A 60,948-nucleotide genomic window follows, 5' to 3' on the forward strand; every position below is an offset into this window, starting at 1 on the left:
GTAACCTATTTTAGCTAATTAACAATAATTATGATTTTAAACAAATGTTTCACAAGATTCTGACGTAAAGGAAAGCGGTCCAAGATCCAAGAATTTGGAAACCTTTCTGATTATGAGGCATACACAATTTGTAAAAAGTGAAAAAAATGATTATTTCTGACCTATTAGGATCCTACTTATTTCTAAAAGATAAGGGCTATACCATTGTTACATCCCCACTCTATTTTGTAATTTAAATTTTATAAATATATACACTTTTACTCAAGTTATTGGTTAAAAACAAGAAAAATGTATTTTTGTTTTATGGCCCCTTTTCCTACAAGAATTGGGTAACCACCCCCAAAATCAATCCCAGTCTGACTTTTAGCGCTTTAGACTTATGCTTCAATTTTGTAGAGATTCATACACTAAATCATTAGTAACATATACTAGTTTTTATTTTACGAAAACTTGTTTTGACCACTGACTCCAAAACGATTAGGTCCAAAATCCAAAAGTTAATCCATACCTTCCTTTTGTAGTGAGAAACCTTGTAAAATCCTATAAAAATATATGTATTGTTCTGTCCATGTATATACCGACACCGCCTTTTCCAGTAAGAAATCAAAGAACTTACGTCGAATCGTTTTAATTCCATGATTACCCCTTCTTTATTGCGCGTAATAAGATTACACAAAATAAATTAAAAACATGATCATATATTTCATTGCCTCAAAACCTTTCAAAATTACATCCAGAACTGATTTTGATTTCTATAAAGATGAAGTCTCTGAAACAAAACAAAAACAGAATAGAGCTAAGGAAGCATTGGCCCACCCTTAAACTCCATATCTCTGTACTTTTTATTTATATAATCATATTTGTATGGCATAGTAAAAAATATATCTCAACATTGTGCATGATAAACTCCTTAAAACATGTAGTAGATAGACGATATTTTACTTATCAAGAAATCAAGGAAATCGTGCCTTTATTGTCTAACGTAATAAAGTGTCCAAATTGAGGTTATACCTGTAGTAAATGTGCATGAATAATGCTGGCACAATAAATTTTCACTGAATGCGTACATCATGAACATTAATCAACAATAAAGCGAAATCAAATTCGTATAGTAATGAGGACCCGTGTGTTCACCGATGTTAGCAGAAGTTTTCAGATAAGGCGGAAAATACAGATATGGATAAAATGTAATGTAAAAGTTCCACTACGTAGTGAATAAATACAACTATGAAGTGATATAAGTGAACATAAGGCAGCTATGGCGTTCCGCCCCGTGCAGGTCCGGGTGTTAAAAGAAAAGGCCTACAGCAGCGCTAAGCTTGTCGTAAAAGGCGACTAAATAGTGCTCAGAACCCTAGCCGGGGGCTAAGGTGCTCTGCCCACAGAGCAACTGGGATGTGTGCCCCAGGTGGTGGAATGGGGGTACCCCTGGCGTGTTACATGCTGGGGTTGTCAGGCTATAATACGGAAAACCTGACCGCAAACCATAGTGGTGCACCGTGTTGGGAAAGGTGCCACGTTCCTCGCACGTTAAAGAACCCTACTGTGGTATTCTCCCGGAGTAGGAACCATAGGGATCCGCCACAGGAGGCTAAATTGCCCGAACCTACCCACCTCTCCCTATTTCCAGTGGCAATCAAAATTTGTCGACCCCATTGTCCTTGTGTCCTATCCCTTTTTCATTTCATCATCATTTCATATTCATTTTATCATCAATTTCATGTTCATCGTCTGAATATAGCTGAAATATTGCTGCTCGCACGTTAAACCCCAACAAATAAACAAACAAACAAGCTATGGCGTTCCATATGCTGTAGTAGAATATGATTATTATAGTGAATGTTTAATAGGAATCTAGTCACATTTTTCACAGTTATGATCTAAGATTTTACATAATGGTATAAATAGTACTTTTGGACCGAGTGTCGGTTAGATTACTTGACAAAAACAACTAATTGTATTTTTTCCCGAATTTCATTTTTATATATCTAAACATCAATGCAGGATTTAAGAGTCATCAAAGGAACTAAGATTCGAGCGGAAACATACAAAGAAAAAATGTAAAGTAAATGAACAACCTGGACTTTACTAAAATCAGGTTGCTGTGGTACTGGTAGGATAAGTGTCCCTATTTTTCTAGTAACACGAAAGTCGGAAGGGCCATTATAACACGTTGAAAAATCGGTTCTCATTGTGAAAAACCATAAATCTATGCTATCCTCTTTTGGTTGCTCTACCAAGGACGATGATTGTAATTTACCGTCTACGTATTGGTATCCTAAACCCCATAAGAATCCATACCAACAATGTTTCATAGCTGGATCTGCAAAATGTACCAGCAAACCTCTTTTAAAACTTTTAACGTCTATACTCACAACAGTCAAAGAGGGTCTGCAGTCCTACCACAACACTTGTTACTCCCGTAGTGGTATTAATTCAATGTGGATCCTGAAAAATTCGCATGATCTTTTGGAGACAATCAGTTCAAAACTATTATCTGAATATAATTCCATTAAAACCTATGATTTTTCAACACTGTATACTTCTATTCTCAATACTCAGTTAAAATCCCGAGTTAGAAACGTTATACATCGTTGTTTTTACGAAAAAGATGGTACACCTAGATACAGATATATAGTTCTTGGTAGAGATTTTTCATACTTTGTAAGAAATAATTCCAAATCATCTTCCAAATAAACAGAGGAAGATGTTTACAAAATGCTGCAATTTTTAATCGACAACATATTTGTCCACTGTGGTAGACGCGTTTTTCAAAAAAATGGTCGGCATTCCAATGGGAATAAATTGTGCTCCCTTACTTGCCGACCTATTCCTTCACTCTTATGAGGCTGATTTTATAGCTGATAGTAGTAGATCCGTGGTTCCCATAATTCAATTTTCTTTAAATGTTTACACAACATAACATCAACTGTAATACATTTTCAGACAAATTTTAAAGAAAATTCACTCTGCAGATTTTGAACAATATTGACTAAAAATTTTAATTTAAGAAATCTGAATTATAATATATCTGATATTGGAGGGTCATTGTTACAAGGTATGTAAATAAACAACTGAATATTAAGTCAAATTTACGTAAAAGAGTAATCAATGGAACCAAGATTCTAGCGGAAATCAAACGAATGTAATCCAGAGACAAAGACCAGACATGGAAAACAGACAAACACGACAAAGAGCATAAAGTAATTAAAATAATACATACGAAGTAACAAAATCAAATGAGCAACTCGGACTCCACTAAAAACAGGGAGCATGGACCAGGTGCACCGGTAGAGTAAGCGTCCTCTGCTTTTCTAGAATCATCCGCCGACTTGATCATAAAAAGTCAAGTCCGGGGTAGAGGAAAGATGAAATGAAAACTAAAAGAAACAATGAAAGGAACTTACAAAACTACCGACCTGATAAACTGTAGGCAATAATCGATCAAAAGTAATAGTTAGAAAGGAAACTCCGTATACTAAAGCGCAAATCAAAGTAAAAATCGAAAATTTGGAAACCATTGCAATGTTCCAGACTTGGGAAAGTCATTTCTGACTGAAATGGTGGGTAAATATTAAGTATTAGGTATAAACTATACAATTATAATTAAGTAAATTCAAGACTTGGACGCCAACTTCAAAATAAATATGTGTCAAGGTAAAAATAATACTACAGAAGTAAAAACTGTCAAAAAATGATTTATTGATGTAACGAAATTAATTACTAGTATCTGTTTGTCAGAATATTTTTCAATAGATCTGGATATCGGAATTAAAACTTTTAAGGCAGCGTATGAGTCGTGTTTTTTCTTTTCTTTCTATTTCTAAAACATTTATAGCAGATTGAGAAGTAAGTTTAGTTGCTACTACCTCTTGCATACCTTACCAGTGGCTTATAAACAATAGAGAAATGAGAAATATAAGCATCTTATGCAAGGGAAACTGGACAAGAAAGACAAATGGTCGGCATTCCAATGGGAACAAATTGTGCTCCCTTACTTGATGACCTATTCCTACAAACTCTTATGAGGCTGACTTTATAGCTGATCTGATCCGAAAGAAAGAATATCGTTTGGCTAGATCCTTTAATCTCAGTTTCCGTTATATAGATGACGTATCATCTTTAAACAATCCTAATTTCGGGGATTTGATACATCGCATCTACCCCAAAGAACTTGAGATAAAGTATACTACAGACACTGTGAAGTCAGCTTTATATCTTGACCTACACTTAGAAATCGATGGTAAAGGAAAACTACTGACCAAACTTTACAACAAACGTAATGATTGGATTACATTCTTTCGATCGCCGCTATAACCCTGGTTCCATTGATTATTCTTTCAATTTATCGTGGGATAAAGTCAAAGGTTCCATTTGAATTAATTCAATAAAGTAGCGAGACTTGAGATAACTTTGAAATTCTTTAGAGTGTTTGAGGTATTATACCGCTACATGAATAAACGGTTTTTATAGTATTTGGTCGTCCCTCCTTTACTACGGACAAGATCTTAGTGAGCCGTAGAAACAGCTCGTTTGTTGAACAAGTAGTTGCTCTTGCTATACGACCTTTGCTTGTATGGAAGTTAAGGTTGTTTTGGATTCCAATACAAATAAGGGATGTTCAACTATGCCATAACGGACTTGCGGTAAGTAGGATTTCATTACTTCGTTTGTATGTAGGAAAACTCGCGTTCTCTTTGATTCTTAGTTCTTTTATAGGCATTCGTAGTAATGCGTTTTACGTAGGAAAACGATGATGTTAAAGCCTGTTTCTAGAGGACAACAGCATATTTCTCATGAAGATAGAAGATACCAAATCATACATCTACTTTGTCTTTGTCTTTGATCAGTTATTTACGTTGATCATACAATGTTTGAGGTTACCAATGCCGCGTTGTACCAAAGTCTTTTCTGTTTTTAATCAATGAAAGTGTGTCAAGTTTTAGTTCCTTTCCCTTCTTTCTCTTTATCCACGCTCTTTTGTAATCTTCAACTGCGTCTATTATGATTTTAAAATTATGATACCAGTTAATTTTTTCGCGACTCTTTGAGGTTCTCGGGCTACGTTTCTGCGCTTAGTTTATGCAATGCGTGTTTTTTTTAAATAACATTATAACAATAAAGTTCAAAAAGATGGCATTTTCCGTATATCCGTTACATCCTTTGTCTCGTTCATTATAAATCCAAGACAGCATTGCTTCAAGCAGATAATTTGACTGTCTTTGTGGATATAAACCAAAGAAATCTTTCACTATCCTGTTTTAACCAATTAATTACAAATATGAAAGACGCTGACCAACAGCTGATTGTTCCTTTGATTAGTATACTTGCCATTTTCGTGCTAAGGTCTGTTCCCACACACAAGTTTATATCTTATTTGAACCCGATCATCCACATAAAAAATGCCTCTCGACACCACCACACACACACTTATTCTGGAACAACTGTCTCAACATATTTACTCAATACCCGTTTGCACTCAAATTTGGTATTTGTTATACACATATACACATGCTTATGTTGTTATGATTGACTGAGGAATTTCTCAACGTCATTGGCTATAATTTTGAGGTCTCAGACGGACGCTCTTAAGCATCGATATGTTTACACAGTCCCAGGCACAACCATACCCGTTGATTTATGACATAATATAAGTTTGTCATGTGACCACGTTCATTTTTTAAATACATTATCACGTGATCCGATGTGTTGACTACACTGCTTTTGACAAATTAATGTTTGCTGAATTTTGACCGAACAAAAAACGTTTTAGGATATAATCAACGCTTACCAGTGTATGCATTAACTGGACAAATGGGTAACTTATTTGTTCAAGTCAATCGTTAACTAATCTAAAGTTTTGCAGATTACGATGTCCTCATAGGATGGTCTACTGCAGTATACAAATAAGAGGTTTAGGTTTCCAACTCTCAATTTTATTGCCTATTCAAACTTATGTATTCTTGAATGGAAAATGCTCACAAAGCAGTCCAGGTAGGCAGACTTAAAAATTGCATTTTATTGAGAACACAAATTGAATATGAATCATGATCCAAACTTGGAGTTCAAGGTCATATAGGTCCTTCCTTTTACTACATATCTTGGTATTTGAAGTACCATACACGTACATGTATATTATGCATATCAGTGGCAGATTCAGGGGAGTACAAGGGGATGGCATCCCTCCTTTTCATTGGAAAAGTTTTCATTTTCATGTGTTACATGTAAATGGACAAAAAATGTTCAAATTTTCTGGATCCGCTCCTGTATATAAACTGTAGGTAATTTTGGCGTTTTGCTGCACAACATCTGGCATCGAAGAATCCATACATAAGATGGCTATCCATTACTATAACAAGAAGTCATTGGTTTTCAACATGTATCATAAGGGAGACTGTACATTATACATGTTCATGTTGTGTACATGTAAGTACATTCCTGATCAGCTCCAAAGATTTGTAGTTTTGCTATATGCATTAGCCTGAATGCAAGTACTGACATCTCTTCATATAGTCTTAAATGTAACTGTTTTTTGTGCATTTGTCAATAAAGTGAAGTTTATACATGTGCATAAAAATATGATTTTAGCCAACATAATACATATACACTGTACATGATACTCTTTTTCAAAATGTTTACCATGTAAAAGCTATCATAATACATATACTATACATGTGTACTTACCACTTTTTGTTTAACTTCAAATTTATAAAATACTATTGATTTTATTACTTTATGTACAAGTCAAAAATCTTAACTTGACAAACCCGTTGATTATTGTTTAGGTTTCTGTATACATGTATATGTATTTTTATCATTCAAGATTATCCTTCAGTTATGATTGATTTAAATTATTTCTCAGTTGGAAAAAAGTAAAATTTTGATTTAGGACATTCGAGCCTTAGCATAATGCTTGTGGAGAAATAGTTTAGGAAATAGAAAGTTATATCAATCTTCATTTCTGAGCTAATTTTATTATGATATTGTATAAATGTGCATGTAAGTTAAAATACATTGTATTATATGCAAAGTTTTAAAACATTATTTAGCCATGGTTATGATGTTCTCATTAGAATATTGGACATTGATTTTGAATTATGCAAAGTGAGATTTACTGTATGGTTAAAACTATATGAGTTCATACATAAATACACCCATTCAACAATTTGTATCAAATACTTGTAGGCATTGATATACAACAGTGTAAAAATAATATAAAAATTTTGTTAAGTATTTAGAAAAATGTTTGTTTTTTTCTAATTTTTGGAGATAGAATGATATGAATGGTTCTCTTTTCTGTTTATGCGATTACGTTTTTATTAAGTATTCAGACATTATTACTACACAGGGCCAAATAGATAGCAAAGTTTTGTTAAATTGTGAAGAGGGTTTACGGGATTTAAAGAAATAAACATTTTAAAGAAAAGTAAATGACAGTGTAGTGAAGATGCTGATTGAACATACACGTCAGGTTAATTCTAAAACCAAGTTATACTCGTGGTGCTTAGAGTCATAGACAAGCTATTTCGGGAATTCGAAATGGAGCATGTCAAAACTCCGAATCTGCCGTATATATTTAATATTATTGTACAACCTGATTTACAAGTAGAGTACAACATCAAATTAAAATAATCAAATATTGATATTTGACTAATTTATTATTGGTCTTTGTTATGTGGCACCAAATTTAATGGTATAGTCCTGTCATCGTCATCCGTGTTGTTTTCTTGGCTTCCGTGTGATAGCATGGATATAAGTTGTTTGAAGTTGATAAAATTAAAGCACGGTTTCAAACCACAAAAATAATCGAAGGTTGTTATAGGTTTTGGGGATTATGGTCCCAACCATTTTGGATTAGAGTTCAAAAAGGAAAATAAATCATTTTATATCATTTAACTATAAAACCCCAGTAAAACCAAATTGCAGAATCTAGCAGAAAACTTTTGCAGGATGTTTTGTATCAATATTAGCAGCATGAAAATGCAAAAAAGTAATTTTGTTTGACACCTCTTTAAGCCTGAAAATTATGCGACTGGTCACATATAGGCTGGAATTAATTTTGGAGGTTAAGACGAACCATTTTGGAAGCAGGGACAAAAAAAATCAATCATTTTCCTAACGTCCAGACCAAAAACTTTACAACAAGTAATAAGACCTTTAAATTACCACAAGTTGTCATGCCATCAAGACTTTGATTTGACTATGACTTGAACCAATTAGGACTTATGTTTTTCCTGATATTTTGGCAATAATTTGAGTAAAAGTGAATGGATCCCTTATAAATTGTACTACAAAGTGCCTTAAATCAAACGAGACTGGGGTTGTAATTGGAACTGATTAAGAATTAAGGGCCGCCAAGGTGCAAGAAACAAGATTTTTTTCTGATTTTTTTTTAATAAAGGAATGGACTTTCTAATACAAAATACATTACTGTACATACCACAAAGGGAAGGTTGAAATTGTTTTTGAATGTTGTGATTGGAACCATTTAGGAAGTATGTGCTAAAATAAGTCAAATACTTCTCTTTTGACAAATGTATAATCACAATAAAAAAATCATGGATATAAAATTTGAAGGGTATTTCCATACAATGTACTTGCCCAAACTGTTCAGTTATCAACTTCTGCAGTCGTCTCAAACTGCATCTCTCGAAGCATTATATTTCCTCTGCTCCCGGTACAATATCGTGTGTGGACTTATGTGGTAACAAATAAGTCATCTAAAAATCACGCGTGCTTGACAACATAATTAGAACTGATAAAATACATGTCGGTTTCACAATTGGATGTGAAGGGGATATGTCAATGAAATATTGCAATGAAGTTGTCAATACAAAAAAAGAAAGAACAATGAAACCCAAAATAGAAGGCATTAACATAACTTTAAAATAATCCCACTGAATTGCATTTAATGTGTCCAATCGATATCGATAATAACATGTTTCCTATATTTGATTTAATGTCTTTTTTAGAAATGTATCCTGTACAGTTTCGGATATAGCAGAATCGTAGTGCTTAAGGTTCATATGTTAGTCTAGCATTGCTAAATGTTGTCGTCTACCAGGCTAGTTTCTGACTTGGTGCCATTCCTTTCATGGAGAAACGGAATATCACCATTTCATGGGAGAAGTTCATATATATATGCAAATAAGAACGTTAAGAGGTACTGTTTGGGAGTCATGTCAACATGCTATTCTCACGCTATATGTGTTTTCTTCCATGTGAACCCTCGGACAATATGCCACTGTGTCCACACTTGTAGTTATGGGCAATAACAAGTCACGATCATAGTGGTTGTTTTACTTCTCGGTCTACTCTGAACTTTTCCAGCTCATGTATTTGATAGTACATCCCTCCACTTTGTGATGTGATGAGTTCGGTAGTCTAATTCAAACTAAGATGGAACCATCACCCACGTCTTGCTCCCCATAACTCTCCTGCTATTGGATTTGGTTGATTACATTATTTATTGTTCAAACAAAACTGAATCCCACCATCCACGTCTTTTCTCCTCATGACTCTCCTGCTATTGGAGTGGTTTTGATTACATTACTTATTGTTAATTGAACTTCCCCAAAATAATTAGTATCAAATACCTAAAAATCTATTAGATATCCTTATCATAATTTATTGATTGCATCAATCCTACACTAATCTAGTGTTTCGACAGTAATTTATGATTGCTATTATTTAGGTCATTCACTTTAATTAATTCAATGCGCATATAGGCCCGTCGTCATCAGGGATTGTCCTATATATTATGAAAACTCATTCTATTAGTTTTGTTGATGTTAGCTGACCTGCTAAATTCTTGTGCCTTTTATAAGCTACCATTTCCTTTTCTTTGAATATATTTTTGCAAACCATATCTTTGCCAATAAGGTGCCAATATTTCAGTACAGTTTTGTGCAACGTCTTTATACAAGGATTGTATTTTTTGCCATCACCAAAGGAATTTCCTTCACCTTTGATCTCTTTATTGTTTTTATAAGAGTATTTCTATTCCCTATCGATTTCTTGTAACCCTTTTCTTTTAAGTTCAATCTGAACTTTGAAAGAGCGTCATGTAAATCATTGTCATTGTTTATTGATCTTCGGTACCGAAGTATTTCCCCGTGAGTAAATGCACGGAAGACGTGATTTTATGACAACTCTTTCGATGTAAAATATGTTTTCATGTCTTGTATATTTTCGTGAAGAAATCTTCCTTTAAAAAGTTGTACATCTAGAAAAGTTGTAGCCGTGTCAGATATTTCGTACGTAAATTTGAGTAACTTATGGTGGCTATTTGTCGAAGAATTCTATAAACTCCTGTTTAGGTCCGTGATAAATAAAAAAATATACCATCTATATGTTGCAAATAATGATAGATATGTTTGTTATATTTGAATTTTGAAACGATATCTTTCATTATTTTATACATAAGAATATTACATACTTCAGGGGCGCAGTTTGTCCCTATCGCCGAACCCAGACATTGTTTAAATAACTGCCTATTATATTAAAAATGTTGGCATCTAGAACTATATTTAAAAGGTTCAATAAATCATCGGTTGCAGGGAATTTTACAGTGTACAGTGATTTGTCATGGTTATAATATCATGTATATCATATACTGATCTGACAGCCAATAATATTTCATCAATTGGACAGTTTGTAAACATTTGAGTTATGTCAAAACTGCATAGCAGGCAATTAGTTTGTGGTTTTCTTATTTCTTTTTTATGTTTGAAATCAGATGAATCTCGAACATATGTATTTTGTTTCTCTACTATAGGCACTATAAATAAAATCAACATATTGGCTTAAGTATTCTGTTATAGTGCCGATTTGACTCTGTTTGCTCTAATCTCAGTTTCATGTAAGCTCTATAGCAGCAGTAAATATACGAAGAACTAGCGAAATTTGTTAGGTACGTAGGGTTTAAAAGTTCGTTTAGGTGTGCTTATTTGATTTTAACGAAGGTTTAGACAAAATGATAATAGTTAGGTTAACTAAAAATAGTTCCCTGGATCTTGGGTCCTCCATTATCTCTTTTTAGGGTGTTTAGCAATTTTTATCGCGATATCAATAAGTTAAAAAACAAAATGGCATCTTTCTTTTTTTTGTTTGTAAACATTGTTGGATTAAAACCCTCATCACATACTTTGGACTATAAAAAGATGAATAGAAATGCCTAAATTGTTAAACCTTATTGTTTTTATAGTCTTGGCTTTGTGAACAGTACTACCATAATTTGATTATCAAGGGAAATAATTTAGTTCTTGGCAAAAAAAACACTGAACTGTAGACCTTATTTAAAAAAAATATGGCTTTATCAGGAGTAATTTCACAAGCTCCCCTTTCTTATCTTTCTTATTCTGCAAAATGCTGTTTTCATTATATTTTAAAGATGATTTAAATTTTCCCTGCTTTTTTATAAAATGTTTATTTTACAGTATATTTACTTCTCATGTAGTCTCACAAATTAAATATTAATACTACCAACTGTAAATGATTAATTTCTTGGTTCAAGATTTCACATTGTGTCATAAGTGTAAGCAATGAAGTGGTTTTTTTAAGGGAGCAATTTGCAGATTTTGGAACAATGTTAGAGATTCGAGATGTCCAGTTCTTTTCTGATGGTAGATCATTGGTTGATTTCTACTGGTGGTAGTAGATTCAAAGTTTTGAGCAGTGGCAAACGTGATGGCTTCTGGACAGCAAAAGTAGAATATATCTTGGATCAAATGCCACCAGCTGAAAAGAAATTGAAGGTAGTTAACATGTATTGTACTATAATAAAAAAATTAAAACAATATTATTTGCAAATAATGTTGAAAGTTGAAGAAAATAAATGAATTAATTAAATTTGATAAACACTAAACCTGAATTAATTTCAGATTTCCTCTAGGAAGTCAGTTGTTTTCAATTTTGGGATTGACATCGTTTTATATTGATTAACTAGTGAAGAAGTGAAGAAGGTACAGAATATTGTGTATACTTATGATAAGAACTGGTTTGATAGCCTGTCTGAACTACATAGGGATTAGATTCGCAAACATTGTGGACAGTTTCCATTACTGGATGAGGACTTTAAACAGGACCCAACTGTCCAAGATGTCTATGATTGCTTATATCAGTCTTGCCATTGAATAACCAGATTCAGTTGTTTCTTCTAGCCACAGTGGTTCTTAAAGAACGCTTGGAATGTGTCAAGCGTGTCATGCTGTATGCTGTACATTTCTCGTCGACAGAGCCATTGACTACAGAAGATTTTAACTAAGCCTTCAGGAATATATGCAATATATTTATTATTAACTGTTTTGATAAGTAAATTTTGTATGTTGATATAGATGTACTTTATTTCACAAATAATGTTTCTTTCATCAGTGTTGATATTCTTAAATCTAATGTGTACAATAAATTGCAGTAGGATATATGAAATATGAATTAAATATAGCCTTAGAAAATATTTGTAAATAGTAAGGTGCCAGTACCTCTAGTGTCTACTGACCTGACTTGTGTTTAGGCCAAATAAAATGAATTAGTTTACATTAACCTCCTACCCTAACCAATTGACAAAATTAATAACAAATTTGGGACAGGAATTTCAAAATCTGGATTTGTTACTTTTTAGTTTCTAGTAAAGAGGTACTGAAACACAAATCTCATTTCTTGGTGACTAAAATGATATTTGTTCTCTGAAACTGATGAGGCTATGGATTTAGAATATAACTATACTTAAATTTATGTAAATTTAGGCTAGCAATTATCTGGTAAGATATAAAGAAAATAAAATCCTATCACCCACCCCATATTTGTATGAAGGTTGAATGAATTTGAATTTACTTTAAAACGATGTTTCTCCTCCGAAACTGATGTGGCTAAGGATTAAGAACATATCTGTACTTCAAATTGGTAAAATTAGGCTTGCAAATATCTGGTACGATATTAGATATAAAATCCTACCATCCCCTCATATTTTTTATGTTGGTTGGATGGAAATTTATTTGGCCTTATAAAAAATCTCTAGTTGAGTCATTCTTCAATTCCTCAAGTTTTTCCTCAAATCTCCATTGTCATGAGATTTGACTGGTCGTGAATGCACTTACTTTGAACCGCTTTACTGTCCTTTATGTGGTTTTTTTCCAAGGATTTAATACTTGAATCTAATAGTTTTCAATATTTGTTTGCTCTAATATCCGTTTAAATCTCATCGATAAAAGATTGTTCTTCATTATGATTTACTTTATAGAAACCTGTAGCACGCTGTCTGAAGATAACTTTGTTTGTAATAAATGTTGCTACGCATTTTATTCCCTTATGCGATCCGTCAAAGATAGAAACACTGTTATAAGATCAAGCGCGAATAAAGCTTTTAACTCGCTCCTGTTTTTATTTATGAAGTAGAAAATAATAAAAGCCGTTTGCTTTGTTTGCCTGTAAAAAAATGCAGGTTCTGGGTACGTATCCATTGCATTGATTAAGCACGGTTTTATATAACAAAGTTCTTTCAACACTGCTTTCTTTATCCGGAAAAAATCTTCAATACATATACATTTACAATGTGCACATATCAATCAAGTAGGTTGTCAGGTTAAACAGGCATGGTCTGACCGTGAACCATCCGAAGTTTAGTGGTATGAATGTCCATGTGATTTCATCTAAATTGACATAAAGAACACTTTGACATTCTTTTATATATAAAAAGAAAATTTGGGGTCACCTAACTTGTTTTCTTTCAATAAAAAAAAAAAAAAAAATAATAATAAAAAAAAAAAAATCTCAAATTTCCATTATATATTTATAGAACATTTTCCCGCCAATCATCTCCGTTAAACAACTAAAAGAGGCTTTTACAGTTAATGTTTGTAATATTACCATACTAATTTTTGTTTCATTATTAGTTCATTGAAAATATAATATATATATATATATATATATATGTCTGTATGATTATGTAAGATGACATTAAAAATTGTTCGGTTTAATATTTACATATGTATAATCTTCCTTCAAGCAGTTATTCAAACGCCAGTTGAAGACAACACAGTTTGTTTTTGACAGACATAGCATTGTGGTGACAGATCTATAATACTGAGTTCTAGGGGGAATAAAGAAATTTGTTTTGTTTGTTTATTTGTTGGGGTTTTACGTCCGAGCACCAATATTTCAGCTATATTCAGACGATGAACATGAAATTGATGATAAAATGAACATGAAATGATGAAATGAAAAAGGGGTGGGACACAGGAACAATGGGGTCGACAAATTTTGATTGCCACTGGAAATGGGGAGATGTAGGTAGGGTCGGGCAATTAAGCCTCCTGTGGCGGATCCCTATGGTTCCTACTCCGGGAGAATACCACAGTAGGGTTCTTTAACGTGCGAAGAACGTGGCATCCTTCCCAACACGGTGCACCACTATGGTTTGCGGTCAGGTTTTCCGTATTATAGCCTGACAACCCCAGCATGTAACACGCCAGGGGTACCCCATTCCACCACATAGGGCACACATCCAAGTTGCTCTGTGGGCAGAGCGCTCTAGCCCCCGGCTAGGGTTCTGAGCACTATTTAGTCACCTTTTACGATAGGCTTAGCGCTGCTGCAGGCCTATTCTTTTAACACCCGGACCTGCACGGGGCTCAAAATTTGGGGTATAAATCGAAAATATGAAATTTAAGCACATAAACTCGCATGAAAACCTCCTCTGTTCTTGAGCAACTCAATTTGAAATTGAATCATAATAGAAATCTTAATAATATATTTTTTCTACGATTGATATCTGATTTCCAACGACCCAATACTTAGGTCATTTGGTGTATCTATATTTGCTGCAAGTCTGGATCTATAAATGACCATTTTACACAATTAAGGCATATATATTAAACAATAGATTTTCATGTTTAATGGATTACACTATCTCAAGTTAGAATTAATAAATAACGGCCATTATCAGTTACACATGAATATGGTTTCAAAAATTGGAAGTGTAAAAGTTCGAAATAATAATGACTCCTTAGTTGTAGGCTTAGTGGTTAACAACTTTACCCCTGGTGTATAAATGGTGTCTAACAATCCCAATCGTAACAATGTAAACAATTACGAAATCTGTTTAATATATAATGAAATGTAAAACAGGAAAACCTACCTTAACTACGAAAAGTATGTTTTGCTCCCTATCGTCTAATTCCAGTGGTTACATTTTATCCTCTCATATATACATTCATACATTCTTAAAAAAAGGCAACCCAAAAAAATTGTACCATAAGAAGCAGATACATTTTTGGAGCAAAGGCATTTTGGCTCTAGCTTAAAGTACTACGGCCATCATCAAATCACTGATCTCAATTTTGAATTCTGCCAACATGCTGGTTTCATCTTCCATATTTAATTTAAATGACACAAGTATCCTTTTAGTAGCACGGTGTGCAGACCTAGAAAAGAAGAGGTTTCTTGCTTTTCTGATGAACTGGTCAAGTCTCCCTGATTGTATCTGAGTTCAAGGTTCTTGTCTCTGTCTCTGTTTTTACTTTTAATTCGAGTTTTTTAGATGTTAAAAACAAACAGTTTTCATCTAATTAACTAGAATAATAATGAAATAAAAGTAATTAGGATGAATAAATGAAACAAAAACCAATAAACGACAATTATATTTGTGGATATATAATATTGACAATCACATTTAAACCACAACATGACAGGTATTCAATATTATGATGTTTTTACTGTTTGAAAGTACTGATGGGTGTCAGGAACATTGACACATATTTAATTTGATATGAGATTTTTCATTTTAATTTGCTAACTTTTTTATTTCAAGAATACTTTTTACATAGGTAAGTAATTATGGGAGGGCTTTAATAGTTAAATCCAGTTAGATTGGAAATTAAATTTGACTTTTGTTGTAAAAACTCAGACTTAAGAATTATGATCATTCAAGAATCAGCTTTTGTCTTTACGTTCATGTTTTCTGTAGCCTTTTCAATTAATCTGATGAGCATTAAAGTATCAATTGGAAGCAATGGTGGAAGCTTCCAATATAATTTATCAGATTTGAACTGTTTAAATTCAACGAATCACTCAAATGTTGAGGTAAGTATAACTTTATCACATTTTACATTATCTTATAATAGAAAACATGACTAGATTTACCTATAATATATATTTCATCTGGTCTAGGATCTACTATAATTATGCCCTAAATTTCGGGGTGATATAACCTTGCGTCGAAAATATATCGGTTATGTAAGATACAAATAGTCCTTTTACTATTTATTAGCAAGCTCATAAATGGCGTATAAGTTGTTAGCTAAAATATATACACAGAAAAGTTAAAATTATTATTTCAATACAGTTTTTTTAAGGCTTTCATTTTTTGACAATTTCTAAGAAAATGGTAAAGATAAGTCGAAGATTTAACAAAGTCAGTGAATCCCTTAATCCATACGATAAAGATAAGGACTTCATTCAATGACAAAACACATTTTTAAAAATTAAACGGCTTCATCAAAAGCAAACCTGAAATGATTTAAAAAGCAAACCAGCAAGTGAATGGGTTATACTTTGCGTTTATTAAAATACAATTTTGTTGACAAATTTTTTGACAAAGATGTCATCAAATAGAAAATGGTAATTTACTTTAAAGTGTTTTTATGAGTAGGACGCTTACCCTACCGGTGCACCTGGTCCATGCCCCCAGTTTTTAGTGGAGTCCGAGTTGCTCATTTACTTTTGTGACTTTGTTTATTTTATTATAATTAATTTATGTTCTTTGTTGTGTTTGTATGTTTTCCATGTCTGGTCTTTGCCCCTGTATAATATTTTGTTTTATTTCCGCTAAAATCTTGGTTTCATTGATTACTCTTTTCTACGAAGCAGTTACGATTGTTTTGCAAACAACTTCATATTTGGACTGTTTGTTCAGTTTTGTCTTTTTGAAAACAGTTGACATGAAATCAAGTGAAACATTAAATTCTTTAGAATACTTACTATTTTGAATTAAAATGAATAAAGTTATTATGTTATGAATTGTTAGAATTATACATTTCTTTATACGATAACGTTCAAAATTAATCGGACAATTTTGCTGCACATACACTATAAAAAAAAAGAAATAGAATCTTAAAACTAATAGGGAATTGTACCCATGGTAGATTAATTCTGTCAAAATGACAGGCGGTGCTTGACGTGCGGTCAAACACTAACAAACGATTCCATTTCCGTTCTGCCAAAGAACCAATCAACGAATACGGATATGCTGTTACCAATTAAATTAGATATCAATTCCTCATTTGATGGATATACATACTTTGAACTTTGTTCCAACCAAATCAATTGTTTCAGACCACATGACTTAGTTAACCAATTTAATGCGGGTAATTCAGGAATTGTCACAAAACTCAGGATCCCTGGGGACACACCAATTAAACAATTAAAATTCATCATCATACTGCATGGATCGGGTAAGTTTAAGAAGTGAGAGAATAACTAGTTTCAATGTGTCTAAAGATCGATATAAAGAGAGCAATAGAGAGAAAAGAAAAAAAAGCAAACAAACCTTATTGTGAATTATATTAACAAAACTAAAGGCAACAATCCAAATTTATTTGAGGAACTATTGTTTTTGTGGTACCAATTTTTTTTTTCTTGTATTTGAGTAAAACCAGGACCAAAATTCAATACCTAGATGTTCTACAGAATGATACGAATTTGAATATCTACGAACTAACGGAGTTTCCACAAAGCACGAAAATTAATACCCATGAATAAAATTACCATGCAGTGTATGCTATGCGTGGTATAAAGATTGCTTAAATAGGCTGACAAAATCACCTGTCATTTTGAGTGGTTGTATGTTTAATCTTAAAATAGTTTTAAAATGAACACAATAAAAAGCAAATGTAGATGTCTTACACAATATCCAGACAAAGATATTTGCAAGACAATATTTCAATACAAAAATCTCCTTATGAAACAAACACAATCCAATGTTACATTGTAATTCTTACATAATCTCCAGGTTATATTCCATACAGAACTGGAGACAGCTTCTCGAGATAAATCCATTATGTATGGTTATATAAATGAACCATGCTAAAAACAAATTACACAATACCTTTTTTTATACCTTCAATTTCAACTGGTCTTGAAAACAATATTAAAGTTAATTGTAATTTTTATTAATCATTTCAGGTTCAAAGATATTAAAGGATTGCATCCAATTCACCATATCGGAAGGTTTTTCATCAAATACACAACCAATCAATGTTAACGTTACACATGACGAAACATTTTCATTGATCAAACCATTTCATGACGAACTATCAAATAGAAAACAAATATATGTCGAATATTTGAAAAGTAAAACCGTTGACGACGGCTCTGTTGACAACACAACTGGCTGTATACAACACCCATCTGATGACGTATACGAAAGTCATGCTAGCCCAAACAAAACATTATTGTTGACTATAAAACGACTGCCAAATACCAAGGATACGATCGGCAAAAGAATTATCATTTCATCAAACACATCGAACGAACAGAATAGGAATACAAAAGATACGGTCGATAGAAGAATTATCATTTCACCAAATACTCTGAAAAGAACAGGTAAGGATACGATCGACCAAAGAACCATCATTTCACCAATCATACCGAACGAACAGGGTGGGAGTACCAAAGACACGGTCGACAAAAGAATTATTATTTCACCAATAATACCGAACGAACAGGGTAGGAGTACCAAAGACACGGTCGACAAAAGAATTATTATTTCACCAATAATACCGAACGAACAGGGTAGGAGTACCAAAGACACGACCGACAAAAGAATTATTATTTGGCCAAACTTACTGAACAAGCTGGGTAAGGATACGATCGACAAAAAAATAATCGTTTCACCAAACACACTGAACAAACCAGGTAAGGATACGACCGACAAAAGAATAATCATTTTACCAAACACACTGAACAAACCGGGTAAGGATACGATCGACAAGAGATTTATCATATCACCAGATACACCATACAAACCGGAAAAATTGCTATCACAAAAAAAAGAGCTATAAAACCCAATATCACACCACTGTCGGTAGACATAATGAAACCTCTATTAAGAAACAACTCCTAGAAACTAATAGAGAACGCATGCTTAGTAACAGACCCAAACTACTACAACACAACGAGGTTGATCAAAATAGTATCTACACTCAGACATTGCTCCATTCAAACTTAACCGATACCATAGATAGCGGCAGGAATTATTCATATTTATATCTACTTATTAAGAATAATATGGGTAAAATCATGTATGAAAACACTTCAGCTTCTCTACAGAACAATATTACATACATGGACTATCCTTACACCATAAAGGATAAAACGATTGAGAGTAAATACAGTTCTATATCAAATGTACCAGATGTTTATTCTATATCGGAAACAGATAATTCAACAACAAATGATCAATCAACTGTAGTTCAAATAGACACACATTTCATCAATATAACCGAAAATGTCGACGATACAAACAAAATAGAAGGATATAGTTTGGAGAGAAATGTAGGATATAGCCATGGAAACAACAACAATGTAATATTAAGTAATATAAACTTATACGGATTGGCATTACCAAATTTAAGAGATGGTCGAAGCAACTCAGTGCAATATAAAGGCACACCAGCAAAGACGCGGTACTTCAAAAATTTCATCAGTGCGCAGTTCAAACAAATCGAAGAACTATCAAAATTGCCAAGGCGAAGAAAGACAAAAACTGTTTCAATTGGTACAAAAGACCTAATGGATTTTGTTCGTCATAAACCGAAAACTGATATGAAATTCCAATCGGAAAGCAAAACTAAGAAAATACATACATTTGCAGCAAGTCACAATCAACAGAACAATAATTTTCAAATTGGTCCGTCCCTAGTGTGGCTATCTGGGAAACCGACTACCATACATAAAATTAGGAGTAAAGCTTTGCTGTCACAAAATAGATTTTTTCGACCTAAATTATCATTCACTAACAATGTCAACGTGACCAAGCATGTGAAAATACAACACAAATCAACAACGAATTATGTACATAGAGCAAAAACAATGACAACGAAACAAATCGAATTTGTACCATTCAAAATGACTAGAAAAACAAGCGGTATACTGAGGCGTCAGGACTTTAGAAAAAGAAAAACGAATACTGGTGAAAATTACCTACCAAGAAATCAATTTATGAATAAAACGATTCAAATGCATAAACAAACTTCATACAACAGGATTAATGCAAAAGGCATTGATAGATATATTAAAAGTTTGGTCACAGACGCTCGTCAAAGAAAACCTGAAATTTACATCAAGAAAACAGAAACCAAGAAACAAGCATTCAGGGCCATACCAACAAACACTCAACTAAATATCTTGAAAGCCAAGGAACACAGACAATTGGTAAATAGGCCAACTGAAAAACTTGCATCACGTTTGAATTGAAAAGTTTACGACTGGCAATTTCCGTTTTTATTTTCAGAACAGACACAGCAGATTCTTAGCCATAGTGATCGAGTCCAAAAAAGTTTAGCCTTATCAGTTCACGAAAGTATGATACCTAGTTTCGAACTATCAAAAAGTTTAAGCAATCTCAAACTAAATTCACAAATTAAACGAACACAAATACAACAATCAAAGATGAATACCTATGTTAATCAATCCCGCTATATCAATCAACGAACTTCATCTAGAAAAAATAAATGGAATAAGAAAGACGATGCATTGCCTCAACTGAAGGCTACAAAATCTCTGTACACAAATGTTGAACGTATTAAAAGCGCATCTGAAAATCATCAATCAAGCTTGCCTTATGAATCAAAAGATTTAAGTGTACCAAAATCGAAACAAAATTCAACACATTTCATATCGGATAATGTTAACAATAGAAGTGGAAAATTATTGATGACATCACGTGTATTATGGTCATTCAGTACCAGCCCCTTAGCCGAATTTGCTGGGAAGGCAATTAAACAGCTGAACACTTTTAGAAGCTCTGAGTCCGATACATCGTCTGAAATCTTGACATAAGGATGATATAAAATTCTTGTAAAAAAGCGGAAGAGATTGTCAAATATTGTATAATTATATAAACGAGTAATTACCTTCAAAACTAGTTCCAATACATTCAGGTAGATCCATGCAACATTTTTTATATCATGTACAGAGGGGATTTCGTGGGGCATTTTATAAATATCATACAACTATCATCTCAATTAAAAAAATATATAAGTCTGCTCTTCTCATTTATTATATCAGTAAAAACAACTAATGCATTAAAATCGGAAACCATAATTCAATTTTGATGGAAGTAATCAAATCCCCTGTTGTCTTCATGTCACAATTATACAATCGTTCTAGTCACGTTATAAAGTGTGATAATAGTATTCTAAAATGTTTGTCTATGCAAAATAATGTCTAAAGTATCAAAAATACCGTGAACCGAAACCAATCATTTGGAATTTTAACGTAAATATTTCAATGGATGCAATACAGAATGGCAAAAAATAGAACCATTCAAGTGAATAAAGAATGAAACCTTTTCTGAATTTGTGAAGGCAGTAAGATCATTGATTTAAAGAAAAAAAAAACAAATCAATTTACTTTGTAGATCCATAAAATAAAATGAAATTTCGATTTCAAAAGGTGTTTCTCGCATTCCACAATTTAAGCATATGGTACCAGTACCGCATTGCATAGCTCTGAACGGGTGTACGTCACAACATGGAGGCTATACAAATGTTTTGACAAAAATCAGAACAACCTTAACGTCATCTTGATTTTGTATGCAATTATTTATTATAATGTAGTACAAATTAAAAAAAAATAAGAAGATATCCAACACAATCAAAATCGTAATATCGTTTTCATCGATTGACACTATCATTAAATCGTCGAGACAAACCGTGGTCATGCAATGAAAAAAAAACTTACATCTTATTCTTCGCAAGCTGATGTAAAACAAACTAAACTATCTATGAACTATGAAACCTCTATTTGATATATAGTTCCGATCCCGAAGTACATACAAAAATCTTTTTATTATACACTTCAGACCAAGGTATTATATGATACCATAATTTTAGACATTTTATTGTCAATGATTGGTCAAGTTATTATTAATTGTAGTAACCTATGTCAAAACACAGTATACATTGTGAATATAATTTTGCTAACCAACAGACAATTGTCCAACAACATGTAAATAAATAGATATGATAAATGAACTGAAAAAAAAAATTATTTTGAATGGCATTAAACTGCATAAAGCAGACACTAGCGGAACGAATGTAGTCGTTCAAATACACTTACTATCGCCTGTTTGATGTTTAATTAAATTTTTAGATACCATTACATTTCATCCGAATTGTTTGTTTACCAAAATATTAAATATTACTGTTAGTGTGAATTCCGACGTGTGACTAATAAAATTCGTTTCATTTTACTACACGCGCTATTTTGTAATAAGTAACTAAAAAAAATTGAGCCATAAGAGTGTCAAGAAATAATTTCAAAAGCCACGATAAACGTTGTAAAACACAATTCAGTCATGGTTTGTAATAAAACAATTAGTATTTCCACCAATTAGTTGAGTTCGAGACATCAGGGTTAATTAACTTCGAAATCCTATCAAGGTGAGATTTCGATTTATCTGAATTCAAGTCATCCGAAGTAAAATTGTATTGGATTAAGAGGAATTTTGCCGGGAATTTGAAATTATTTCGACTTATCCGAGATTTCGACTCTTCCGAATGCGACACATCGAGGTTCGACTGTACATTATATTGCAACAAAAAGACATAAACATAATGACAGGAAACATCCAGAGAACAATTATTATCAATATTAAAGGTAGTTACACAATCTTGATGTCAAATGAATTTTAGTATTCGATGCAGCTTTATAGTAATCACAAAGTTTAACTGTAAGAAATCTGTTTGAAGCTTGAATTTGTCTATTAAATCTATGTTTATCAAGCCATGCACAAGAAAATTGCATTTGGCAAATAATGTATGTAGAAATCTAACTGCAGAACAAAATGGTATTCATCTTCATTAGCTCACATATAACAACATAAAAATAAGCAACTATCTCTGTTAATGATTTTGAAATAACGACATTCACATCTAACTTGCATCCAATCTATAATTTATTTAGTAAACAAACATTATGAGGAAAAGTAAAAATGAAGATCTCCAACTACAATGAACAAGTAGTTAGATACTTTCTTGAATGGATGCAACCCAATGCTGAATTACTTAGTAATTGATTGTAAATACAATTTTTCATTATTTCAAATAATTTGGTTTCCTGAAGTAGTCAAACATAGATAAAACCAAGATCGTTTTAATAGGAAATGTACACTTGAGACCAAATTATATGAAAGTTTATAAACATCAGAGAAACCTTTGATTTTTTTTGGAAACAATATATATAACCTTATTTTCATTAGTCGATGCTTTCACATGACAAATATGGGTAATAACATAATTCACCATATAAAGATACGTCGGTACATTCTCACCAAACCTTAAAACCAATTTACAGAAATGATTAAATGTAAGCTTACACCTTTTGTCTTATGAAATCCGCATATTTCTGATGCATCAGATAAAACTGAACTAACCATATTGTCAATTAATAGCATTTGTTGTTCAGGAATATCAGCTTTAGTGAGTTCATAAGAGAAGATATTGCTCTAAATCCCTGCTTAGAAAAACACTTTTACGTTAAGATGTAATAATGTAAGGTTTCACCGAGCTTGGTAATTTGGCGTACGGTTAATGTGCTGCCATCACCTGTGTTTAAAACGTACACAAGCACCTCATAGTACAAGATAAACTAGTACTCACAGATGAAACGATCACGGTTTCTCAGATTTGTAACAGAGTGAATCTGTTCAGTTTTTAATGTGTAATTTAATAGGGAAATGATTGTATTATTGATAAATGATACTCTGTTTAACTACATAAGAGCGTACTACATTCACGAGGAAGCTAAATATGTATTAGGATCCATCTCACCAGCAATTGAATGTTATTGTCAGACGATCAAATAGATTTTGTGTTCGGTTTGAGATGCTATTTTCTCATGTGACAATTCTTAGGATTAACAACCATGGTACTAATTTGAGATCAATATTCAATAACAGAACAATACAATTCTACTATGTCTTCAATATATAAATGATAACAACACAATCTATTGTCAAAGTACCATAGTGTCATGTGTTCAACCAGCCAACTTAACTGTAAAACCTACTTCTAATGATTGTCTAGTCATTTAATATTGAGTAACTCTTAATTAATCATGATAAAGAATAAATAGTGATGAAATCAGTACATCCTAGATTATCTTAGGAAATACAAGTTTGCCTTATTTAGGATATGATAAATTTATCCCTAATATACCGGTGTTGGAATTCCTTATTTAAATGCACCTTTAATACTGTCAAAAGACAAATATCACCTTAGGTCAGACAGTTGAACAACCCTTACTAGGACTGGATGGGCTAAGGTCAGGCATAATTGTAATTTATTCAAGAGAATGGATATTAGCAATTTAAGCATTCTACAACATGGAAACCCAATTTAATAGCATTAGCTAAACAAAGGTTGAGTCTACATGTTTCAGAATCACCAGAAACGTTTTATTTATGTTCTTTACTATAAGTATAGTCAAGGAACATCACAGTTCTAAACTTTGCAATTAATTTGGAAAATGTTTAGTAGACAACTGTGTCTACTGAATAGAAAACACTTCAAAAACAAGTGTAATTAAGTATTTCTGAATATAAATTAATAGCCAAAATATTTAACTATAGTTTCCATAATGTATGGAAAATCATCTAACCAAAAACTTCCACACTAAAAAAATCGGATTTAAACTTCCACACTAAAAAAATTCGGATTTCAGTCTGCATTCAGTTATATACTATGATATCGGGACAACTACCGATTTCCGATAGACCTATCGGGGAAACCTTATAAAGTGAAAAACAAATATCCACGATAGTCATAAATAATTTGGTAAAAGCTTCACAAAATATGTTCACGGAACTCTAAAATATCTTAGAAGTGCAGTGAAATAATAATATCTGATATTTTGATACAATAATAAAGAGAAAATCTAACTATAAAATTAGTATGTCATTCATACGCGCGTTCTCTATTTTTATCTATATTTGACTACAACAAATTCAAGGTCACTCACTATCTCATAAATATTCATAATGTTTACGCCGTCAAAACAAAGGCGGCGCCACAAAAGCTAAATTACACACAGGCAAAAATGAAAGTAAACATGTGGTTTAGCAACACGAGAAAACTACGGCTGGTTGAACCATACTACGATGATTTTAGTATTCGTGAGACACTGGACACAGTACCATGACTTTAAATAAAAGGGTAAATAATCTGAAAAGATAATTCCAAGCGAGAAAACAACTTTGTTTCCCCTATTTCTTAACCGAGAGGTGGCAGTAAAAATTTAAAATTAAAAGAGACATTTTGTCTGAGGTGACCGTTACAATAATATTCCTAGATAAAATGGGAGTTAACTACTTCGAGTTTATTGTCATCGTGTACAATGGTCTTCTATACATATGTAGACATTAACGACCATAAACGAACATACTAAGCAGATTTTTGAGAATGTTTGGCGCTTTTTCAAACAAAACAGTATCATCGGCTAATAGAATAAAAAAAAAGAATCTTGCGTACTCACGCATATTATTTCTAGCGTTGACATATATATCATGAATAATGCCTTTAATGTCATCGCTAAACATTTCTGTAAAATGTGAAAACACTTCGTTATTGTCACCTAAACAGATTGAATTAGATCTCCGCTCTAACTTCTTAGCTATAGCACAAAGTTCGACCTTTTTTGTTTATTCTCAGATGAGATTCATTTCTGTTTCTCGCAGAAACAAAGTCCACGTGATTCGCATCGGACTGGTCGCGCCAACACTCATACTCAGTATTTTCCGAAGAATCCCATTTTATAACAATTTTGGCAGAAGGGTTTAAGCATATTGAGCATATTACGCAAGACATTTAAAATAAGTTCAAAATCAACAGGCATATGGTCATAAAATTCATTCACATCAAACACCTTAATTATAATTAATGGGGAATATATGATACTTTTGTCTTTTATTTTAAAAAATGTAACTTAAGTATCATTTAAAGATTGTCATTAGTTACAGTGACACTTCTATTAAAAGATAATTGTGACACTTCTCTGCAACAGCAGGAATTTCAAATCTGCACCATAAAAATAGTCATCTAGACGATCATCGGATAAAACACCCTTTACCTCCCCAGTTCGACTATTCAAATCATCACGTCAAAATAATGCTTTTCTTAACATGTTTTTCAATATCATAATTATTATTAAAGCTTTCAATAGCCTCATGCAAATTGACTTTACAAATACCATACAATTTAGGGTTTTCATGTCATGTTTCATGAGACAAACATCGTCTTGAAAGAAAAATCAAGGGAACCAAAGTTATAGCGGTAATCAAAGGAATGTAATCCAGGGACAAATACCAGACATGGAAAACATACATACACAACAAAGAACATAAAGTAACTAAAATCATACATACAAAGTAACAAAAGCTGGTGAGCAACTCGGACTTCACTAAAAACTGGGAGGGTAAGCGTCCTCTGCTTTTCTAGAAACACTCGCCGAGTTGCTCATAAAAAGTCAAGTGCAGGGTAGTCGAAAGAGGAAAGGAAAACTATGATACGTTGAAAAAATCAGCTTTCATAGTGCAGATGGATACAGTTTGTAGTAATGACTTCAATCTTGTAGCAACATCATAATCCTGTTCCAGAAGCCTATTTATTAGAATTCTAGCGCCATACAAAAAGTGTGCGTAGTTTCGGCAAGCTCTGGCATAACGTATGAATTTTGATAGGAACACTCCATACGCAGGTGCTGAAGGGATGTTGCCACAGATAAAAAGAAAGTTGACAATTCTGAATGAAAAGCCATCACGTTTGTCGTATAGTTTGGTCAGTAGTTTTCCTTTACTGTCGATTTCTAAATGTAGGTGAAGATATGAGGCTGACTTCAAGGTGTCTGTAGTATCCTTTATCTCAAGTTGGGGTAGATGCGATGTATCAAATCCCCAAAATTAGTATTGTTTAAAGATAGTACTTCATCTATATAGCGGAAACTGAGATTAAAGGACCTAGCTAAACGATATTCTTTCTTTCGGATCATATCAGCCTCATAAGAGTGAAGGAAAAGGTCAGCAAGTAGAGGAGCACAATTTGTTTCCATTGGAATGCCGACCGTTTGTTGAAAAACGCGCCCACCACACAAAATGATATGATGTTTAAGATGGTCTGCTTTATCAACACTTAATTCCAGCTCAACACAAATACCTTTACTAAAATATTTTTACAATAAACATCTATATGACCTGCCGTACTACATGTAGTTCAAATATTCTTATTTCTACACTAGATCCAGCCATAATTTTTTAAGTCCCAGTCTATATTCAATTTAGACACTGTCTATGATAAGGTGATTCATGGTGTATGTAAACCCATGGAACAAACTGTGTTCTTTTTTTGCCTACATATGCTATATTTTTTCTGTATTTGGATCTAAACATTTGAGAAAAGTACACTTCAACCCCCACCAATATCAACCAAATCAAACCTCATCAAAAACAATAACTCTTGCAAAGTGCCAATTTCATTTAAACTATATACATTTTTTTCTCAAAAGCGCAACACTCAAATGAAAAATAAGACTGTTGAAGAGGTTGGTAACTGATTATGAATCAGATATATAAGTTAATTTTATGGTCTTGACATGTATGAATCACCCTCTTGTTTGCTACATAAAAGTTATCGCACAAAACGAAGTTTCTCCGGATAACAACGACGACAGAGCTATACAATGACGTTTACAGTCGCATACAATTGAATGGTAAAGTCCATAATCAAACATAGCAAATACAATAACACTACACTACATATATACATTTTTTAGAAATAAAATACAAGTGCCATGGCGGTTGCTTGATGATATACAACCATTATTCAGCAGTTTAATTATACACATAAAGGATGAATTGCAACACTTCACAATAAAATAATAACACTGAATTTATTCTGAATATTTCGAATCAAAACAAATTTACAACTGCAAAAACAACCGGAAATACGTAGCAAGAAATCGAGATAAACATTTTAGCCGAGTCAGATGTAGGATTGGTAGTATTCAACACACACAGTTTTGATACGTTTTATTTCTATTCAAAAGGGGATCAAAATATCCAATTATAACCATTGTTTCTCCTAATTAATGGCTAGATAAAAAAATATCAAAAATTGATTTCATGTGTGATTGAATATCATTATTTCTTGTTCACGTTCACTGAACAAATCACTTGATGAACCATTGTATTTCAAGCTTTCATAGATAACAAGAGTCATACAAGCGTAAACGTAAAGGCTAGAAAGGTACTTGAATGTATTTACTATACTTGTTGTATTGCAAAATGAATCTCTTTTGATCATATTTTGGAATATATGATTCGGGATTTGAAAAAATGATTTACTAGGTTAGTAAATTCACTGTTGATTATCTTTATCAGTAGCTACTTGACTTTGAAGTACAAAAAGATCGATTTTACATTCTAACCTATTTAATAAAATCAGAGTTTCCTTCTGAGTTTTCGCCATCATGTTCAGACTCTCTTGTATTTCTTTTACAGTGTTTGTGTCTTTATTGTTCTTCGAATTCATTAGAAATTCGATTATGTCCCCAAAAAGGCATTTTGTCCAGTAGTCGTATAGCTTCACCTAGGAAATCTATTCTTTTGTTTTTTATGGATTCGGCAAACGCACTCCCATAATCAGCCAGCTGTATTGCATACTTAAGACCCAGACGAACCTTTGAAATGACTTCACGCAAGCATTTTATAGCTAGAAGAATAAACTGCAATAAAATTATTTTGAGAAACAACGTAACAATTTCAGAATTAAAATAATTTAGAAATTATAAAATAAATAATAAAAAAATAAAAATAAATAAAATAAAAGATAAATAAATATGATTTTTTTTGAAAATGTATATGTCTGTAACTACTCCACGGACAAAGTTATCGCAAAAAACTAAACCCCAGTATGATCTTTGACGCATTAACCTTGTGATACAATTCTTACACCAACATCGTCTTTTTTGACTGAGCATTATACTAACAACCATGGGTAGTGTTTATATCGTTTTCTCTCCATGGTTTCCTCTTACTTGTTAATTACGGAAAGTAAACTGAAAACATACTCGCATAGGTTAACTATATCATTGTCTTTAAAAACCTTTCAAAAACCCACCAAGAACTATTTATGATTTCAATGCTGCAGAGAAAGTCTGCAAAAAATTAAAAAGAATAAACCTTGAAACACATTGAAGACCAAACTTAAAGTTTGGAACAAAGGTGTTATCTTTGTTTATGCTGATATTATATATGTGTTCATACGTTGAGAGAGTAATCAAAGGAACCAAGGTTATAGTATAAGGTTAAGATTGTAACCCAGCGACAAAGACCTGACATGGAAAACAGACATACACAACAAAGAACATAAAGTAACTAAAATCATACATACAAAGTAACAAAAGCAAATGAGCAACTCGGACTCCACTAAAAACTGGAGCATGGACCAGATGCACCGGTAGGGTAAGCGTCCTCTGCTTTTCTAGAAACACCCGCCATAAAAACATGTAAGCAGTTTGTTCCCGAATTCGGAAGATCTTATGCATTATTTTTATATTCATTTTGCGAAAGGAGAATATATTTTAAGACAATCAAAGTAAGAAAAGAAAAAAAACTTCATCGCTTCGATACACACAAAAAAGAACCAACATAAAATAACCAAAGTTATACGTACAAAGCAAATAAAGTAAATGAGCACGTCTTAATTGTTATTTATGGGCTTTAAAAAGTGATTGCCATTTAGTTGAAAGACAGATTTTCAGATTTTTTGGGATTAAGTTTAGACAGGTTAAAATATATGTATTGTTATTGTTGACAGCACCCACAATGCGTTGGGTTTACAATCAGTTAAGTCATTAAGTGTCAAAATATATGTTTTAAACTGAGTTGTTTTTGTTAAATAGTTTCCTTTAGCAAGTATTTTGATTAACTTTTTTATACTTCTAATCAATTAAGAAAATTACGAACCGTCACCAACCTTGAGAAATACTTGCGTTACTGTCATCGTTCTAAAAAGCAACGACCTATTACGTACGAACGGTATCTTCACTTATTTGTTATCCAATAGTGTTTATTGGCAAACAGTTAACAGCGCCTACATAACGTAGCGACGTAATACAATACAATTACATATAGCAGAAGAGGAAAAGAAAAACAAGACAGCACACAAACAATAAAACACCCGCAGTAATAATCCAAGAAGAAATTATTTCAGGTGCTCCAGGAGGTTGAGTATTGCAAATGAGTACAAACGGCAATGGTCAAGTAAGTTTTCGATCCGTCCGTCGAATCTTCTTTCATCTGTATGATAGAAACTTTACATCAGTCAATAAAATTGTGATGACGACCAGAACAAATTCTGAACATGTTCCTTCCAAATTTATAAGCCAAAAGCCTTTCTCTACCGAGCTAGTCAATGTACAGCTCGCATGCACACGACAGTAACAGATCAACTTAGAAATATTTACTCCATACGCTGGAGTTGTTGGTTGTCAAAATCAAGTTTGTAATAAAATTGTGATTTCAACGTCCTGTGTCATCTATGTATGGGTTAATGTCAGGTATAAAGCAAAGAGTAATCAAGGGCACTAAGATCAAAAGGATGTAATCCAGTGACGAAGACAAAACATGGAAAACGGACGCACACAACATAAAATAACCAAAATATTACATACAAAGTAACAAAAGTACATGAGAAACTCGGACTTCACTAAAAACTGGGAGCATGGACCATGCACACCGGTAGGGTAAGCGTCCTCTGCTTTTCTAGAAACAACAGCCGAGTTGCATATAAAAAGTCAAGTCCAAGATAGACGAAAAGGGAAAGGAAAACTATGACACGTTGAACAAATCATTGTGTAGATGGATACACTGAAGCGATCTACGAGTTAATGATGACGACCATAATGCTTTTGTAGTGATGATTTCAATCCTGTACCAACATAATTATGTTCCAGAAGCCTAACCTTAAGAAGTCTATAGCGCGATACAAAAAGTCTAGTTGGTAGTTAAGGCAAGCTCTGGCATAACGTATGAGTTGTGGTATAAAAAACTCCATACGCAGTTGTCTTGTTATATAGAACTTATATATTATATATAAGTGGTCCTTGAACAATACATTATTTATGTAACAGAAACTGACACTAAAGGACATTTAAGTCCGAGTCTCGTCGGCGTGAGGTGATTCGTGGTTTCCCTCTCTTCCTCTTTCCTTGTGGTGTCCATGTCAGGGCATGCCACGCGATGTTATTCACTGGCTTATGCAGGGATTGGCTTGACCAATCATTTCCTGTTTCCCTTGACCAACTCTTCTTTTTAGAGTATCCTTCTTCATTGAACGCAGTACAGTCCGTCTTCATAGCTCAGTGTTTCTGATGGGATCTGACCTGTGGACAGGGAGACGTCTTTGAAGACACGGTTTGAAGAATTCTGTATCCTATATTCGATAACCTTGGTAAATATCCAGGTCTCCTCTCCATACAGCAGAACAAGTTTTACAGTCGAGTTAAAAATTTGGATCTTGGTGTGCTGACATTAGTGCTGACAATGGTTAGGGATATTTACAAGGAATTATTTGTGTATTTTGCAGTCTCATCAATATTTCATAAAAGAACCATTTTTGAACTTTCATTATCAAATAATTAGAAGGAACGACCATGCTATCTTCATCTAAAGTAACACTCAATGACGTTTGCACAGACACGTGATTGGGGATAAATATGCCTTCTGTGTGAATGTGATTGGTTGCCAATGGCATTTCTGAATAAGTCAATGAAATGTATTTTGCAAACTAATACGATTTTTTCGGAGTTAATGCCTCAATGTTTAATGTACTGACGTATAATACAGTTATTAACACGAAAAACATTTTTTTTTAGATCGTGGGTTTACATCATTTTGACAAAGACGTGACCAAAAATCAAAGCGTACAACCTCGATATGTCGAGAGCGCGTTCCGAGATGCAATCTTACTGTATCATATTCCTTGAAAATGAATATCTTCATATCCCACCTTGTACCATATCAGCTAAAATATGTAATTGTCATCTGATTTGCGCATTGTAAAGCTTGTACGACTTTCTATACTTTTGGGCATTGATTTTAAGGGAGGTCCAAGAAGTGAATCCTTTATTGACCAAACGTTTTTTTTTAAAGTTTGATTCCACGTTCATATGTTACGTTATTTCTTTTAATATTGAATGTTTATATGTGTAACACGAATTAATAATTAAAAGCACTATAATGTTTTGTTTACTTTGTTTGTAAAGTATGAAATATTAATATACATATAATAAAAGAAAGATATGAAAATATTTTTTAAATCATATTGAAGCAAATGTCTACTACCGGCTTTTCAATGTGTGCAGTAGTGCAGATACAAATATATATTTGCAATTCTTGCAAAAATTGAGTTTGGAGTGTGTATTTGTTTTATCCGTCGAAATAATGGGCGCTGTTACAAAAATATATCGTAGTAGTCTAGAACCAGTTTTTTTGTCGATATGTCGAAACTCGTAATATATAGAAAAAATTTAGAAAAGAATTTCCTTTTTGGAATATTAAGTTCGATGAGACATATCTTCCCTATGAATATGAAATTTGATCCAACGACATAGTTTAGAGTCATTTTCAGTTTGATGCCATCTCCACCAAAGGTTTTGGTTATTTCAATATAAAACTAAGTGAATGGGCTAAAAAAAACTTTTTTCTACACTTTTTAACTGATTCACGTTTTTACAGATTCTTTTTACCATAGAGTACTTAATAGTTTTCGGATTTTATCAAATTTGTCTTGAAATGGGCAATTTCAGATTTTATAAACTTGCAAAAATCCTCGAATTAAAATATATCAGTTTGTTAACCAATTTCGAAGCAAATATTTGAGACATGCTTTATATTCCCATGTTTCCAATGAGTATTGGGTACAATGTACAATATATTAAATGGAAATTTTGTATAATATCAATCTATTGAAACTAAACATAACCAACCAATCTGTATAAATGGTTATTGAGAATCTCAACATAAAAATTTCTTTCTTGAATGATATTCATAAGCACATCTAGATTAAATTATTTCCCTCGATGGTGCAGATGGATACACTGTAACGATCCACGAGTTCATGATGACGAGAAAAAAAAACTTCTGTAGTGATGACTTCAGTCTTGTAGAAAGATAACCCTGTTCCAGAAGCCTACTTGTTAGAAGTCTATAAGAAATACATTGTACCCTAGAAATTAATTGTACATGTATTACGCATAATAATACCTCACTAAATCTGAGGCTTCATGCGTTGAATTACACATGGTAGAACCTCTCGTCCTATTTCGATAATTTTAGGTTGAGTAATTATTGTGTACTGATATTTTTAATATCTGCCTATTGGTGCCAAGAAAAACACACATATGACGGCTTTGTTTTTGTAAGCTATAATAAAAAGAAATTGTGCAAATCAAAATGTAATTAAAAAAATTAAGCAAATGTTAATGGGCAATCTGGCCTCTCCTGACATCTGGAAACATTGACCATGTACACTGGTAGGGTAAACGTCCTCTGCTTTTCTTAAAACACCTCTCGAGTTTTTTGTCAAACAAAAAAAGGCAGTACAAAAAGACAAAATAATCCCAAATGTCAAATCATATTCAAATTAAATATTGTAAAAGAAAAAGCAATTTATGCAAAGTATTAAAAATGCTTGTATTTGGTCTTACTGCTAACTATAAATGAAATATTTCCTGATTGAATTTTTTATAACTAAATCAATAAGCGAATCTATCTAGGTCTTAATACGAAGCAAACATTAAATCAATAAATTAGTATGAACAACTAAAAGAGTAATTAAGGGAACGATCAAAAATGTCACGAAGGATAAACTCATCAGCAAACTCTGTCTTTAAATAAATCATCAATATATCTGAACACAGAAATAATGTCACACTGAAAGACAAATAATAGATACATTTAACACTTAACAGTATAAGACTTAAACATGTTCACAAAATTGGAAAAAAAAATAATTCCAATTAAAAAATCTGACATTTTGATAACCCCCTTAGGGCATTTTTTAAAAGAATGTTTAGCATTCTGGTATCAATATTGAATTGTTTGCACAGGTCGATGTAATGCTAGTTTCAACTTAGCAAAATCTAAATGTATAGTAAAACTTTTCTTTATTACAATTATAATAAATGAAAAGTGATTAATATTCGAAGCCATTCTACAAACCTGTATAATTTAACGTTATTAACATAAAAATGATAATTACGTTATTAGCTTTTTTCGTTATCTAAATAAGTAACAAAGCAGTTCCAGCACCAGGAGTTATCTTCCTTTTCATTACTTCTTTGTCAACAGTTAGTTAAAGAGTTTTCAAAACTTGGGTGATTTTTAATTGTCCAATAGCGCATTTGACAGTCTTTTTCTATGTAACCTTATTGAATTAATTTAATAATTCCATAATTCTGGGATGCCATTTTTGTATAAGCAATTTACTAACCACCTGAAATGGAAAATATGTATTTAACCTCAACAAAGAAGCACAATATTCAATTTAGTTTATTATTAATTGATTTAATCTTAGCAAATTAAATAATTTGTCATCATTATAAGTTTATTATATCATTTTCACCATATTTCTAAAGCTTTCCTGAAGTCTATTAAAGTACCAGCCCATATAAAATTCAGACCCTGTCAATGCTTAAGTAATTCATGGGGGAAAAAATCCATCGAACAAAAGATGCTATAATGTCGGTACACATATGCTATATTTTCACTAAACCGTAGTCATTACTGTATCCAGATTTTTATTTTTGATAAAACCAAACATTTACATCAACTAAAATGAGCCAAATCAAACCGAGAACGGTAACTCTTGCAAAATGACAATTTCATACACATTCTATTTTTATCTAAAAAGTGCAAGTACCAAATGACCAACTTAAACAAGTTTTGCGGTCTGTGAACGTCACTAAATTATGAATAAAGGGGACTTTGTTGGGTTTTTTATATTTGCATGAATCACCTCCAGTCTGCTTTTTAAAGACTGGTTTTTACGTTCCATACTTCAAAAACCGTTGGAAATGTTTTTTTAATCACGAATGCATAAACCGATTAAGTCGGATTAAGGTAATGGAAATGCAGGAATGTTCCGCAATTAAGTAAAGTAAGATAAATAATGTTTGCTTAAGTTATATGTAATACCAATAAAAGGTAGAAAAATTGTTCTTTTCAAATTTTAAAAATTTCTGACTAAATGCCTTATATTTTTCATTATTGTTATGTGTATTTTGTTTAGACATTTAATGCTGTTATTTCTATTTAGAGTTTTGATATTTGACGATATAAACTGCATAGTAATAGATTTCTACTATCATCAAATTTTCGAGTGTGAATATCCGAAAGTGGCGCTTCAATTCACGATGCTGTTGACACATAGTTACAAACAACCAAGTGGAAAGTGTTTTTCTTTTTTTTGCAATTAAAAAAAAGTGTAATTTTCCTGAATGGCTTAAATCAAAGTATGCAATAATTTAATTTAAATGACTAAGACACAATGTATGGGTTTCTTTACCTGTTTGACTTATTTGGGCCCCAAAACTGCCCAAAATGTGATTTTTTTTTGCCTTTGCAAGAAAAATGACCAAAATTTTCAACTTTAAATTGTAATAACTTTTGAACCCCATCACCGATTTTAAAAATATTTGCACCGTTAAATTACATTTTCTGTGCTCTTTCAAACTAATGTGAACACTTTCAATATACTTCATATTTAGACTGACGTCCATATGATAGAACGTTATCTGTTTATATTGTTTTCCATTATGCATAGTACTTAGTATGTGGATGCATATTATTCTTTGTATTCTTACAGACACTAAAGTGAAAATTAGCTTGTGAACAATTTTTAAGTTCTGTGGTTTTCAACTTTTTCACTTTCCACATTGTTTACCTGGTTGTTTATAATTCAAATGATAATAATGTATGTCATGAAATGTATTGGACAGAAGAAAGTTACTTAAAAACTCGAAGTAGAGCCATTGTATCTGCTTGCCTTTTTTTCTAATTACAGTTGAAACGTAGTAGTTGTTCAATGGATATATATTATATTTCACTTTATAATAGACAAATAATTGTAATTGGATCGTTAATTACGCACTTATCGACATAAATCGATCAAAAATATTCATCACAATTATCGATAAGTGTTCGATTAGTGAAAGTAATCAATATATGATTGCTCGAAATGTGATCGATTATTAATCGATGACCAATTTAATCGATTAGTACATTTCGGGCTGTAGGTTAACTATGGATTAGGAGGTAGTATTTTTAGCAAAAGAAACGTACAGAGTGATGACCGCAGGCGATATTTTTTCCTTTCACCTATGACAACAATGTATTATTTATCAACTCATACTTCACAAAAGTGCCGAATCTTCTCTTTCAAAATATTATTTTAGAGTTTAGAAAACCGTACTATATCGTTTTTCTTTTTGATAAGTACCTCATTAAATATTTCCCATGTATTGTGTCATGTGAACTGGCAAAAAATTCACAGACAAATATCTACTGAAAAACAAACAGCAGTCAGAAGAAGAGTTTATTATACAGAAAGATTATCTTCATAATAATAATTAAGAAAGGTCAGTAGGGATTTATTTCCACTGTTATTTACGTTTTGTTATCATGCCTTTTTTTTTACTTTGGCAGATGATAAGTGAATTATACTTTTGCTCATTATCAGTTCACCAAGCTTTTCTCTCGGTCGAAATGTTAATTAGTAGAAAGCAAATAATATGAAAGTTGTTTTATGTATTAGAGTTCAAATTTTTATGTGTTTGATAAATCAGTAACTTTCAGTTTTATTACATTTAAAATGAATTATTCGTTAGTTAAGATCGTTTAAACAAATTTGTTAAATGGCATCCCAATCACAGTTCATTATATGTCGATTGTTATGCTTTGTCTTGTCTGGTTCCTTTGTTGCTAACTCGTTCATACTGATTGAAGATCGACCGTGCAAACAACCTTTTCAAAGGGTCATGCGTGTGTACGGTATAGTGCTGATGACGAGTTGAAATGCTGAAAGCATTTGGTCTATATTAAGGAAATGCGTGTGGAACTGAGTTTGTTATTTTACTATCGTTTTTTAAAGGTATAGGGGCAATAAGCTAAGAATATGGCCTAAAATATCAACTTTGTTGTTATCACATAGAAGTTCTTCATGACATAGTAAAATATATAAATATAAGGAAAAATAATATTTTGTGGCATTAACGTCATAATAGTGCCACTCTTTATTGACTCTTTATCGCCCCTTCTCCTTTGCTATCATACTTGAGTGAAATTATTTAACCATTTGTCAGAAACCATCGAAATACTTCTTGCAGAGTAGACACCAACATTAATAGGAAATTAGTTAATAGATAAAGGGAAAGAAAACCATGAGGGTATGTTGTGCTTTTTATTAAAAAAAATTAACTCAATGAATATTTTTTTTTGCAGTATATTTAATAGCAAAGATCTTCATGGTCTGAATACGAGTTTTTTTTCAATTTTGCTTTTATTGTTGAAATTTTGAATTTTTGATACAAGTTTTCTTATTAATATCAATGAATAAAGAGAGTCGTAAGACTACTATCATTTTTTTTATTGTTTCCTGTCAATATTGTTGTTTCGATAAATAACATTTGAAGTTGTGTTGATTAACAAGTATATACTATCAACTTATTGTGATTTGTTCATGTTTTTTTTCCATAAAGTTTGCTAGATATGATGTTGAAGTGTTATTAAACTCGTATTGTACCTTTGTAGGACTTTATTGTATGTTATCAAATTGATGGTTTCAACATAATTCTAGTCTAGTAGATTCGGTCAGGCAAGAATTTGGATTACAATAGGACAAAAATGTTCAATTTTTAAATCCGGATATGGTGATAATAATAAAAAATAAATATTTTGTCAAATGTGTCTCGATATGTAGGCTTTTATGGTTCGAATATTTAATTTGTTGAGGCATAAGGCCTAAAGCAACTGAATTTTTAAGGAATGTTTCTATTTTTTAATAGATTATTGTAAATAATCTGGTTTGCAGCAGTTTACAGAAAATAACCTGGCTTCGTCAAAGAAAACCAACCAATCAGAGAGCTTCTTATAATTGAAATTAAATTATTGTAAATTAAATGTTCATGTGTTTCTGCTTTGTATAGCTCTTGAACAATCTTCCAACTGTTTATTATCACCATTGCATATGTTCAATAAACTCGAGATAAAGGTAGCAAAAACTGCTATGTCTTTTATACTGACCTACTTTTGAAAATTAAAGAGGAAAATGTTTAGTATAGCATTCTTTCCTCAACGTTTCTTTTCAAAGTACCGGTAACAAATGCATTTTTATAGGGATAAAAAAGAAAGGATATACATAAACTCAATATTAAAAGTCTTACTTTAAAGTTATGTATTCACCACCAATAACAAGCTAACTGACTTAGTGGGTTCTTTACTACCAAGAGGGCAGATTTTTACAACTGAAAGTTTTTGAAAAAATCACTCTTACTCTACCCTCAATGCAACTTGAAAAACAATAGCTTTTAAACTTAGATATGTACCTTCAACATTAACAAACTGGAAATTTTACTTGTGGATTACATTTTAGCAAAAAATAATGGTTTTAAAACTATATTTTTTTTCTTTCCATTTTGATACATTCAGTAAAACTTCACTATACAACAATGGGCTTATTCTAACCATGTCACATCCCTGGCCTGATTTGTAGGAAACAGTCATTCAATAAAAAAAGTAGTTCTTATGGATAGAGTAAAAAAAATGTATTACAATATAAAACATAGATTAAAGAGAGAGTTATCATGAAATGTAATTTCAACTTACAAATAGCTTTTGAGCACAACAAAATTCTTGATTATTATATACATGTATAATAAGTATATGGCAATAAATACAAAGCAATATCTTTAACAAACCCGTAAAAAAATAATTAAGACTTATTATATATAAAAAGTAACATTCTTCATTTAATTTTCTTTAATAAACTTAGTAAGTAACAAGTCAGCGCCAGTACCAGGAGTTATCTCCCCTCTCATAACTTCCTCTTCAACAGTTTGTATGAGAGTTTTTACAGCTTGATGATTTTTAAACATGTCCATTATATTATTCTGAATAAATGACCACATCCAGATTCTCTTTTGTACTTGTCTTTTTCTATGTAATTCATTTGAATCCAGCATAATTTTATTGAATTTTCCAAATAATTCCCATAATTCTGGTATGCCATTTTTTGTCAATGCAGAAACCCTCACCACCTGAAATGGAAAACATGAATTTGAATCCAATAAAAAGAGAAAAAAATCGTTTTTTTTCTTATCTTAAACATAGGTAAAATAAATTTCTATCATCAGAAATTTCTAACATATTTTTTCAACATATTCCTTATACCTTTTCTAGAGTCTTTTAAAATTTGATGCTTCAATTAAAGAATTGTTTGAAATGTCCTTTGATCATAAATACTTAAGCCAATAAATCTTGGTTAATATAATATAAATACAAAAACTATTGTGTGTATTTTGAGTATTGGTATCTTAGTTCAAAATGTGATTTAAATCTAGAAATCTGAAACTGCAAAACTGAAAGAGTAATCAAGGGATCCAAGACTCAAGTGGAAATCAAAAGAATGTAATCCAGGGACAAACCCAGACAAGGAAAACAGACAAACACAACAAAGAACATAAAGTAACTAAAATAATACATGCAAAGTAACAAAAGTAAATGAGCAACACTGACTTCACTAAAAACCTCAGGAGCATGGACCAGGTGCACCAGTAGGGTGAGCGTCCTCTGCTTTTCTAGAAATACCCGTCAAATTGCTCATAAAAACTAAAGCCCAGGATAGACAAAAGAGGAAAGGAAAACTATGACACGTTGAACAAATCAGTTTTCAAGGTCCTGATAGATACACCATAATGATCCAGGAGTTCTTGATGATGACCATAAAACTTCTGTATTTTAAAAAAAAATTATATCGATAATTTCTAAGTTAACAATTCTTAAAGTACTACTGGTTAACCTCGGGTTTCCAGAACTTAGATTTATGTCTGAGGAATTTCAGTGCACTGATATATTCAGCCTGTATCCTTCTTGCTGCAGGGACCAATTCACCATCAGATTTATTAATTATCACTAAATCTGCTACTTCTACTATTCCTTTCTTTATTCCTATTAAAAGAGCATACATGTACTGATGTGAATAACACAGGCTTAAAATGGCTTTGACAATAAAATATTAACAACTAGACAATTCATAAATTTAACTAATTTTTCCACTTATATCATGCCTAGTATGATGAGCATAAGAAAAAATCGAAAGTACATATATAAACAATCAATGACAAAATAGTATTTGATATGATGTGAGAACTATTGCAGAATTAAATGAAAAAAAGGTGATATTTGTCAAAAATGCAAATCTTCAGTCGCTGAATTTTCAATTAAGAGTAACTAATCTTGAACTTCATCTCCCCAAGCTTATGGCATCAGTATACAGAGTACCAAAGATCATCTCTTTTAAGTGGAGACACCAATAAACAGAAATACTCATCATGAAATTCATCTCTATCAGCCAGAAGCATCAACAAGCCGATATACTAGCTCTGAAGTTCATCGCCACCTGCTGGAGACATCAGTAATGAGTTACTCACCTTGAAGTTCATTTATACCAACCCCAGGCATCAATAATGAGTAACTCACCCTGAAGTTCATTTCCACCAACCAGAGGCATCAATAATAGTTACTCATCCTGAAGTTCATTACCAGCTGGAGGCATCAATAATTAGTTACTCACCCTGAAGTTCATCTCCACCAGCAAGAAACATCAGTAAGCAGATTGATTCATCCTGAAATTCATCTCCACCAGCTGGAGGCATCAGTAATGAATTACTCACCCTGAAGTTCATTTCCACCAGCTGGAGGCATAAGTAATTAGTTACTCATCCTGAAATTCATCTCCATGAGCTGGAGGCATCAACAATGAGTTATTCGGCCTGAAGTTCATCTCCACCAACCGGAGGCATCAATAATGAGTTATTCGACTCGAAGTTCATCTCCACCAGCTGGAGGCATCAATAATGAGTTATTCGACTTGAAGTTTATCTCCACCTGCTGGAGGCATCAATAATGAGTTATTTGCCCTGAATTTCATCTCCACCAGTAAGAGGCATCAGTAATGAGTTACTTACCCTGAAGTTCATCTCCACCAGTAGGAAGCATCAGTAATGAGTTACTCACCCTGAAGTTCATCTCCACCAGCTGGAGGCATCAATAAACAGAACAAATCTACCATATCAGCTACAGCATACTCTGACTGTCCCACTCCTGCAATCATATATACTAAATGACAATCATATACCGGTACTCATTTGATGATGAAAGCAGTAAGGAAGTGATGGAATTTGTTTTAACCCAGACACACAGCGAGAATTTAATAGGATGTCCTGCATATTCCCTTTGGTCAAGACATCAGCTATATAATAGTATTATCAATGATGTCAAATGCTATTTGAATATAAATAGCTCTTTTCTTTCCAGGTAACACCTAAAATCAAATTAGGCACCAACCATTGTAGTAGTAAGAGGAGCCTGGGATCTTTAAAAAAATTGTTCCAAACTCTGGATAAATAAATGTTTTTTACGCATCCATTGAAAAACAAAAAAGATTCTATATTTACCTCATTTTCAAATCTCAGACACCCCCACAGATTATAAAAATTGCTGGTGTCTTAGCAGATTCAAGTAAAGAAATTTGAAAAGTACAATTCTCATGTTACTAGAAAATGTTTCAAGCATTTTTTTTCCTTCTATCCAAAAGTCAATATACATCAAAGTCACTCTGATATCTTCAAATTGGACCTTGTGAAAGTGCTAAATAGCCTGTGATATTCCACTGGCAAATGGTTTATTACACCCAGGCATATGGATTTATAAAGATGTTTTCCTAGCCAATTCAAATGCTAAAAGTTTAGTAGTGGGGGGAAGAGGGCAAAATGGCATTTCATACCACCCCTCAATTTATCAGAATTTTTTATCTTAATTTCATTACCTTTTCTCTTCTCATTAAGCTTCAAATAGTTACGGATTCAAGGGGTTCAACTCTGTTTCTCAGTTTATCCCATCCCAAATTTCATTAAAGAATTCAATCTAAGTAGGACCAAAAATTTTAAAACGAGTTAACCATTCTAAAGTACACCAAAAAAGATCTTTACCTATTGTTTCAATGAGTATTATATTGTAACCAGCAGCCTCACACAACAACACAGCTTCATTGGTTGTCCTGGTAACTCCACCTAAGGTACCTCGTGAAGGCGAAGGGCGAATAAATGCATTTCTATCTCTTGACAACTCATTCATCCTGGTCTTGTCTCCTAGTAAAGAACCTGCAAACACAGAGTTACTTAAATTAAGACAAAGTCTGTATGACATCAACAAAGAAGTTTTGAACATGAATGTCAATATGAAATATGGTCCAATGTTTCACACTAATACCAGAAATATGATCCAATATTTCACACTGATATCAGAAATATGGTCCAATGTTTCACATTGATATCAGAAATATGGTCCAATGTTTCACACTGATATCAAAATTCACAAAAAGCTGATTAAGTTGATAACTTGGTCCCCCCTCAAAGTTGCAATAAAGAGCATCGATGACTGCAGCATGTTGAACTCTGTTCATTTGGGGCAAGAAGAAACACAATATTGGTGTTTGACACACATAAGCATAGGCACTTAAGTAAATAGACTATTCAAAATATTTGTACACAATATAGCACAAAATTTGAAATTCAAATTAAAGTGAAAAAAAGTTTTACTTTACAGGTGCTCATCAAAGACCTTTACCTTTGATCCCTATAACTACAAAAAAGGGCATTAATGAAACATTAAGTGATACCCCATAATGTAATGGTGAAAAAAGGGGATGACAAAATGACCTAATTCAAAAACTTCATTTGGATTTTGCTGAAAATCGTACTTAACCTGTATTCTATACTACTAAATAACTGTGCAAAATTTCTGAAAAAAAATATTTATCTGTTCTCAAGTTATCATCTGGAAACCAAAGGGGGATGGACAAACATACAACTTGTCAGAGGGTATCACATACCTTGCCACTTCATGTGATAGGTTTAAAAACCATAAGATATGATAATCTGATTGAAAAAATCAAGCAAGGATTTTCATGAGGAATCCAATAAATTTGTTTGTTCAAAATCTGACCAAAAATTAGAAGGTTGATTCTGTTGGGAATGGCCCAATTTCATACCCCTGTAACTTCAAAACAGTTTAGGAGAAGTCTATGTTGTAACCTTTAAAAACAGAATTCCAAAAGGAACACAATGACAACTGCCTCTCCAAAATTGGATTAACAATAAAATTTTTGTATCAATTCTTAACAATAACACCTATTATTTTCCCCTTTCAGTCTTAATTTTCACCAGGGTACATGGCAAAAACCTAAAAAAAAAAGAACTGTAAGATCCTCCACACCACATCCCTAAGAACAATGCGTTAAAATTTCCAAAAGATTTGATAAGTTTTACTCAAGTTATTGTAAATAAATGAAAGTTAATGGAGGCCAACCTTTCCTGCATATCACTTTAAAACTTTTTTACACTGTCATTATTTTGTGAGGTTTGTCAATTATTGTTACAGTGTGACCTTCCAAGGAACATCAAAATTATGGTCACATAAGACAGTTAGTCTATGTATACAGGTAAATTTTACTTACAAAGTAGATACACTACATAGTCATTTATGGCATGTTGTTGCTAAAGACAGATGATCACTAAGACAGGATTTACTGTACTTTGCAGTGTTTCCTGTTCATTATTTTATTACGATCAAGAATTGCTTGTTCAGTTGGTAATTTTACTTATTAATCACACCACAAAAAATAAGAAAATTGGTTCCACATAAACATTAATACTAAGACAGTAGTTTATATATAACCTCCAGTGGAAGCAGATGAGGGATCAACAGCCAGAACTGCTACTTTGTTGTCTCTCTCTGTCAGATATTTGCCAAAACTCTCTATAAATGTACTTTTCCCAGCACCTGGTGGTCCTGATAAACCTTAGATATATTTAAACATTCTTAAACATTCTTCTCATTATTTGGTACATTATATATACATTGCTTGCTTATGGTAAAAACTATACAGCATTCATAAAATTGAATATAAAGCTTCTAGACAAAATGTCTAAATAATAGATCTGAAACATTTGTATAGTTTGATAGTGCGTTATCACACTTCAATTTTCATAAGTCATTCTCATCAACCAATATCAAAACCGCAGTGACTTGAACATGGCATATTGCCATCAACAGGGACTATTACCTAATGTCTTCTTTATACTTACAACTTTAATCATAATGTCAATGCATTAAGAAATTATCTTCCAATTAAAGACTGGAAGATGCCATTAATTTCTTGCATGAAAATGTCATCGTGATGCAACAGTATCTTAGATTAAAAGCTTACCTGGCAATAAAAAAAAACCCATAGTTTTAAGTGTAATAGCACAGATCTGTTTCTTTGTGTCATTATTTACCAGCAGATATTACCAATAAGAATTAGCTATGCAGAGTTACACTACATCATACATGTACATATATGTTGGGTCAGTTTCTCTCCATTAACCTTAAAGTAAACTATGTTAAATTCATTGGATAAGACAGAAAACTTTATTGCTGCCCTATAACAGTAATCATTTTCCTAGTAAGAGGAAAAATACACATACCTATTCTAAAAGATAAAGGCTTTGCCATCTTGTTGTTTTCATGCTCTGTACTGTGCTGTAATATCTTATTTAACAGTAACTGTGCTTGTTGTTTCTTCTTTGGATGTGTTGATTCTATTAGAGTTATTCCCCTTGCCAAATGGCCTCTTTCCTGATTTAAAATGCCTTCATACAATGAATCGACGAACTCATCATTTTTAGTCAAGTTTTCTGATACAGTTATCAAACATCTAAATGATGTGGTATTCTTAAGGAAATTTTGATTATTGATGTCTTTATTCAAACTAACAGGCAATTTAGGCTTAACGGTGCAAAGAGCACATAAGTGTCTATTATTTGAAGTTGGCATTCTAAAATGCAACCTTAATGCTGGTCGTAGAACCTTCATATTCATTTAGTTTTGTAAGAATTATGCAGTATCTGCAAAAAAAAAAAAAATACAACAAAACACTTAAGATTAGAGACACTATTAAAAAAGCAATTGTAGGTTTATTTTTTCTCCAGAAGAATCAGATTAAGATTGTACAACAATAAATGTATCTAAGCATCTTTTATTTGCATTTTCTGAAGTTAACTTACAAAAATTTTGGTCAAGAGGTATACTGAATCAGATTTCATAAGCTATGGTCTAAGTTATCTAGTCCTAGGTCATAATAAATGCTTTCGGGATTAGGTAGTCCAAATAATTATGTCGTCTTGGGAGGCTGATTTTTGAGTGATTAAGAAAATGCCTCAGCTAGCGTCCTGATTTCTGGACTAGGGGTAAGGAAGATCTGGCTTATACTTATAGTTATACAATGCAAGTTATAGTAAATTTTTGGCAGTCAAATCAGTATGAAATTAAAAAAAAACTGTTTTCATATAAATATTTTTTACAATTTAATTGAATGACACCTGATCAAACCTTAAGAGTATTGCTAAACTATACTAAATGTCATTTTTTTTCCATTTCAGCTGTCAGGATAAATTCTGACAGGGGAACGAAACATCATTGCGTTTAATTAGGAATAATTACACTCTCAGTATTTCGTCACTTACAGTAAATCGCCACTTTTCCGAAAATTGATAGACAGTCACATGTAATAATTTAATAGTAAAAGATGTGTCTACTATTTGGCTGTTTATTAGCCAAATTTCCAAGGTTCTCTATTCCTCTGTTAAAACGGTGTTATTTTTCTTAGAGTTTTGCAAAAACTACTGGATGGATTTTGTTGAGAGAGTAATCAAGGGAACCAAGATTATAGCGGTAATCAAAAGAATGTAATCCAGGGACAAAGGCCAGACATGGAAAACAGACACACACAACAAAGAACACAAAATAACTAAAATCATACGTACAAAGTAACAAAAGCAAATGAGCAACTCGGACTCCACTAAAAACTGGGAGTATGGACCATGTGCACCGGCAGGGTAAGCGTCCTCTGCTTTTCTAGAAACACCCGTCGAGTTGCTCATAAAAAGTCAACTCCGGGGTAGACAAAAGAGGAAAGGAAAACTATGACCCGTTGAATAAATCAGTTTTCATGGTGAAGATGGATACACCATAACGATCTACGAGTTCATGATGACGACCATAAAACTTCTGTAGTGATGACTTCAATCTTGTAGCAACATAACCCTGTTCCAGAAGCCTATTTGTTAGAGTTCTAGCGCAATACAAATTGAGAGAGTAATCAAAGGAACACAGATTCTAGCGGGAATCAAAAGAATGTAATTCACGGACGAAGTCCAGACATGGAAAACAGACAAACACAACGAAGAACATAGAGTCACTAAAATAATACATACAAAGTAACAAAAGTAAATGAGCAACTCGGACTCCATTAAAAACTTGGAGCATGGACCAAGTGCATCGGTAAAGTAAGTATCCTCTGCTTTTCTGGAAACACCCGCCGAGTTAATTGCTTTTAAAAAAGTCAAGTCCGGGGTAGACGAAAAAAGGAAAATTAGGGTACTTGTAATCTGCAGAACGAACAAAAAAAAAAGCAAAACCCAACTAAATAGAACGATACCAAACGAAATAAGACGATATAAAGTATCATAGAGGGCAGAAATAAGGGGAAAATCTAAATCAATGTACTGCATCATAATTGTAAAATCAGAGGTGAAATGAACAAAAGCTTAATGAAAACTTTTTTTCTGAAAAAATCATATCTTAGAGTGTCAGACAAATCAGGTTTTCTTTTATAATTGAGTTTGACAACGTTCTGGTTTCAAACGGATAATAATTCAAAATGCTCGCTTGCAATCTCTGACTTGACAGAATGGACCAGGTACACCGGTAGGATAAGCGTCCTCTGCTTTTCTAGAATCACCCGCCGAGCTGCACATAAAAAGTCAAGTCCGCGGTAGACAAAAGAGGGAAGGAAAACTATGACACGTTGAACAAATCAAGATGCACTAGAGTGTGGATCCTACTTTCCAACATGTACACGAACAAAACAGTCAAGGTAAAATGGGACGGCAAAGTTTCAGACTGAGGACATATCGCTATCAATCAAGGAATACGACAAGGATCAAAACTATCTACTCTATTATTCAAACGTTACAACAATACGATACTCATTAGCATTACGGTCAGTAGTCTATAGGCGAAAATCAGAAAAATAAATTTAGCCTCCCCAGCCTGTGCAGATGACGTAGTATAGGCTAGGACCAAATACTGAAATGCAAGCCATGATCATCTTAGTTCAATACATATAACACCAAAGGAAAAACAGAAGTTTTAAAAATGTCAAAAGCCAAAAAAGTCAAAGAAAGCAACTACACGTTAGAAAGACAGGAAGTAAGAAGAGTTCAAAACCTTTAACACCTTGGAATAACCCATCAAGAAAAAATAAAGTCAATGTTGACGATAAGGGCACAAGTTGGGCGGAAAACTATTTATGAGCTTTAGGATCAGGTTTCCATGCTCGATCAGGAATGCCACCAGTTGTCCGTGGGACACATTAATGTAATATAAGGCAGATTTCTACCTAGAGAGCTATTTAAATTACTCAGTAGCCTACCTAAATTTGTATTGAAATTGGAACTGGTCTATTTCAATTAGATGTAATACCCAAAAAATGCTATCTTTAACGTTTTGACGGCAATATCATTCATTCATATCTTTATTTCGTCATGATGAGATTTATGAATACAATTATAATGGTTAAACTACATTAAATACAACATAAGAGTTTGAATACAAAAACTATATACATCTATATACATTACTATTAATACTATCAAATATAGCAAGACATAGCATGTATCGTCACATCTACGACCGGAATCTGTTATCACTGGAAAGGCATTGAATAATATGTGAATGACACAGTTCCATAAGTTTAACTTGCTCTCTAGCTTCCAGAGCGGTTGTCTATTCACGTCCAAGTAACGTCTGATAAAGAATTTCATCACCATACTGCGTTAGGTATATAATATAAGTTCAAATCAAAATTTTGAATTATAATATTCCATAATACATCACGTAAATGTTCTGTTAATGTACAAGAGCAGCATGCATGAACACACACATCAGTAAATGGTCTATCACATATAGTACAAGCACCAGGTGTGGAGTATTTGTATAACTGTCCATAGTTTTGTAATGAAAAACGATCTGTTAATTTCAGGAAAGTTCTCGGAAAATTTCCAGAAAGAGGCTAGTTGTATTAATTTATGCAAGCAACGAAATCTGTCGAAGTCACTATCATTACTCACACGATCATGCCATTCGGACGATTATTTCGTGTTTATAGCATTTTGAACTAACGATTTCCTTATAGCTTTGCACGGAAATACGTGTCCATCTGAAATGAAGTCCAGGAGATACTGCGTTAGATCATATTTTGACAGTATTTCTACAATGTCTGGTACGAATCCAAGATGTCTATGATTATTAATTATCATTTAGAAACCAAAAAAGTCTTGTCATGGATACAATTTTTGATAAATAAGTTGTATCCATATTGCAAAGTTTTTGAAAGAACATCAATTTCAGCTTATGTATGTATGAATGAAGAATATTGCCGTAAAATATAGGGTGGGAGATACCCGCACGTATTAAGTTTACCAAAGATGAAAATCGGGGAAGGCGCCATTGTATTTGTAAATTTCAAAATGTTGTTTGGAGTGAAATATATCACTTTAAGACCCTCAATGAGGTCATGTCGTTATATTTCACGCTAACACAGTCTTACTGTTCAGAGATAACGTGCAAAATATTTGTATGACCTTCAAAAGAAACCAGTAAAATTGAAAAGCTCCATGTCATTCTCAATTATCCTGTATCCTTATTAAAAGTGCTTGGAAATTTTAATCGATAAAGTACTGAGCAATAAACTTGCACATTTATATTTTTATTTAAGTGTACAAGTTGTTCCGCACTTCCTCTCATAACTTAAACTTGTAGTTTTCATCCTTTTACATATTTATTTAAACGTCACATGCAGCAAATGTCAGTTGATCATGAGAACTGTTCATAATAATGTGTAAACGTACCTTAATAGTACTTATAACATTTTTGTCAATGACAACACATGACCTGATCGAACATCTTACTTGGGTCTTTAGATTCTACTACATTAAATCTGGATTTAAGTAGATTTTCTGAAGTTCAAAATGAAATAGTTTGTATTCCGTTAGGACACAGTAGCGCTCCACTCTAGGTGACTTAATTCGGACCAATCTGACTCATACTCAACCACTTCCTCTATACCTATTTTTTTATGCAACGAGTAATTTAAAACCCAAAAATCAAAAATAAATTGGTTTGCGGCATAGACTTAATCCACAATGGCAGCTCCAGAGTTTTAGGTAAGGGGGGAGGCAAATAAAATTCTTGACAGGATCACCAGTGAGTATCACGAAGTGAGTGTTTTTAATAATTTAACACACACAATTTTTCGAATTTTTTTTCCAAGGGTGGGCGCCCCCCTCCTGAATCCGCCACTGATCCAGAACAATCGGACTCAAACACCGCCATTTCCGCTATGTTATGTTTATGCAACGGGGAAACGTAAACATAAATTGTTTTATGGTATCATATGTTTCTCAATGAACCAACGGTACAGGCGTGAAATGAAGAAGTCCGTCATGCAGCTGAGGATGCTTACTTGTCCCAACATGGCCGTTGTTGGTCGGATTATTGCTCATCTATAATTTCATTATGTGCTTGTTTCCGCTGTAGGTTTTTCTTCTTCATTTTTTTCCTAAACTAATGGTGTTTCAAATTACAGAACATAAAATAAAAAAATGGTTTGAAGGGGCGAAGCGACCGTGAGCGAGCTATCCATATCCCTTCTCATCCAATAAAACTTTAACTCGCAAACATAAACTAGTTTTTCCAATGTATGGGAAAAAAATAGACGCAATATAAATTGACGTAATAATTCACGTCACTATTTTTGGCGTTCGTTTATCAAAATTGCTATTATTAAATGTTCTGCCGCCATAACACTTCGAGGAATGTTGACACGTCGTGCATTCTGGCTCAACAGGGAATATTAAGTTTCAAAGGAAATTCTGTGTTCTTTACGGGATGGAAAAATGTTTGGATAGATATATTGGTGTGTTTTCCTAAACGCGAACATCATTAGGTAAAAGGAAACAATAATTGACGAAACTATACGACAAACGCCATGACTTCTCATTTTGTGTTGTGAACTTTCCATTCATCTGTGGCAATATCCCTTCAGCATCTGCGTATGGAGTTTTCGTATCACAACTCATACGTAATGCCAGAGCTTGCCGTAGTTACGCGGAATTTTTGTACCGTGCTAGACTTCTTGCAGTTAGGCTTCTGGAACAAGGTTAATATGTTGCTACCAGATTGAAGTTATCACTACAGATGTTTTATGGTCATCATCATGAACTTGTGGGCCATTATGGTGTATCCATCTGCACCATTAGAACAGATTTGTTCCTTGTGTCATATAAATTTCCTTTCCTCTTTCGTCTATTCCGGATTTGACATTTTATGAGCAAGTCGATGAGTGTTACAAAAGCAGATGACGCCTACCCTACCGATGCACCTGGTCCATCCACCCAGGTTTTAGTGAAGTTCGAGTTGCCCATTTTCTTTTATTTCACCTTACGTGTTATTTTCCATGGGTTATTTCATGTTTTCATTTGTTGTTTGTTTTCCCTATTTAGTTTTTAATCCTTAAATTATATTCTTTTTGATTTCCGCTCGAATCTCGGTCCTCTTGATTAGTCTTTACTCTTGGTTGTAGTCTTGCAAAAGGATATATCATATAAATGATATAATGAAAAAGTGAGGTATTCAACTCTCCAAATCTGACTCACTAAATAGGTAATTATTTCAGTTAGTATGCACTGGATTTTTTTTTACACAGAAGTTTGGTCTTGATATATATTTTTTTAATAGTCTTTAATTTTTTTCGTGACTTTGTTTATTCAGTTGATCTTAGCTCCACCTCTAATTTTAAATGTTCTATGTCCATGCTTTTATTCACACGTGTGATTCGTGCGAAAAATATAATGAAAATCACTCAACGAATTTTAGATTGACTGTGCTTCATATTCTGATTCGCTCTAGATCTATGGCTGAATTTTTAAGTAGCATCACCCTCACTAACCAGTAAATTTCAAATACTGAACAATCATGGTGAAGCGTCGCCATATCGTCAATTGATTGAACTAAATGCATATACCGTACATTTATGAAGTTTTAATCAATCCAGAAAGTATGAATAATAAAATTTCGCTTCACAATTATTGTTTAACTTACACCAGATTTTGTATAAATCCACTAAGTTGCTCACCCCATAACTTTGTTTTTTTCAAAATCTTGTATATTATGTTAAAATTTTATTGATGTTTTACTTTTCTCAGACAAAATTATTGTATTGGCTATTGTTGTATATGATCCGGATTGTGTTTTAAGTTGCCCCAATTTTGATACTCAGTTTACTAAATGCTTTGTCGATATCACCAAAAAGGCTAGTCAGTTTTAACGTAAATGTACAAAATCGGGACCATCTCCCCTAGGTTTATAGAACTCATAAGAGCATTCTTGAGCATTTTGATTTTTTTTTCCATTTGAAACCAAAACGTTGTCCAACTCAATTATAAAAGAAAACCTGATTTGTCTGACACTCTTAAAAAGTTTTCATTATGCTTTTGTTCATTTCACCTCTTGGTTTTACAATTATGATGCAGTACATTGACTTAGTTTTTCCCCTTTGGTTTTGTTTTGATTTTTTGTTCTGCAGATTACAAGTACCCTAAATTTTCCTCCTGTCGTCTACCCCGGACTTTTCATGGCGGGTGATTCTATAAAAGCAAAGGATACCCACCCTACCGGTGCACCTGGTCCATGCTCCCAGTTTTCAGTGGAGTCGGAGTTGCTCATTTACTTTTGTTACTTTGAATGTATTATTTTAGTTACTCATTGTTCTTTGTGGTGTTTGTCTGGATTATCAACAAAATTATTCAAAAACCCTAGGTATAGCAGCCAAACATTTATTGTTACTGCAGAATGAGTAAAATATCATGTTTGTACAATTTTTACAGAAATTTTTGGTACTGCATGCCATATCAACGAAAATTATTAGTACTGCTCCAGCAGTTCATGTCAAACTAGGCCCCTACACCCCTGAAAACCCTACAGCGAAGACGAATTCTGATGTGCATGTAAATAGTAATCTGTTGGCAAATTCTAAAATACATTTATCATAAAAAATTACAAATATATCAATTTTCTTTATTCAACGATCATACATGTAGTCAATAGCAACAATTACACACATGTACAAAATGTAGTGAAACACAATACATGTATATTCAAATATATGATTTGTAAGTTACATGTAGGTATTTGGAAGAATCATTTAATTGGTTTGGTTTGGCATACACAATGTACAACTAAATAAAAATTTATATGCAAGCCCCATTAATTAATTTAGAAAAATATATTATACATGTATCATACAATATTTTAGTTAGTAAAGTAACAGTGTTTGCATTAAATTAATGAAATCAACCCAGTGCATCCCAAGTTACGTTTGGTAAGTTATGTAACAGTAGCTAAACTTTAAAAAAAGTTTACAAGGACCACATACAATGTACACATGCCTATGAAACACATACATTTGTAAATGTAATCAAATTTTGAAGAAAAATCTGACCACTAATCTTCCATATATATACTTAAATAAACTTTCGATCACTAATGTTCCAAGTAATATATTTTTTTTCTCCAATAAACAAAAATTACAATGTCCTAAATATGTTTTATAGTTTATGGTATTGCAATATAAAAAAAAAACACACACACAAAAAAAAAGACATGTAACAATGTAGTGTACATTTAATTTTCATGAAGTTAAGGAAATACAAATGTATGGTTATTCTGATATTTAAGAACATTTGCAGTATCAAATCAACCTGCACTGCAGTAATGTTAATAATCCACATATGACACTTTTATTTTTGAAATGGTAGTCCTGTCACATTTTGTCACAATGCTCAAGACATTTAAATCTACATGTACTGTAAATATGTCCTAAACTCTTTTTCTAGAATTGTAGTTGTAAGTGATGTGATGAAATTTTTGACTTTGTTACAAAATTATCAATATCTACAGGTTATTGATTTGTTAAATGATCAATAAAGAGCACAATGCCAATTTGAATTTTGATTCAAAGGATGGTTAACTATTAAATAGTATTTTAATGTACCGTAACTTTAACTGAACTCTTTAGTATACGTGAAAATGAATTAAATAAGGAACTTTTTAGAGAAACAACATGTGTGATACACAAACATGTATACCTACAGTGGCTACATGCACAGCTAACAATAGGCCTTATAAGTCTTCTCGTGAAATCACAAGAATGGGACCCTACCTTCCCTTACAGCAAAGGGTATGGTTATTTATAAAGTGTAGACTGCAATCTTATCAACAAAAACCACTTTCACATAAATATAATGATAAAAACATGATACTCAATTATAAAAGGTTTGGTAATAATTCTGACGACTATCCATCATAGGGATATACAAATGTATCTGGAATGGATGTCTGTCCTTGATTTTGAATGCTTTAAACAGTAGAAATTTCAGACCAGAAATTAATTGAAAACCAGACTTACAATCCCTATTACCTTCTCATATATAAAAAAATGTTTAACCTACAAAAATGTATACATTTTGTACATACATGGATTACTAAACACATGATGGATTGCAACCTACAATGTAACAGCTACTTCTTAATCCAAAGATACTCATAACCATTAAAATACAAAAATAAGTGAGTGTGTCTTGACATATATGTATACTGACCATCATAATTACCAATGTTTTTCTTTTATAAGTAAGCCACTCTATTACAAGCCAAGCATACATTGCACTTTAAAAAGACTTTTAGCATTGAAATACCAATCCAATAAGAAGTAAATAGGACAATATCAAATAATGAATAAAAGTAGCAAGATGACAATGCTTAAAATGGTTGGAATATAAAAATCATACTTAATGAATAAAATCTGATGTAAAAAACACATCATCAATTACAGCATCCTGACTGCTGTGATTTTGATTTTTTCCGCAAATCTACTGTGGCACCATGAGATGGTTTCATCATGTCTATTACATCTTCAAGCTCTCGTATTCTCCTTATAGCAGCTTTAAAAGCTTCCTCCACGTTCGTTGAATCTTTGGCACTTGTTTCGAAATAGGGTGCACGTCCATTGTTCCCACACCATTCCTTTCCATCACTTTCTCGAACACAACGATTTTCTACGTCAATTTTGTTCGCAAGAATTACGAAAGGAAAGTTATTCCCATCTTCTATATCAGCATAATATAAAAATTCTTTTTTCCACATGGATAAATTTTTGAAACTTTGTGCATCATCAACTGCAAACGTCAATAGACAACAGTCTGCCCCACGGTAAAATGGTGTACGTAAACTTTTAAATCGTTCTTGCCCAGCAGTATCCCAAATCTGCATTGTATAGTTCTCACCGTCAACTTCAACGTCTCTATTTAAGAACTCAACACCAATGGTATGGAAAGACTGGGCATCAAATTTGTTGCTAACAAATCTATTCATCAGTGAACTTTTTCCAACTCCTCCGTCCCCTAATAGAACAACTTTCAATAGTTTGGATTTACTCATTGCAATCTGTTATCCCCCAACTGAAATAGATAAGTCTGAATGATTACTTTTGACATTATCAGACCAAGAAAAAAATATATGTATATTTTATTTAGACACTTATAGGAGAAAAGCTTAACTAAAACTGATAGTTTACATGTAGCTGCATTTCATAAAAAAAAAATACCAATAAAATGTTCTAGGGCAGACAGTAAAAATAAGGTATAAATGTAGGTAGGGTAATCTTAAACTAACATTTTTTTCTTGGCCTTTTGTGTTTCTTAAATATAAAAAAAATCTTTATATGTTTGGATATTAAACAATGTTACAGACTGAAAAACACTAAAAATTGAAAAGGCTTTATAACTTTTTCCTCATCAATTTCAACCAAAGCTTTCCGAAGTATATTGTATAAAGTGGAAAGTATTGGCAAACAGAAATTTAACTTTTCATAAACATGTGCCTGCAAAAAAGTTTTAAAAATCATGTTTTTTTTTAGCACTAAATATATTTTTGCATTAAGTATCAATTAAAAGTGAGAAAGGTCAGTGGACCCCTTTTATTTTTGGAAAATTTTATTTGTGTTCAAAACTTGAGGAAATTGTAGACTGAAATCCCCTGCTTTTAAAATTTATGGCACCACCAAAATGCATCTTTAGATGCAGAAAATAAAAATTGTTATTACAAGTACAAAGGATTTAAAAAAAAATTTTTTTTGTCCTATTAGAAACATAAAATATGCTTTAAACTATACTTTTGCTTAAATTTTGTAATTAAAATTATCAAGATAAATATTGTTAAAATACATTGTTACTTAACTTTTTTCCATTAAAAGAACTACAACAGTATTAGGTAGGATTTTAAAGGAATAACAAAGTGTTCCTAAATAAAAGGAAATCCATGAATCAATACAATGTATATACTTTATACATACTTACCTTATAAATGCAGCAATTGTGTTGTTACTTTATTTTGTGATTCTGGAATGAGAAAAAACATATAAATCATGTCCTAAAATTGCTTCACTGTTCTGTTTGATACTTCAATTATATGTAGAGAAAATTAAAGGAAAAGAAACATGAATAAGCATGTTTCTAGTGTATATTGCAAAATGTATGGTACATGTACATGTTCATGTAAATAAAAAGTATTTAATAACTAATTTCAGTAATTGTAGTCAAGATAGTGTTCAGCTCCCAAGTATCATTCCATAATGAAATTTAGTAGGAATACTTACCTACTTACCAATTCATATGGGACCAATCAATACCTTATGTGTGAAAATCTTCATACATGAACAATTATGATGTAATAATTCACACCATGATTAGGGGTATGTTGTTGAATAATTCATAAAAAACAAAAAGCTTACTGATTTACACTTACTGACATAGTAAAATACCAATGCATGTTTTTCTGGGGAGTAACAACCTACAGAATATTTATACATTATTATTACGAGAATTAGTTGCACCTCTGAAGTAACAGAAGATTACATGTAATAAAATAATGCTTAATGATTAGCACTACACAAATGCATTTTTTAGTTGGCTTGAGGAGATTTCACACACTGACTTTGATGAGATCTTTTTAATTATGACTTACTAAACTGTTAACCAGGGTTGGGTCTGATTACTTTGAAATGTAATCGATTACATCATGATTATTAATGTAATTGATTACATGAATTTTTGTGCAATTGACTACATTTGATAAAGTAATCATGATTACATGACTTGTAAAAGTAAATTACAACACTTGAGTAGAGGATATGTTAGCTATGTAGAAGTGCATGCTTTAGTTCATACAAGACAGAATTAAGTGGCCTCTGTGTATCATGTATCATTTTTTATACTTCTTGGACTGATTGTTGAAGAAATCTGGGCTTTTGTGATTTCAGAACGACTCATAAGTTTTTTTTTTATTGTTATTGAATGTATTTTTTTTTTATCTCAGTGCTAAGTTGTTATTATTCAATTATTACTTGGCATCTAAAGGTTAAAATTCATAAATATAATACTTCATTTTTTTTTTTAAACTGTACTTTGTACAATAGGATCAGATTCAATACTTTTATCTTTCCCTTCCATTACACTTTATGATCATAAGCATCATTGAATCACTGCATCGGTCAGGTCTATAGAACTTTACAGCTATGCTGAAAAGTCTCTCAACAGGGGCTGAAGTGGTAGTTATTGATTTTCATTATTTTATATTATTTTTATTTGATAGCTCTAATTAGGTAATTGACAGGTGGCTTTAATGGTGTCAAGATATGACAATTAACAATACATGTCCCTGAGGGAGTCAATTAAGAAATTTAAATTAACAACATGTTTTTATAACAGGTGCTTTCCTGACAGTCCAACCTTTTTTTTTTTATAACAGGTGAAAAATATATAACATTTTGTTGAAATTTGAAAATCATTAAATGGTATTTAACTTAATATTTTGACAGCGATTAAATGAGCTGTGCAAGTACAAGTACATGTATATGAAATTTTTTAAGAATCTCATAAATTCAATACAGAATATATCAAATGTGCAGTAATAGACATCTTTGCTGCTTTGATGTCACAACCAAAAATAAAATTCACCACATAAAAGCAAATATATAATATAAGGTCAGTGAGCTGTTAAAGCCTGTTTTTACTTTTTAATTTAATAAGTCTGATTTTCTCACTTCATAGAAGCCCAGTGCAGGTCCGGGTGTTAAAAGAATAGGCCTGCAGCAGCGCTAAGCTTGTCGTAAAAGGCGACTAAATAGTGCTCAGAACCTTAGCCGGAGGGCTAGGGCGCTCTGCCCACAGAGCAACTGGGATGTGTGCCCCAGGTGGTGGAATGGGGTACCCCTGGCGTGTTACATGCTGGGGTTGTCAGGCTATAATATGGAAAACCTGACCGCAAACCATAGTGGTGCACCGTGTTTGGAAAGATGTTACGTTCCTCGCACGTTAAAGAACCCTACTGTGGTATTCTCCCGGAGTAGGAACCATAGGGCTCCGCCACAGGAGGCTAAATTGCCCGACCCTACCAACCTCTCCCTATTTCCAGTGGCAATCAAAATTTGTTGACCCCATTGTCCTTGTGTCCCATCCCTTTTTCATTTCATCATCATTTCATGTTCATTTTATCATCCATTTCATGTTCATCGTCTGAATATAGCTGAAATATTGCTGCTCGGACGTTCAACCCCAAGAAACAAACAAACAAACTCACTTCATAGAATGTTTACCCAAGGGACAATCTACATGTAAGAATCATTTTCTCATTTCACAATCCTAGGACATTCAATAGTTGTAATAATCAATCTTAAATTGTTAAATAAACTCCTAAAATAAAGCAAATATATTTTTTTTGTAGACGATCTGAATTCAATTCACTTCAATTGCTACTGTTCATCACCCTACATGTACATATGTTCCTGCTATACACAGCATGCTGTTAAAAGAAGTAACTTCTATTAATTTCCAAGTATTTGGATCCTCTTATATAGATGTAAATGGCACCATGAGCTCTCACACTCAATGAGAACAAGTTATCATGAGACCACCATTATTGTTCTATTCTAAATATAAAGGCAGTGGATGCTCGTCCACGCATTCGTGGATGGGGAGCCTCATCAGGTTAATTGTTCACACATTTTGTTAGCGTAAAAAAATACTGAACCGTGACGGAAACGCCTAATTTGCCTAATATCAATGTCATCGCGAACTGCGTTCACATTTTTGAATAAATTGAACAGTTTTCTGTTCGTGTTATATACTAGTTTGACTGCATATTTAATACTGGGAGCAAGTCCCTGTGCTTGAAAATGGAAGGGTTTCATGCTGGTCAGACACAGAACAAATCAAAGAAGTTACACTCTTTGAAATGTTCATGTTTTCCATTTTAGGATTTGCTTCTTTTTGTACTTTGATTATTTCCTTGACTCATCTGTTATTTTTATATTTTTTGCTATTATTAGTTTATATAATTTTATTAATTTTATTTTCTATTTTTTCTTTCCTCATTATTTGTTAATATTATTATTTTTCATCGTTTGTTTAACATGCATTCAAATATATGATACGAGTGTTCGTTTAAACGCATGACAGAAGCGTTCGTTTATCGTGCGTATAGGAAACCTAAATGTCTCAAGGAGTGTATGATGACTGGTGCCAAAGTCGATGCATAGTCTTAACCAGATGTTTTAAAAAAAAATATTAAATCTTGGCCAAAAATATAAATATCCAATGTGATATAATTTTTATAATTACATGTGGTCATTTTGTATTTACGTTATGTAGGAACATCTTTACATTATGTTGTTTTGTCTTCACGTTCTGCCATTTCGTCTTTACTTTCCGTCATTTTGTCTTACGTTCGGTAATTTATGTGAAGATGTTCCTACATAACGTAAATACACAATGACCACATGTAATTATAAAACCACAGCAAGTAATATAAAATTGACAACACGTAAACAAATGTGTATCTCATCAGACAGTTTAGGCGTTCCATACTTTAAAATGTCCAAGACTGAATCATGTGTCAAAACAATCTTTTTTGATGTGCAAATAGTGTTTCAAGTTTGTTAAATGTGTATTTTGTATTAATTTGGAATGATTATTTTAATCATTATTTGTTACATCTGTTACAATTCAAATTGTATTTGAACCATTTTGTATATATTTGTACAAAAATTTCCACATTACTAACCCGAATAATCCAGTCATTATATTACGTTCCCTACGATCACACCATTAACATATGTAACTTGAGAGTAGACGTAAACTTCTACAGAGAGGGACTCGATTTTTCAGGTTACATTACTAACGTAAATGAACCGTTTCCTGTTATTCTGTGTGTTATATACTCAAACCGGATGTGTGTGGACGATTTGCCTGTAAAGGCTCCCTTTCCACAAATGTGTGGACAAGCAGCCACTGCCAAATATAAATTGGCATAAATGACTTTGCAGTTCGTTTAAATTGTAAAAACAAATACCTTACAAGTTTAGTACATGCAGATCATTCTTAGAGGCTGTCGTAATGAATATGCCTAGACATGTAAAAGCACATTTGGGCAGAACCTACATGTGAAAATGAATAAATGTTACTACGCTGTTATGTTGTTACATGGATATATAAACATTGTAGTCGTAACACATTTGTATTTGATAATCTAACATATCAACAAAAGAAGGAAGCATATTTTGGAAGCTGTCTCAGATAATTCAAACCAAATGGAAAAGACAAGAAAAAAAAAGAATAAGCTTAAGCTTGTTTCTGTTACCTGTTCGGTCCTTTCTTTGTTTTTTTGTTGTTTTGACAAATAATCATGTTACATTTTGGCTTTCTGACATGGCTGTCAGAGAAAATGACGTCAGGATTGTAATATCATGTGATCGTCATGCGGTCTTTACTTCCGGTTGTTGCGAGGGACGCCACTCAGCGTCATGCTGGTGTTTGCCAATCAGAAAAATCAAATTCTCCATGTACCGAGAAAATAAAGAGATAGATATCATTTTATAAATGAATTTTTCAATTTTTTAATTTAATCAAAAAAAAAAAAAAAAAAAAAAAAAAAAAAGCCCAAACAAACAAACTAAAAATAAAAAAAAACACAAACCCAAGCAAAACATAACAAAAAAAAAATAGCAAAAACTAAAAAAAAAGAACAAAAAAACCAACAAAAGAGACAAAACAAAAACAAGACAAAAACAAAACTCTACAACATCAAAATCAACGACAACATCTAAAACAAACAAGGATTTTAGT

The 60,948-nt window shown here is 32.5% G+C and overlaps 2 protein-coding genes and 1 long non-coding RNA gene across 5 annotated transcripts; 1 reads left to right on the top strand and 2 right to left on the bottom strand.

Moving 5' to 3' along the window:
* The first annotated feature begins 28,191 nt into the window (after positions 1-28,191).
* On the top strand, positions 28,192-30,845 carry LOC148604341 (uncharacterized). The gene is made up of 3 exons (XR_015916040.1): positions 28,192-28,514; positions 28,827-28,964; positions 30,483-30,845. It is a non-coding gene; the product is annotated as an uncharacterized LOC148604341 (long non-coding RNA).
* Positions 30,846-38,483: 7,638 nt separating this feature from the next.
* Positions 38,484-46,091, bottom strand: LOC148604342 (methylmalonic aciduria type A protein, mitochondrial-like). 3 transcript variants are annotated; one of them, XM_088549514.1, is made up of 7 exons: positions 45,980-46,091; positions 45,076-45,495; positions 44,285-44,407; positions 42,538-42,708; positions 41,564-41,650; positions 40,347-40,495; positions 38,484-39,585 (listed from the first exon to the last, which is right to left on the bottom strand). In XM_088549514.1, the coding sequence occupies exons 2-7, from the start codon at positions 45,467-45,469 to the stop codon at positions 39,298-39,300; spliced, it is 1,212 nt and encodes a 403-aa protein (XP_088405640.1). In that variant the 5' UTR covers positions 45,470-45,495; positions 45,980-46,091; the 3' UTR covers positions 38,484-39,297. The 3 variants fall into 3 exon arrangements, with proteins under 3 accessions (XP_088405640.1, XP_088405643.1, XP_088405641.1); XM_088549517.1 differs by having other exon boundaries at positions 45,076-45,226; positions 45,980-46,062; XM_088549515.1 differs by lacking the exon at positions 44,285-44,407.
* Positions 46,092-52,772: 6,681 nt separating this feature from the next.
* On the bottom strand, positions 52,773-60,540 carry LOC148604343 (ras-related protein Rab-9A-like). Its single transcript, XM_088548520.1, has 3 exons — positions 60,464-60,540; positions 56,125-56,166; positions 52,773-55,227 (listed from the first exon to the last, which is right to left on the bottom strand). The coding sequence occupies exon 3, from the start codon at positions 55,205-55,207 to the stop codon at positions 54,593-54,595; it is 615 nt and encodes a 204-aa protein (XP_088404646.1). The 5' UTR covers positions 55,208-55,227; positions 56,125-56,166; positions 60,464-60,540; the 3' UTR covers positions 52,773-54,592.
* Between the last annotated feature and the right edge of the window lie 408 nt (positions 60,541-60,948).

This window comes from Perna viridis, chromosome 10 (assembly GCF_037379345.1).
Source record: "Perna viridis isolate PV_CMFRI_1.1 ecotype Kerala chromosome 10, ASM3737934v1, whole genome shotgun sequence".
NCBI lineage: Eukaryota > Metazoa > Mollusca > Bivalvia > Mytilida > Mytilidae > Perna > Perna viridis.

Bases quoted from the DNA above. Each gene is read 5' to 3' on its own strand.
- LOC148604342 (XM_088549514.1), bottom strand. From the start codon at position 45,469: ATGAATATGAAGGTTCTACGACCAGCATTAAGGTTGCATTTTAGAATG. The intron at 41,651-42,537 runs GTAAAGATCTTT...ATATGATTGCAG, and splicing joins AATACTCATTGAAACAATAG to GAGTGGGACAGTCAGAGTAT. The intron at 40,496-41,563 runs GTGAGTAACTCA...CTCTTTTAATAG, and splicing joins TGGTGGAGATGAACTTCAGG to GAATAAAGAAAGGAATAGTA.
- LOC148604343 (XM_088548520.1), bottom strand. From the start codon at position 55,207: ATGAGTAAATCCAAACTATTGAAAGTTGTTCTATTAGGGGACGGAGGA.